General features: G+C 37.6%; 1 protein-coding gene across 3 annotated transcripts; it reads right to left on the reverse strand.

Moving 5' to 3' along the window:
• Window positions 1-29,298: 29,298 nt before the first annotated feature.
• LGSN (lengsin, lens protein with glutamine synthetase domain) lies at window positions 29,299-58,501 on the reverse strand. 3 transcript variants are annotated; one of them, XM_040473854.1, is made up of 6 exons: window positions 58,418-58,492; window positions 54,709-54,775; window positions 43,740-43,869; window positions 42,810-43,007; window positions 35,710-35,876; window positions 29,299-32,163 (listed from the first exon to the last, which is right to left on the reverse strand). In XM_040473854.1, exons 1-6 carry the CDS (start codon window positions 58,441-58,443, stop codon window positions 30,964-30,966), a joined length of 1,788 nt encoding a protein of 595 aa, XP_040329788.1. In that variant the 5' UTR covers window positions 58,444-58,492; the 3' UTR covers window positions 29,299-30,963. The 3 variants fall into 3 exon arrangements, with proteins under 3 accessions (XP_040329788.1, XP_040329789.1, XP_040329790.1); XM_040473855.1 differs by lacking the exon at window positions 54,709-54,775 and having other exon boundaries at window positions 58,418-58,501; XM_040473856.1 differs by lacking the exon at window positions 42,810-43,007.
• Window positions 58,502-72,089: the final 13,588 nt, after the last annotated feature.

The following is a 72,089-nucleotide window of genomic DNA, read 5'->3' on the forward strand; positions in this document are numbered from 1 at the left end:
ATTTTAACATATTATCTTCAAAACTCCAAACAATGTAGACAAAAACAAAGAGCAAATATAGTTCAATTCCTCTTCTTTCCTTCTCCCATTCTTCCTTTGCCAGCTATAACTCCTAACCATCTGGTGTGTGCTCTACATATTTTCTGTGCCTCTATATGCATATACATTTATCATATTATCCAACCAATCCTTTTTTAGGTATTTACACAAAGGAAATTAAAGAAGCATATATCCATACAAAGAATTATACACAAATATTCATAGCCATTTTATAAGTAATAGTAAAAACTTTGAAACAAACTGAAATGTCCATCAGGTGAATGGATAAAAAATTTGTAGGATATCTATATTATGCAACACTACCCAACAATAACAAGAAATGAACCATTAATATATGAAATAAAATTTTGGATCTCAAAATGATTATCCTGAGTCAAAGAAGCCAAACAAAAAGAATACATACTCTGTGATTCCACTTATATAAAGTTCTAAAAAAAAGGGAAACTAAAAAAAAAAGATAGAAGCCAATTAATGTTGCCTGAGGAAGAGTATAGGAAGGAGAAAAGAGGAAAGAATACCTTGGTGAAAAAAGAAACCTCTTAGTTGATTAAATTATTCATTACCATGATTGTGGTAATAGTTTAACAGCTTTATGCATATACAGAAACTTAGTACATTTTTAAAATATGCAGTTTATTGTATGTCAATTTTACCTACACACCACACACACACACATACACACACACACACACTCACACACACTCACACAAATTACAGGAAAGGCAGATCAAGAGATCCCCTGTCAGCTGGAATTCCAAGTATTCTGTACTATCCAACCCACAAGGAGACGACAAAACAAGTAATTACATCTAGGAATTGGTACTAGTGTTGGGAAGACTTTTTTTTTCATATCAGAAACTTCTGCTTTAGTTGAGTTTTTTTGTCATCTGGAGGTATTTGTCTTATTTCAAAAATCATTTCTGAAGATATTTGTAAATGCTTAGAAAATTTACAGAAAAAAATTCAACAAAAATGTTGACAGTAAATGTCACTGGTGTGAAGAATCATGGGTAACTGTTTTCATTTTTCTGTATTTATACATTTTCTTACAAACTTTAATGATTTTTTAAATCATTTTTTAAATACTGATTCTCAAGATATTAAAAGTAGTGGTGGCACACTGTCCAAATAAAATCTTTCAAGATTCCCAATCTTTAAAACAGATAACAGTTACCTCTTTCAGGCCCTTGTCACTTTTGTGGCCTCAAGTCTCAGTTTCTTGCTTGTAATCTACCCTTGATCCTAATGCCAAAGGATATTTCTAAATGTATCCCCTTACATAAAATCTTATAGTACAGTAGTCCCGAGTTTTATCAAACTCAACATCCTGTTTTCATAAGTATTCTGAAACTCTTTTTACCTTCTGAAATGAAAATAATGTATATTACCTGTGTGCACATATGTATGTGTGTATGTATAGGGATATAAATGTATAAATATATGATATATATGTTTTATATATGTCTAAAATATATATATATTTCTAAATAAATTTCACAATGACCTTGTCTAATAGTTTGGTGGGGCCACTAAAATATTGGCACCAGAAGCAATGAGTAATTTAAAATGGAAGAAAATATTTTGTCTTTATTATGCTCAAAGCATGGGAATAGTTGGTCAAGCATGGATCAGATGCACAACTTCATAATGTCTCTTAGTTTCTCAAACTTTTTTTCTCTCATCCATTTACTGATCAAAGCACAGTCTTTGGATGAAGAAATTTAAAGTCTTGGACTCTAGTGTAATGAAGAGATTGTTATGTCCTAGAGGCAGCTTCCATGACCTTCATAGCATTTTAACAGGGCCTTGAGGAAGGAATAGTATTTGAATAGGATATTAACAGAGAAGGGATATGGTTAGGTCAACTTTTATGTCCCTTCTTGAATTACAAGTTAGTAAACCATTAGGATGAGAATAAAATGGGATTTTTTTTGGCTATTTGCAAATAAGTTAGTTAAACTGATGCTGAGAATCCTACACAATCTGTACCTATTTTTCCAACTTAATTTTTGAATGGTTGACAAAAGCCCTACTGTCCAGCTAAACTGATCAATGTCTACATATGTCTTTCATGTGTTTTGGAAAGAAGTTTGAAAACTGTAATATAACTTACATATTGCCTCAATCTAAACATGATTCTTATCTGCATTAAATAATCCAGAGTTTAAAGCAACATAAAACCTAGGAGCACCTGGGTGGCACAGTTGATCAAGCATGTCAGCACATGACTTCGGCTCAGATCATGATCTCATGGTTCATGAGCTCGAGCCTTGCTTTGGGCTCTACCCTCTGTTTTCCTCTCTCTCTGCCCCTCACTCACACTCTCTCTCTCAAAAAACAATGATAAAAACATTAAAAAACAAAACAAAACGTAAAACCTGATTGGTTTTTCAACTTAGACCTCCTATTGTAGGTAAGATTTCTGAAGGGGAGCAACAGAATCACATTGATACAACAGAAATACAGAACCATAGATGAGAAAGGAATAGGACAGGGGACTTTTGGTGTTCAGTTGCAATGTACCATTAGTCTAATCAATTGTTACAAAGGTTTCAGTTAATAAGAGTTTCATATCTTTATTCCATGTGTCATGAACATTTTGCTGCAGTAATATTATTTACTCACAATTATTTGTTCTCTTGCCAATTTAGCCATGTTGAGTTTAGTTTCCCTGCCTACATATTCAGGACTTGTCACATAATAGGCTTTGGCCATTGAGACATAAATGGAACATAATATTTGTTGTATCTGAGAAGTTCCAAACACAATTGCATTGTTTGGTTTGGCCTTTCTTGCTCCTGTGCCCACTGACAGGAAAAAGACCTGTCTCAGAAGCTGCTCCTTCCAGCTTCCGCTCTTTTCTTTTCTTTTCTTTCCTTTTCTTTTCTTTACTTCCTTTTCTTTTTTAAATTCAGTAATATTTATTTTAGATAAAATAATTTTAAAAGAATACATTTAAAAACCATCTAGATACTAATTTTACGGCATTACAAGAAACCCAAAGACACAATTGAAGTATTCAAATAAATTGTGAGGAATAGGGGTGAAAGTCTAAGATGAGGGCCATCTTAGATCCAAAATGCATAGGATTTGGGAGAATATCTAAACTTGACAAATAGCCTCACACCTAACCTAATGCAGTACAACCCTACAGCCAAACCCTAAACTTTCATGTAATGTGAACAAGAGAAAAAAAACATTGTTATTTTAAAGTATAGAAGTATTGGGATTCTATTATTACAGAAGAAGCTGACAGTTAAAATTACATTTTGTATTATTTTTTACTAAAAAAAAAACTGGGGATGATGAGTTTGTTTCTAAACACAATAGCAATATAGTTAGATACATGTCACCTTTGTTCATATTGAAAAATATTGAAGCATCACTTGTTTACATTGAACATTAAAATGATTGGCTGAGGGACACCTGGGTGGCTCAGTTAGTTAAGTGTCTGACTTCAGCTCAGGTCATGATCTCACGGTTCATGAGTTCCAGCCTTGCATAGGGCTCTGTGCTGACAGCTTGGAGCCTGGAGCCTGCTTCAGGTTCTGTGTCTCCCTCTCTCTGTCCCTCCCCCACTTGCACTCTGTCTCTGTCTCTCTCACAAATAAATAATTTTTTAAAAAATGATTAGCTGAAATTTTCAGCTTCTTTCAGTTATTTTTATACCATAGCACCAGAATTTCTGTCAGCTGTCAGTTACTATCTTTTGATATATATGTACATCAAAATAATATACATGTATGTATGCATACACGTGTGTAAATATACACATACATACTAGTTTGGAAAATTCTGATGTGCCAAATTAATTTGTAGGAGTCTAAATATTTATTAATTTTTTCTTCATCTATAAATATCTAGTCCATGATATCCTAAATGAATTTTTTTATGCTTTGGTTCATTATCCAAAGAACATTAAGTTAATTGCCCTGATTAAGTATGACCTATTGCTTAGCCAAGCAGTTTTAAGTGAGAATAATCTCAAAACTGTGGAACACAGATTTTTATTAATAAATTCCTTATAAATGCAATCAAATGGATCTCAAAATACTAACTCAATTTAAAAACCTGGATATAAGGGAATTGTTTTTTAATTATTTTAATAGAACATTCACAGTATCAAAAACAAAAGAACATTCACACTATCGTAGGCTTAAAAATAAAAACCTTGACTGAGGTATTTTAAAGTATATTTAGAAAATATAATAAAATGATATTGACCACTTAATGAGTAAGTATTTCATTAACCATTATTTAAAATTAAATAGTGTACTTATCAAGAATAGTAAAGTATCTGAAATTATTCCCTATTTACAAACCAACAAATTAGCTCACCACAGTTTCATGGATGTTATATATGTTAGAGATAAAGCTGTTATTACAGCTCAGCAAGCCTTCTAGCCTAAGCATACTTGCATTGGTGTTCCTTGCCCACAAGTGCCACAGAGGAAGCACAAATGGGCCCAGATTGATGCTTGCCATAGAGGAGAGGAACTCTGAGTTTAAGGAACCTTAATATTTTATAATGTTCAGTAAGTATGCCTGCCCTTTGCTCTGGAGGGAGACACTACGTCTGTCTTCTAAGGCTGTTTACTATACAAACATCCTTAAAAAAGACAGTGTGAAGCAAAAGGTAGTTAGTGCCTCTCATGCAACATGTGCAGAATCATAAAAGGTTCACAAAAGATTGTCTCTCAACACACTTTCAAATAAATTCTAAGTGGATTTAATATAAAATAAATCAATAAAACAAATAATTTAAATCTAAATTTTCAAGCTATAAGAAAATATTAAAGGGGACGCCTGGGTGACTCAGTTGGTTGAGCATCCAACTTTGGCTAAGGTCATGATCTCACAGTTCATGAGTTTGAGCCTCACATCAGGCTCTGTGCTGACAGCTCAGAGCCTGGAGCCTGCTTCAGATTCTGTGTCTTCCTCTCTCTCTGCCCTTCCCCCACTCAAGCTCTCTCTCTTTCTCTCTCTCAAAAAGTGAATATGAAAAAAAGAAAATATAAATGAGTATTTATCTAATATTTTGAGGGAGGAAATTTCTAAGGTTAAAAATAATAAAAGAAATTATAGCAGAAAAGGTTGATGGATTAAACTACATACAATTTGAATTGCAACACAGGAAAACCACACAGAAATAAAAGGCAAATGAAAGATTGGGAAAATATTTGCAATAAATATGATAGGTCAGTGCTTAGTATCCTTACTATATAAAGAGATCAAAAATAAAAAAGTATTAATCTCCCCTATTGCTAATAATGAACAAATAAATAAAAAAAAAGTTCAAACAAGCTACCAAAATAATTAATTCTCAGCAATAATCAAAGACACAATTTTATTAATCAACAATGAGCCATCATTCTTTTTCTATCAAATTAACAAAGTGTTTTTAAGTACTGCTTTGATTTTTTTAGTGGTATAATGAAATAAAAACATTTATACCCTGCTGATGAGAGATTCAAATGTTACAACTTTTCTATAAAGAAAATAAGCATTATGTATCATTTTTAAAATTTTAATAACCTATGATTTAGAAATCCCTCCTAAAGAAAAAACTACAAATGTAAATGAAATTTCATTCATCAAGAAGTCACTGAAGCATTATTTATAGGAGTGAAAAATAAGGAATAAGAATCAAACTAAATGTCTACACTAAATTATGACAAATCTATTAAGAATGGATATATACTATTTGTATACATCCAAAGTCTTTAATTCAGTCTTTATCAAAATTAAAGTGTGTTCTTTTTACAGAAAATATGAGAGAATGAGAGATTGCTGACATGAGGACTTTTGAGACTATAAAGCAAAATACCACACATCAGTATTCACTCGGGAAAATAAGAAAGGGAAAATATATATCTCTGGGGCACCTGGGTGTTTCAGTCAGTTAAGCCTGTGACTCTTGATTTCAGCTCAGGTTGTGATCTCAGGGTTCATGGGATCTAGACCCTCCTCAGGCTCTGTACTGACAGTGCAGAGTCTGCTTAGGATTCTCTCTCTCTCTCTCTCACCCTTCCCCTGCTCTCTCTCTCTCTCTCTCTCAAAATAATTAAACTTAAATTTAAAAAAAGAAAATAGATACCTCACATATACAACAAAATCTAAAATAAACTCTCCTTACTGTCTATCTCTTCTTAATCTGTTTATTTATTTAGAAGGTCAAAACATGGGGTTCCTGGGTGGCTCAGTTAGCTGGGCGGCCGACTTCAGCTCAGGTCATTATCTCATGGCTTGTGGGTTCAAGCCCTGCGTGGGGCTCTGTGTTGACAGCTCAGAGCCTGGAGTCTGCTTCAGATTCTGTGTCCCTCTCTCACTTTATCCCTTAACCACTCATGCTCTGTCTCTCTCTCTCTCTCTCTCTCTCTCTCTCATAAGAATAAATAAAACATTAAAAAATAATAATAAAAGGTCAAAACATTCTGGGAAGCCTGGGTGGCTCAGTCAGTTAAGCGTCTGACTTTGGCTCATGTCATGATCTTGTGGTTCACAAGTTCAAGTCCCGCCTCAGGCTCTGTGCTGATGGCTCAGAGCCTGGAGCCTGCTTTGGATTCCCTCTCTCTCTGCCCCTCCCCCATTCATTCTCTCTCTCTCTCTCTCTCTCTCTCTCTCTCTCTCTCAAAAATAAACATTAAAAAAATTTTTAAGGTCAAAACATTCTAATATTCTAATATTCTAATATGTTTTAATGTATTCATGGACTCTTGGCATTTTTCAACACTACAAATGCTAACAAACATTCTACCTGTTAAAACTTTTGTCTGAGAAAATGGTGTTTATTGACTTAAAGTTGTAAACTTTATAATTTATTTTATTTACTGATGTAGTGATCATTAATATGATCACACTAATCTACTTACGCTTAACCTAACCAATATGAAAGGATTTGCAGATCTTACAAATAAGAATATATCTAAAGATTTTCCTCTTTATAAAACTAATTAAATGTGAGTCTGAGTTAAGAAAACAATGAAGAATTTTACTTTTTCTTCTTAGCAAAATACTTGGGAGTTCTCAATGACATGCAAAAAATATTCATGATACAATGCTAAGTGAAAAAAGAACTAAAAATATAAAGAGTAGCAACAGATGTATTAAAATCTATATCTAAAATAATATCAGAATCCACCACTGTTACTAGCAATTGTTAATATTATTTCTTATTATAGGAATATTCATTTTATATACTTATCTATATTTTAAATTTTTGGCTATATTGAACAAAAACTTATTATTGAAAGTTTTAAAAACTCAAAATATGTCAGTATCTGATTTCTATTCTATGCAAAGTATGGTAACACACCATCACATCTTGCAGTGTGAGAACTTCTCTCCATTCCCCGGTCCTACTCAATTTCTCTTCAAGAAAGATGTCATGGTGCTTAAAATTCTCCCATGAGGGTTTTCTTCCCTTGGGTTTCTTCAAAATATATAAATATCTCTGAGGAGTTTAGGACACAGAACAGATGAACACAAGAGAAGGGAAGCAAAAATAATATAAAAACAGGGAGGGGGACAAAACATAAGAGACTCTTAAATATGGAGAAAAACAGAGGATTACTGGAGGGGTTGTGGGAGGGGGGATGGGCTAAATGGGTAAGGGGCATTAAGGAATCTACTCTTGAAATTATTGTTGCACTATATGCTAACTAACTTGTATGTAAATTGTGTGTGTGTGTGTGTGTGTGTGTGTGTGTGTATACATACATACAAAAGGATAACTATCTCTGATTATATTCAACAAATTAAACTGGACAATAATAATGCAGTATAAACTTAGCAGATGTTTTACTTTTGATGAGTGGAACAGAACGCAGAAGGCAGAATCAGATGGAGAAAGCTACGCAAATGATAAAAGACTCTGGAAGGGTATAATAACAGACACCAATGATGAGTTTTCCTTCTTCCTAGTTGTAACTACAACTGTCTCTGACATCTCGTGCAAGCAAATTAACCTCCAGGATAAGTTAATAGGCTGCTTAACTCTTGGCTATCCCTACAGTGTGTAGTCAAAAAGGTTTTTGGAATAGTCCTCTACTTCTGCATCTATGTTAATTACGTGAAAACAATAGTGGATGGTATTTCTTGCTCTGGTTTTGTGAGTGTGTGTGTGTGTGTGTGTGTGCTATCAAATATTGAACACATAAATTGGTGTGTTATCAACTTTTAAAAATGTGCATTTGATTTAATTATATGTTTCCTATTGCTATGCAACAAATTACTACTAATTTGGTAGCTTAAAACAACACAAATTTATTATCTTACAGGTCTGGGGATCAGAAGTCTAAAATCAGTCTCACTGGGCTAACTTCAAGGAGCCTCCAAGGATGGTTCCTCCTAGATGCTCCTTGCCTCTTACAGCTTTCTGGAGGCTGCTGACTTTCTTTGGCTTGTGGCCACATCACTTCAACCTCTGCTCTTATCACCTTTTGTAACTTTGATCCTCTTGCTTCCCTTTTATAAGGATCTTTGTGATTACATTTTGTCCACACACATAATCCAGGATAATCTTATCATCTCCAGATCCACAACTTAATCATATATGCTAAGCCCCTTTTGCAATGTAAGGTAACCTATACACAGGTTCCAAACAGTAGGATGTGGGATCTCTGGAGGACCATTAGTCTGTCTACCACAGTGTAGCATAAATATTACCAAATAATGTACTAGTGTATTATTTCTTTGAAACTAAATTCAAAGATATATATAAGATTATAACTCTATTTACAACTGAGTAAAACCTAATATTCTTTTCACCAAACCAAATACATCGTCAATATTTTTAAATGGCATAAAATAAGTTTCAGAGAATGTTCTCATCTGATGCACCTAAGATGTGTTAATAAAGTGCATTAGATGATTTTAAAGATAAAAGTATTCAAACCTCTCTTCTGTGAGCATATGCTAAATTTGTAAAGGGCTTTTTCCTTTTGAGTTTTTATTTTTTTTTTAATTTTTTTTTCAACGTTTATTTATTTTGGGGACAGAGAGAGACAGAGCATGAACGGGGGAGGGGCAGAGAGAGAGGGAGACACAGAATCGGAAACAGGCTCCAGGCTCTGAGCCATCAGCCCAGAGCCCGACGCGGGGCTCGAACTCCCGGACCGCGAGATCGTGACCTGGCTGAAGTCGGACGCTTAACCGACTGCGCCACCCAGGCGCCCTCCTTTTGAGTTTTTAAAGACAATTTGAAAACTATATGTCTGCGGATGTCAGTAATTTATTCGCAAAGAATAGCATTTAATTAGGTTGTAACTAGTATAGTTTTTGCAACTGTACCCTCAGGACCCTTTGAAAATAAGAAAGGAATGATTCAAAGTGTTTCTTCTGATTAGGAGTAAGCAAGTTGCTGCGAGACAGGAGTGGCACTAGTAGAGAAGAAAATTAAAACCTCTGTGAAAGTTCTAATGCCGAATCTGATTTTTTCAATTCTGACAATGCCAAGTAGTATGAGGAACAGAGAGCCCTGGATTCATGGTTTGAGCTAAAGGAGAAAGCAGTGCAGTGGAACCCCAAACAATACAATAAGCACCATGAGCTCACTTCTGTGAGTAGAGAATGAAAGTCTGTCCTGTCATTTCCACCAGATATAGGTCAGGAAAATGCCTCCTCATAGAAAAAGAGTATTATTTTTAAGAAATATAAAGTGCTTTAAATTCTCCAAAAATTTCCCATAAGTTTCCAAGGTACTTAATATGAGGCGAAATTTTATACTGACTTTTATAAAAGCCAGAATTTGTTGACTTTCTAAGAAAGAACTCTTTGGAAAACACAGATCGAACATTTCATTAATAATATTTAGTCAACCTAGAAGACTGGCAATAAGCTGACAGAAATATCCTTGTATTTTTGTTTTATTTTGTTAATCACTTCCGCATGCTACAGATGCAACCAAAATTTTATTCTGATTAAAGAAAATCATAAATAATCATTTAAAAATATAAATCTCAATTCATAAGCATCATCAGATGCGCATTCATTGTCCACTGTGCTCAGGGCACTAACTGAAAACAATGGATGCCAGACCATGTCATCTTTGCTCAGACTCCACAATGGCACCCAGTCTGACCCAGAGAAAAGGTGAAGTATCTTCAGGAGCCTACAAAGCCCCGAACATTCTGCTGCCAACAGCCCCCCTTCTCTGACTTTATCTGCTGATCCTCTCCTCTCTTGCTCTCATGACTACAACCTCACCAGAGAACCTCCATGCCGGCTCCTGCTTGAGGATACTGGCCAACCCCAGAGTCCTCTTCCTCAGGTATCTATTTTGCTAACTCCCTCACCTCATTTCAATCTTTGCTTACATCTCACCCTCACAGCGAGGCCCTCGCTCGCTACCCTTATCGAACGCTTATGTAGCTCCTGCACCAACACCACCAGGCTTCAACCCCCTCCCCTCTGTTCTTTTCTTCTTTCCATGGCACTCTCCAACATCCTATGCAACTGACTTATATGCTTTGTTATTGTTTCTCTCTCTGCACTAGAATACAAGTTCTATAATGGGAGCTTTTGTCTGTTCTATTGATTGATGTATCCCAAGATCATAGAACTGAAACAGAGCAAGCATCATTAACTGTATGTTGAATAAATGAACACAAACTGAGGACAGGAATTTTTTTAATTACACTTTAATCCTTGCAATAAACTGTAAATTTGATAGCATTATAACTTATTTTTACAGATGCCAAAACTAAGAGCCTGCAAAGTTAAATAATTTACCTATATCATGCAGCTAGTAAATAACCAAGCTGAAACTCAACTCAAAATTTTAAACCTTTTCCAACATACCTCACAACAATACCAGTTTTCATTCTTTAATTCAGTAATTATTTCCTGAGTGCCTAGGCCATACAAAGCATCATGGTACAGAAATTATAAACAAGAATAAAATATGGTACTTGTTCTCAAAGAGGTGACTCTCTGATAGATTTTCAAATGAGAACACACAGATTGGGATGGAATCCATCTGGTCAGCCAGCTAAACATGCAGGGTTCTTAAGCTTCTCCCTGACCAACCTATCTCAGCAAACTTTGTCTCTCCTGGTTGGAAGGTTTCAGCATAAACAACAGCTTCTCTAACATCCTACGTTTAATCATCTGAGAAAATGGAAGGCCTTCTGAATTCTATTTAGTCTTGAAATGTTTTACAGCCTATAATTAGAGTATAGTTACTCAAAAGTACTTCCATTACCCTTATCCTGTTTGTTCTGCAGAGTTTCCAAAAAATGGGTTCTCATTTTCTAATGATTTATGGATTGTGGACATGGAGAGGATAAATAATCACCTAAGTAGAGTACTCCAGGCCAAGGTTTCAGATATTCTCCAAAACACCTAGAACTTTTACTGGAAACGTAGCAGGAGCAATATATCAAGATAGTGTTACGGACTGAATCATTATATCACTTCAAAATTCATATGTTGAAGCAATAATCTTCAGAGTCTTTGGGAAGTGAGAATAGAACCTTCATGATGAGATTAGAGCCTTCAAAAGGAAAGGAAGACAGCACACTCTCTCTCCACTGGCACATGCCAAGGAGAGGTCGTGTGTGCACACAATGAGATGACAACAATCTGCAAGGCAGGGAGACAGCTCTCACCAAGAGCCAAATCTTCTGGTGCCTTGATTCCAGATTTTACAACCTCCAGAACTGTGCAAAATAAATGAAAGTCTGTTATTTGAGCCACCCAGTCTGTGGTATTTTGTTATAGCAGCCTGAACTGACTAAGACATTAAGATATGACAAAATAAGAGTGCTGGGTGAAATAACTAAAGAGAACTATCAAAAGCTTTCTCCATCTGCAGCCCCTTTCAACTGTCTTAATAATGGACCTCGTCAAAACAAGGATTCAAGTTTTCCTGCTATGGGAAAGGAAGTGAACCAAATAAGCCTTTTAGAAAAGGCACTGTACCATTAACATGGGAATTGTTCACATTAGATGTGAGAAAATGTTTACTGCTTTGAGTCTAGGTGTTACATTGATTACTCACAAGATTCTGATTGGTTTTGTGAGGTCTATAAATCTCCAACTAATGTGCAAGCTAGTCTAGGAGATTTTTAAAAAATGTATTTTTAATTTAGTGTGTGGCTTAAAGAAAATAAAAGATGGAGTGGAAAAGAATATTCTAGCTAGCTTTTGAAGGATACAAGACCTGGGCAAACAGAGATGAGGATAAATGGAAGTTAAGATGAAAGGAGCACCTGGAGCGAAAGTAGGCACAATGTTGCAAACTTCCCGAGTGAAAATCAAATTTACCACTAGTTCAGTTTCACTGGGCTATGGGATCTTTGATGGCCAGTGCAGACGGTAAAGACTAAGGAATATAAATATTGTTCTATAGACAGCTGTGAGACACTAATGTTTTTTGCTCAGGGGGTGACAATATCTGAACTGTATTTCAAAACAATTCATCCACGTGTAAGACAGATTAAATATCCATATTATTAGAGGAAAAATAAACAATAAGGAAAAGATATTCTGCGTAAAGATGTCAACACATAAACACACAAAACTTTTTGTAAGATGACATACACTTATTTTGTCATCCAAGAACCAAAATAGGAGATATAGGACTGGACTTGTGCATAGGTTACCTAAATTACTCCCTCTTACCATGAATGACCAAGTGTGTGCCACCCCAAGAACTCAAAAGTTAATAGGTTTTTGGATTATTCATTATTCTGTCTGAAAATTTCTCTGGAGAACCCACCCACTGAGAAGACCTGAATCCTCCAGCCTGGAAGAATCTGTCTTTTTGTTAATTATAAGAATCCAATCCTCAGAGATACTACTGTTTTGCATGAATAATGAAAAGCACATTAAGCTCCCATGAACAACTGCTATTTGGATATTGAGAAGAACACCTGGCACTCTTAGCGTACCCTAATGCATAACTACTCTGATCCAGCCCACTCTGGTGTTCTCAGAAATGGAGCCACTGGACAATAAACCACACATTTAAGCTAATTATGCTGTGGTTCCCATCAAATACAAATTACTTTTAATAAGCATCCCCCATCAACATTATGATGTGATGCAATATTATGAATTTCCTTTGTTCTGTAACGAAGTCTATTTGAAGTCTTCCTTTCTTTCCTTGTCTTTGAAACTATTTCTTAAGTTTGCTTTTTGCAGTGTCTCTTGAAACTTGAAGCTCTCACCCCATAACCTTAAGCTGTTGTGTGAATTTCACATTATCCATCCTTTCTTCCACTGGTTAACTCACCTCAAGAACCTACATCTATGGTTCTCACATCCCTATACCATTGGGCCTTGGAAGTCTTCTTTTTCTGTTCATTTGTTCATGCATTTCTGGGCCTGTGGTTGTTACCAATGATACTTTTAAAGTAGATCACCAGTTCTATATTTCTTATAAAGGGATAATGATATTATGATGATTCACTTGTAGGTCTTCCCCATTGTGTGTGGGGTTCATACTAAGAAGAAACAGAACTTCTGCAATAATAACATACCTTCCTTGTTCTCTGTCTCTCTCTCTCTCTTCCTGAAACTAAGCTATGAGGACAGTACATGCGATGATTTTCTATTGCCAGATCAGGAGATATTTTAGGTCTTCTTGTCATTTATAATCATAGGCTTTGCCAATGAAGCCAAAGAAATGTAGCCAGCCTGCTGTTCATATTTGCATAGTCTATATTTTCTATAAATATGGACTATTGAGAAGCTTGAATATATTAAAATTGATATACCCTATCAAATAGACATCCTATTTAATAAATATCAGACTCGAATTCACTTGTTACGTTTTCCTATAATTTAAGAAACTTATTGGGTTTTGGAAAAGGAAAAAAATCTCACTATAATGAAGCCAAAATGGATCTTTAGGTTATTTTTGTATATCTAGAGTAGAAAAATAATAATTCTGTGCATGATGATTATAATGCTGGTGATAACTGCAAATTGGATAGATATGTTTTTGATTAGACACAAGTCACTAATGAGCTTAAAATGAAATGTTTCAAAATACAGTTGCATTTTTGAGACCGCCTACATTTTTAAAAACAACATAATAATTAAGACTAAAATAAAAAAAAAAACCTTGACATTTTTGTTTTTCTTAATAGATGGCAATTAAGTCTTATGATTGTTCCAGGCTTGATATGCTCCTGCTTGATTATCCTTCTCTCCTCGTCGTCCTCTCTACATGTATTATTGCTCAGAAAAAAATTATGGATATGCGATAAAAATAATGGCTGCCTCGTACCACCTTCCACACAAAGATTGTCCCAGATACAATACAGATGTTGCTTCCCAATAACCCCACAAAAGTATGAGGTCTTCTTCTATCCATTTCATGGCTGAACACAGATATCTCGAGTTTACACAAAGGACAGCTGCAGGGCACAAGTCCAGGTCTTTTGCAACATCAAAGAATCACTGGATTGATATATACTTACCTCAAGATAAGTTTATCAACAAATCATGTTAAAATTGCACAAAAATTTTCTCCTCCTTTTCCATATTCCTTCCTATTCTTCTTCCCACTTGGGAAGCGTTTCCAGCATAACTTTCACTTCTCTGTAAACTCTGTACACCCTCCCCTTCCTCAGCTATGAATAGTGCCGTCAGCCGAGGTTCCTATGAACTTTAGGGACATAAGCCAAGATAAATTATCCAGTAATTATCAGAACACGGGGAGTCTGGGTGGCTCAGTTGATTAAGCCTCCGACTTCGGCTCAGGTCATGATCTCACGATCTGTTAGTTTGAGCCCCTTGTTGAGTTCTGTGTTGACAGCTCAGAGGCTGGAGCCTGTTCCAGATTCTGTGTCTCCCTCTCTCTCTGCCCCTCCTCTGCTCATGCTCTCTCTCTCTCTCTCTCTCTCTCTCTCAAAAATAAATAAACATTTAAAAATTTTGTAAAAAGAAGAACAGATAAACAGTTCTCTTTCTCAAGTAGCTGACTGCATAAAATATCACTGAGGAGGTATTCTCTTCTTTTTTAATGTTTATTTTTGAGAGAGAGAGAGAGAGAGAGAGAGAGAGAAGGAGAGAGCGAGAATGCAGGTAGGGGAGGGGCAGAGAGAGGGAGACCGAGGATCAGAAGTGGGCTCTGTGCTGACAGCAGTGAGCCTGATGTGGGGCTCGAACTCATGAACCTTGAGATCATGACCTGAGATGAAGTTGGATGCTCAACCAACTGAGCCACCCAGGTGCCCCGAGGGGGTATTTTCTTAAAAGCATATTTTTGGGGACCCACCCTGAAGTCATTCTGTTTGAGCAAGATGAGGCCGAAGAATCTGTGTCTTCAACAGCCTCCCAAGGCAATTCTCATTCACAAGCAGGTTTGAGAATTATTGGTTAAATCAAAAGCAGAATTGATAGTCAATAATTCCTTAAGGCCAAGATTAAGAACAACTCAGCTGCACATTAGAATCACCTTGGGGGGGGGGGGTTATTTAAATCCTGAAGCTTAAGCCCCAGCCCCCAGACCAATCTCATCAGGATGTTTGGGGGTGGGACCCAAGCGTCAGTGTTTTTCAAAGCTCCCAGGTAACTGCAATGTGCAGCCAAGGAGAGAACCATTGCTTTAGGGGTGGAAATAATCAGGCAGAGTGGTTTGGTTTTGTTTCCCCCCAGCTCCCTTCTCTCTGTGCCTTCTTCCTCTCTCTGGGCTACAGTTACAGAGCTGTCACCCTGAATGTGACGACACATCAACATCTGTTCGCAGCTTGGGGGTAGCTCCAACAGGGAGCCAAGAACTGGGTCTGCAGCTTCTAGTTAGCCTGCCTTCCACTGGAGCAGAATACTTAAGTATCCAAAACTGAAATCTGAAAGAGAAATGTATCCTAATTTCACTCATTTACCCAACAGCTATTTAAGCTAAGTGTAAGCATTACCTTGCACTCATGTAAAAGAAAATGTGGATGATTTTCTATTTCTGACTTGCTTACCTGCATCCATTCACAAACTCTGAACACACACTCACACGCTTATGCATGTAATCTCCATTGCAAACTCTTGCTTAAAACTTTGTCCCCTTGTGTATTTCAGGACTTAGATGGGAAGAAAGGAAGGTAGGAATGTTAGGAACTCTGGGCCAAACTGGACACAGAAAAGATAGAATTAAAATCTCAAAGATCTCAGTCAGTTAAGCGTCCGACTTCAGCTCAGGTCACGATCTCACGGTCCGTGAGTTCGAGCCCCGCGTCAGGCTCTGGGCTGATGGCTCAGAGCCTGGAGCCTGCTTCCAATTCTGTGTCTCCCTCTCTCTCTGCCCCTCCCCATTTCATGCTCTGTCTCTCTCTGTCCCAAAAATAAATAAACGTTAAAAAATTTTTTAAAAAATAAAATAAAATCTCAAAGATTATTGAAGGTTAGAGGTAAAGGTGCCCCAAGCAGAACATATATGTTTACATAGTATTTCTCTGTTACTCCAATTCCCAAAGGATATTGTCAGTAAAAGCTTTCTTTAAGTTGGGTGGGGGGAATAATTCATATTCCTGAGAGAAAATAGGAAGCCAGAAGCCTGACACTGACATAGCCATGAGCATCCTGGGTCAGGCAGTCAAAAGTTAATGAGGTGATAAAGGACTGGAAGACTAGGAGTCATTGACACCTGCTGGTATTTTTTCTGGAACAGGTTTGAATACACTTGGTATCTAAAATCTACCGCTACTCTTTCTTTTTTTTTCCTTAATGTGTTTGAATCTGGTCCAGGGTTCTCTAAATCACCTCAAGGGTTGGGATACTTTCCTCAATTTCTGTCATAAGAACGTAAAACAGAATAGCAAAAGTCTGACTGGTGATTGGGAAGTAGAGAAAAATTGGAAATTATCTCCAGTTTATGTCTAAGTCAATTTAAATCAGGGGCTGGGCCCAAACTCAAGCAGGACAAGCTCACAGTTTTATGAGCCAATTCAAAATGAGTTTTAAAACAAATTTAGAACCCAAAAGGCAATTTAATTCAAAATTCCTCTAGGCAGAAAACCAATGGGGCTTTAAAACATGACAAAACGCAAATAAAAGGGCAGATTCAAGGGTAAAAATATTTTACAAGTTCCAGTGACAGCACAAAAATTCTATTTAAATATGGGATAATAGGAAGATGACATTGTACAATATTAAAAAAAAAAAAAAGCACCAGGCTGGAAATTAGAAGATCCTGATACTATTTTGTCTTTGCCAGTGACTAACAGCCCTTGGGCAAATTATATAAAATTTTCTGGGCCTTAGCTTCCTCATCCTTAAAAGAAAGGTGAGGGATAATTGGTATCTTTCACATTCCTAAAATGTTTAGTTCTGTATGTACTTGAAAACCTCACACTTTGGGTTGTCTGAAAGATTTACATCATTTGATTGTCTCATAAGTGAAAATCACTTTAAAATCATATTTGATACTTACAATTATTTCCCCCTACAACAGACTAAAACCCAATCTGAACTCACCCTACTTAAATTTAGTCTTTAGAAAATTAATAGCATTGTACTAAAAAGGCAAGAAGCTTTCAGAATTGAGAAAATATTTCCAGGTTGGTAAAATATTTTCTCTAGAAATTGTTTGTCCTCAGTCCCTAAAACGTTACCATTAAAAGAGACCACGGAATCAAGTAACTATATCTCACTGGCAAAAAAAGAATAAAATTTTTAGTAATTGCTGGATGGGATATTTCAGTCAATGCTTGACAAGCATCTTGTTCTCTTCCCTCTTACAACCTCCTCATTCTCTCTGAATCCTTTTTGCTATCATCCTACTTCTCACCAACAGAAAAATTTCTTAGCCCTCGGTTTCTTCATGAGTTTGTGGTTCTGAAAATTGTCTTGCCCCTTCCAGTAAGTTTTTCTTTTTTTGTCCAAGTGGCTCCAATATTTGACATCATAGAAGCTATCACCTTTATTCATGAGAAATTCATTAAGTATCTGGAGGCAAGTTTTGGAAATAAGACTTCTTTCTTAGAAACGTTATGCCTGTAGGTTTATTGCCTAATGTAATGGCAACTATCCAGTTTTAAAATAAATAAAGACACTTGATTTACCATGCAATTCATAGAAGCTAAAAGGTGAATCCTATTGTGAATCTCCATTGATTTAGAGTAAAGCACAGGGAAGCTTACCATATAATTCTGTTGTAAAATGCTATTGATTTACTGTACGGTATATAGAAGCTCATGGTGTGGCTTTATTGAGAGACTCTTATTCACTGTGCAGTAGCATGAAACCAACTGAGTCACTTGGTAGTGAAACCCTCTGGTTTGATATGGATCTCAGAGGATTTTATTGTGTCACTCTCTGGTAACAGAACTTGAAATTTCATTAATTCATTGTGAATTTCTCAGTAGAAGCCCTTCGTAGGCTGCAATGTGGCTCTAACCAACCATGAACAGTAGCAAGCACAGTGTTCTGTGTGGAAGTCATGAAAAAACAACCTCAGGAGAACAGTCTCTGGCATAAGATGAGTGTCGCTAATCTTCCTTTTAGTAAGAAGGATGAAAGATTTTATCCTCACCAAAAAATTGTTAATACCAAAGTTCATAGTATAAATTTGAAAGGAGAAAGAACAATGTGATAATTCATCATAAAATTAGTTATATTTTATAAATACTATATGAGATAGCCTGTGATTATCTTCATTTGCTCATATTTTATTTCCTATTTAGAAAAGTGTATTAATCACTATTTGAACTATGTAGAACTAGATGAGGTAGCACAAAATAAAGTAGATTATTATCTGGGGATAATTTTTTAAAGTCTTCAGGAAAAAAATCTTACAAGATTTTCAAGTTTGAAAATAATGTAAAAAAATTAAAGTGTGCAAAATTGTGTGTTTCTTGGTCTAAATACTGTTACCAATTTGTAATATTTAATTTCTAAGTTTAATGTCCTCATTGAGGACAATTCTTTGTTTAAAAGGTTATAAATCTGTTACTCTTTAGAATAAGTTTACTTTCCTTGAAATTTAATAAAGCGAGCTCTTTTCAGAAGAAATCCCAGTGTCAAACATTATTTTTTGTAGATGTGAGGTTTTTGTCCTTACATAAATTATTCAAATTTGTCTTTCTCTTAACCCTGCATATTTCTTTTTTGACTTAGCATGAAAATTGTACTTGGTAGTAAACAAATGAATGAACAGGCTTGCATTTCAGTCCTTTGTATTGTTCAAGAAACACACTGTGATTTAGTATGTTAGAAAGATTCCTTTCAACTTCACAGGCAGTTGAAAATCTATGCTACATGGGATTTCTTCTAGAAAGTTCCATCTGCAAAAGTCATCTTCTTCTTACATGTGTATAAAATATAACTGTGAAGAATAATGTTCGAAGGACTGCTTGAATTTGATATACTATTATATTTTCTGTCAGTCAAAGACTACCTCTGAAGTGTATTACAAGTAAAAGAGTAATTTTTTTAAATTATACATATGGAAAGAAAGAGAAAGAGAGAAAGAAAGAAGGAAGGGAGGAAGGGAGGGAAGGAAGGGAAAGAAAGAAAGAAAAAGAAAGAGAAAGAAGAAAGAAAGAGAGGGAGAAAGGAAGAGAAAAGCGGGGCAATTGGGTTGCTCAGTTGGTTAAGCATATGACTAGATTTCAGCTCAGGTCATGATCTCAGTTTGTGAGTTTGAGCCCCATGTCAAGCTCTGCACTGACATGATAAAGTAGTGCTTATCTTGTCCAGGAATTACTTGGATTGGGAAGGAGGAAAACAAACATTGAGCCCTGAAGACATCAAGGTTAAGTCTAAAACTGGTCCCTGGGGCGCCTGGGTGGCTCAGTCGGTTAAGCGTCCGACTTCAGCCAGGTCACGATCTCGCGGTCCGTGAGTTCAAGCCCCGCGTCGGGCTCTGGCCTGATGGCCCAGAGCCTGGAGCCTGTTTCCGATTCTGTGTCTCCCTCTCTCTCTGCCCCTCCCCCGTTCATGCTCTGTCTCTCTCTGTCCCAAAAATAAATAAAAAACGTTGAAAAAAAAATTAAAAAAAAAAAATAAATAAAACTGGTCCCTATCCTTGCTTCCTTTATACAACTCCACCATAAATATCTCCAAGAGAACTCCTTTTTTAAACTACAACCCCCAGCTGGGAAGGTCTCAAACCATATGGACAGGGTAAAAGGAAATTCATGTTTTCTCTTGTCACAAAAAATAAACAATACTATAATTTGTTTGCAAATATTTACTGCGTGTTTAACAGATGTCATGCACTAATTCAGGGGCTCTCCATGCATTAACTAATTTAATACTCACATTGAATTTTGAAGTTTTATTTTGAGCCTCCTTTTCCAGATCAGAAACTGAGCATGGAAAGTTCACAAAACCTTCACAAGGATACAGAGATAGTGAGAGATAGAGCTGGGACTCAAACCCAGAGTCTAATTCCAGAACCTTCACCATTGAAAACTCTACACTAGACCTCCCCAATAGGCATAATGGCTGTCCAAATCACACATTTGTGTGTGTCTTTATGTAGGGGTTTAAATCTATTGTGGATAAATACACTTCTTTCTCTTTCATTCCTGTGTATGCATGTGTGTTTGTGTATGTATGTGTATGTGTGTGCGTGTGTGAATCTGATGTGCATAATGCATTTTAGAAATATCAGAATCTTTTACAGGAATGTGGACAAATGCAGTGTGTACAATGTGTTTCCTATTGTGAGTGTATATCCTAAAAACTGCTTCTGCCTTATGAAAAAAAAATGGGCTTATTATTAGAATTAAGAGGCATTAAGAGAATTAAGAGGTATTGCATAACCCCAACTAGTACCAAATAAATACCATGTGACTTCTTGATCATGCAGGAATTTTGCCTCCACAGAGTACAGATAGCTCAATAAGGTTAAATGTCCTGCCAAAATCGCATTCTTAAAAATATCCCAAACCCAATAAGTTGGAAGTCATTCAATGAAAGACTATTCTTTATAGAGCCTCTCTCCTTCCTTAAAGGAGTAAGTGATGAACTGAAGTGAGATCATTCACATGTCAAGAAGCTTTTAACTGCCTTAGCTGCAAACTTGATTAATAGTCATCACATTGGCCCTAATAGCACAGCAGATAACATACTTTTTTTGAAGCACGCAAAAGCCTTTCTTAAGTACTAGGCAGATATCCTAGGTGTGAGAACAGCTGTTTGGCTCTGTGGCAGTTTAGAATAGCAAATGTTAGCCCCAGGGGCACGAGAAACTAGAAGCATGGAAGTAGCTTCTCGAAGGCAGTGGAGGCTTTGTGTGTTTTCCCCTTAGATTCGGGGCTTATGGAAATCTCTGTGAACTACTGGACAGGTCTTGATCTTGAAGGTCAGTGCTTCTCAACCCTAAGCATGCAGAGGAATCGCCTAGAGCACTTGTGAAAACACATATTCCTGGGCTTGAGAGTTTGCATTTCTAAAAATCTCGGAGGTGATGCTTCTGCTGTTGCAAGGTTCCCTTTGAGCAGCGCTGAGCAGCACTGCTTTAGGGCATCCTTGTAACCACTGTGATTCTCAAAGCTGCCTCAGTTTCTCACTATTTTTTTTTTTTCTCTTCCTTCATATCAGTGAGACGGAGAAACAGCTCTGGGAAACCAGGACATGCAAAAACAATTACTGTGCCCTGACCAAAATACCAAAACAACCTGCAAGGCCGTCATACAGCATGAGGCTTCTTTGACTGGGTACATGAGTATGAAAAATGAGTGTCCCTGAAGAGAATCATTCTATTGTACCATGAGCTCCAAGGGCGACAAGTGACCTTAGGGTACTGTTTCATACTATAAAGAGAAGCCAAGAAGATTTGAAGGTGAGTGCATGTGGGGTCCAATTCAGATGCTTTCTGCAGATCTCAGTCAAGACATTTCTTTATTTTCCACTCAGTTTTAGGTTTCTGTTCATCTAACTCATAACAAAGTTTTCAGTAACTGTTGGATGGTTAAGTCAAATGATCACTCATTTATTGTCACATTTTTAAAGGAATATCCAAAGAAGCTTAGCACAGTACATTTTGAGCTAAAAAGGGAGAGTTATTGCAACAGGCCTGCTGCTGTGGATAAGCAGGATATCTTTATTTATCAATGATACAAACGTTGCTTAAAGAAATTAGCTTACTTGCCCAAAATCACATGCCAAAAGCGCAGAGGGAAATAGTTGACCTGAGGCAAACTGGTGTGCAGGATGAGGTAAAGCCATAGCTGAAGCTGCCCGGTGGACTGTGTAGATCCTTCAGTGGGTAGAGGATATGACTGAGACTCAGTGAGCCCTTCAAACAGGAAAAAGCTGAAGACAGACTAACGTGGGTAGGTGAGAGGGATCGGGGGGAAGACCCGACCATGTGAAGAGAAGAGAACACATGTCTCACCAGACCTCCAGTGCTTAAACAATGAATGGCAGCAGATTATCAGTAACCTGGTGAAGGGACTTCTCCTAGTAGGACACCAGTCAAGACTGAAAGAATAGCAGAGGACAGATATGGAGATTTTTAGGCCAAAGGTCATGAGTTAAACACTGGACACTTAATTTGAGATGCCTGGGGGATATGCAAGTGGAAGTGTATTTTGAGCCATTAATTTGGAAGTCACCTACTTGTAGATGGAAACTGAAGGGATGGAATTTGCCATGAACACTCACTGGGTTTTCATGTCATCCCACACAGGTTCCCCCTTCTCTGTCCTACCCACATTGTGATAGAGGAAACAGCCACGGTTGTACACTATGTCTTGCCCTTGCAGGCCACAGTTAACTGTATGAAGAGTGGGTACATTGCCCAAACTGAACCAGGCAATTTAGAATTGGAAGTAGAAAGTCCAGCTTCAGGCAGGTGCTTGTTGAACATAAAAGATATAAATCTGGTCCGTTGTATCAGCAGCCATTTTCCATTGTATACGGAAAGATATAGAGAAATCCAGGCGATGGCAAGAGAGAAAGCATAATGCTAGCATAAAGAGAGACCCAGAGATAAGAACAGAGATGTTCTGGTTCATCTACAGTGCCTTGGTCCCTGATTAGATCCATTTCTGGGACCTACCCACATGCAGGTTCTTATGGCCCATGAGGCACACCTTCTACCTCTACCAGAGAAAAACTCTAAGACTTCCCTTTTGTTTAATCAAATTCAATTTGATTTCCATTACTTCAAACCAAGAGGGTTTTTTTTTTTTCCAACGTTTATTCATTTTTGGGACAGAGAGAGACAGAGCATGAATGGGGGAAGGGCAGAGAGAGAGGGAGACACAGAATCGGAAACAGGCTCCAGGCTCTGAGCCATCAGCCCAGAGCCCGACGCGGGGCTCGAACTCACGGACCGCGAGATCGTGACCTGGATGAAGTCGGACGCTTAGCCGACTGCGCCACCCAGGCGCCCCCAAACCAAGAGTTTTAATCAATAAAAAGTAATACTAATAATAGATAAGAGGTTATGGGAACACTTTTTAGAATGAGGAGAGGACTTTTTAGAGAGATGACAAGGATCGTAAATAATAACCAACAAAAAGTATCAGACAGAAGAGAGAAGTTCACAGGAGATTGAGAAGTGGCCATTAAGAAGAAAACCTAGAACCTGTGTTGTCTTACAAGTCAAGAGGAAGCCATTTCAACAAAAAGGCAGAGTCCAGCTGTGTCAAATTCTACCTGTCTAGCAGTCCTGAAACATAAAGAAAGAGACATGGCCAGTGGATTTAACAAGAAGGGAGGACATGGCTGTCAACCTTGATGAGAGAAGTATGGAATAGATTGCTATGGAGCCGTCAGGAGTAAATAGTAACAGGAGGTAGAAAGAGCAAGGATATGTAACATAATCAATAAATTTGATTTAAAAGAGAGTATGAATGGGGCGCCTGGGTGGCGCAGTCGGTTAAGCGTCCGACTTCAGCCAGGTCACGATCTCGCGGTCCGTGAGTTCGAGCCCCGCCTCGGGCTCTGGGCTGATGGCTCAGAGCCTGGAGCCTGTTTCCGATTCTGTGTCTCCCTCTCTCTCTGCGCCTCCCCCGTTCATGCTCTGTCTCTCTCTGTCCCAAAAATAAATAAACATTGAAAAATTTTTTTAAAAAAATAAATAAATAAAAGAGAGTATGAAGGGTATTTGAGATGGATACAGTTTTTTTCCCCTTCCTGGGATGTGTGTACATGTATTATACACATTGGAAACATGTCAACATGTTTAAATTCTGACAGAAAGAAACATCAGGAATGGTCCACACAGGAGATAAGTAGAAGTATCATAATGGTAGCATTAGGGCTGAGAAAGCCAGAAGACTGGGGTCCTGAGAACACCTGAGAGATGCCTCTTGCATTAGATGAGAAGCTCAAGTAAGATGCCCGTTCACTGTCAGGGAATGAAGGCAGGGGTACAGCCTGACCCAGCCTCTGTTTCTTCTCTCCTTCCTAGCCACACCTCTTTTCCTTCTTCAAGTCCTGGAGACAGGGATCCTGATAACCCCTGCCCCTGCGGGGAATGAGTTCAGAGTCAAGGACATATAGACAAGATACAGACTGTAGTATTACTAGATCAATGACATTCTCCACTCTACTGTTTTGTTGTCTTCTCCAACATGTATCTGTCCTCAATCCGTAGACATTAATAAATATGTCTTACTCTCTCAATTAAGTTAAAAATTCTTTGTGAGAAACAAACATGTATTGTCCAGTTTTGCAGCTTCCTCTTCAGAATTTACATGCAAAATTCTCTCAAAAACAATTATTTAATAAGTTGATTAGAAATGTTGCTTAGTATCTAAGTCAATAACCACTTAAAATCTCACCATATTTTTTTCACTCCTGACGCTAAAGTATCCTAATTTCTGATTACCTTGTGAAAGGTGATTTAGCCTATGTGTTTTCTAGTGATGTGAGAAAGAAAACTATCATTTGGAGGAATTTTTTTAATTTGTAGAGGTTTGAGAGGCTTTTATAATCTGATTTATTTAAATGGACCTCCGAATAAGTAACAAATTATAGCCGGGTTTTTTATCATTCTTTTTATAGCTTATTAAATATTAAACATTTCTTCTTTAGTCCTTTTCAGAACTATTTATTCCAAATCCATTGCAGAGTCATCCAGAATTTTAAACACCTGGATTAATTTCAGGCATCACATAATGAAGCTAATGTTTCCATGGTTTCATATTTCTAATGGCTCCTGAATGTACCCTTCAGTGTCAGTAATATTATAACCTTCCTCTCTCCTTTCCCCCTACCCTGATATTGAGCCTCTGCTTAATATCTGTTAACCTAAAGATACTCAAATGTGAGTCATGTGATTGGAGATGCATTTATGCTGTTAGTATTTCTAATACGGTTTTTTTTTTTCCAATTTCTATTCATTTAAGATCTGGTTACTTTCATGTTTAATATCAGGTTTTGTGATGAATTCCAAGCCACAAGTTCTGTGTTTGATGGTCCGCTGCTGCCCTCTAGCTTACATTTGCAAACTTCCCCACAATGTAACAATTTATTCAGCAAATCCCTTGTATGAGTCCAGTAAACAGATACCCATTCGTTTTCAATGAATCATACATTGGAGGCCCTTTATTTGTACAGCTATTAATTAAAGTTATACATTTCTTTCCTTTCCAGATAAGATTTACGCGGATTTATAAGTTGATTAACTGATCATATTACAATAGAAGAAAAATCTTAAAAAGGAAAAAATTTAAAGCTCCCTCATTGTGTGCCAGATTCCCAGCCGATTCTCTTTTCACCTTAATTTACACCTTCTCCTTTCAGGTAAGCTGACTGTTTTAAAAATCAATGTGCTTTCTTATCTTTTATTCCTTAAGCAGCCAGAGAGAAGTATCAAATCTTTTATGCTCTCAGTGAATGCTGAACACTTGTCAAAGGATATTTCTGAAGACAGAACAAAATAATTTCAGTTCACATTCCGAGGACTGTCAGTAACTTCAAAAACAGCTGTTTTTGTATTCAAAAAAATTATAAAACTCTTTAAGGCTTGGGTTGCTATTCTTCTCTGAGAAAAGTTCTGAAATAGATGCTGTTCTCACATGAAACTCCTTTGTGATGAGATTTTCTGGCCCTGGACAGAGTTATCAGCTATTTGTTACCTGAACAATTCCGTATCTGCTTGGCTGAGGTTTATTTGTAGTCAAACATATTGGCTAAAACCCAGTGAAACGACATTAAATTGAACATGTCGACACATTAACAGAAAAGGAAGATATGTTTACTTAAGTATCTACTTGCATTTTGGTACCCAAAAGCCTTAAAAGTGAAATATAATGTGCAGCTTAAGTTTCAGTGTTGTTCTCAGCTGGAACTGTGTAGGGAATGACGTTTGCATATAGCACAGAGACCATGATGCCCCAAGGGTGGATACCTGGATTTGATTCTCAGTTCTGTCAGCACTTAAGTACTGAGTCTTACCTCTCTTACATTTAAAATAATGAGTATACCACGCTCATGCAATTGTAGAAACCATCAAACGAGGCAATGAATGAGAAAGCACGAGCATGATGGAGGCTCCAAACAAGGAGTTTAATAAGCCTTTGTTTACTCTAATATAAACATTAAATTGTTCCTATTCTTCTGATAAAGGGCACTCTCTATCTTGTATCTTCTTTTCCCCTTATCAAAGTTTCGTGCTTTTTTGTGTATCCTTACGTACTGTTTTTCAATCTTTGCAAATTCGAGCTTGTTCAAGCAGAAGTGAATTTATTAAGAGATATTAAGTAATTCACAGAATCAGGGATGGTCAGAAAGCCAGGTTTGGAAGCTACACTGACTGTTCCACATAGACCATAAGCCACTCCCACTGAGCAACTAGTACTACCAATGCCAACCCAGGATGCTACCCTTGGGACTCTTGTCACTGCTTCCTCCTCAGGTTTACCCAGAGTGAAGTCCACAAGGGTTGAATTATTGCATCTGATTGGCAGAGCCTGCACCAAGGCTGCAAGAAAAACTGGAAAGGTGAGATTCTAACTTCTACTTTGGACAACAGGAGACAAAAAGTGAGGAATTCTACAAACATAAGAAAGTTACTTAAGGGTTCAATGTGGCCAAAAAGCATGATCACTCCACCTTGCTCTCTGTTTTTTGTTTTTTGTTTGTTTGTTGTTTTTTTCTAAGATCCCCATCAAGCTGATCAAATTGTTTACCCAAGAGTTCCTAGAAACAGAGAAGCTGAAGAAGTACATCTAACGGCAGAACGTTTAGGGCTAATAACAAAGCACAAATCATGGATTCTCTCAGCTGTCCCCATTTCTACTTTTCACTCTCTCTGGGCATATGAATATGTGTAAGAGTATGATACTGGACAAGCATAGAACTCCATTATGCTTACAGTATATACATTGATTGATTGATTGATTGATTAAGCATTTATTGAATTCCTTGCAGAACATCTACAAGGAATAGGAAATATAAACATAAATATGAATAAGATCTGTGTCCTTCATTCTTGAAACTCACATCCATAGGAAATCCGCCATATGAACTGCTAACTAAAGGTAACATGTGGAGCATGTTAACAGAGAAGATGTAGGGCACTCTGCATATATGTAGTGTTTAGAGACACTAGTTCTAACTCTTGTAGTGGGAAACCCAAGATGAAAGGTATTGCCCCCTTAAGACTTATATCACAAACATATTGGTAAGTCTATTTTGTTAAACAGAGACCGGAGATATGTCAATAGACTGTTGCACATTGCTGATAAGTTCAGGTCTTACTGTGTGTGCACTTTCAATTTTTATTCATATTAAAGTTTTTGGGTCTTTTATTGCCTTCAAATCATCATTTCAAGCTTCGTTATGATTCAGACACTGTAAAATGAAATTTTAGATCATAAAATGTCCTTGAAAATAGAAACTTCTTACTATGATACTAATGTTTTAGTTTCTGGTCTTAAAACATTATAGTTTTTAATTTACATTTCTTATGTATACTCATTTAATAACCAACTTTAAATTCAGGAATCACATTTTCCCCTAAGCTTTGATTAGAACAATTATAGTTAATGAAAATAAGAAAGTAATTTCTGTAAAGAGATTCATAAAGCATCCTTTTCAAGCCATAAAGCAGCCTTCCAAATAGTTTCTTCAGCATTAGGTCTATCAAAAAAAATTATTCTGTTCTGCTCAAGATACACAGATCCAAAACACTTTCACTGTCTTCTCATCTTTTTTTCTGGGTCTACTCTGGTACTGTGGCTCCCAGCAGAAGAGTTAGCATACGAAATGTGCCCAATAAATGCTACTGAGTGAGTATCTGGCCCTTTTGCCTAGACCTAAAAGCTTGAAGCATTAGCAGAAAGTCCCCTCAAAAATAGAAAGCATGTAAACAGGTAAAGAAATAGAAAAGAAACAGATCATTCCATTTTTACATCTATCACAATTTTTGTTTAACCCTCAACTTTACTCTTGGCCAATGTTACTTTGGTTTTACCTTTAAAAACAAGAATATACATCAGCCCACACCTAAAGGAAATCTCTGTGAAGATTACCACACCAAATTATGTTGTAAGATCAGCCGAAAATTTTTTGTCAACTCACTATGGTACAATTAACATCAAAGGTATTATTCCTGGTTACATAATTTCTTCACATTGCCATCCTGAATTTTGTAGTTTTTTTTTAGGTTATGCTGATATAACATATACACACACACACACACACACACACACACACACACACTGATATAACAATTTGATTAGCAGAATTTTTATAGTACCTTCTATCTGTTGTGGAAAAAACAAGCCAAAACACTAGCCATGTTTCATGAAGGCCCATGGATGACAGAAGTGTCTATACAGCTCTGTTAGGGTGGGAGATAGTACAGTTTTTTTTACACGCGTGGATCCTTCTGATTCAGATTCTCAAGAAGTGGAAAGATTGAGGAAGTAGTCTTTCACTGTTTCTTATATCTTTATTCTTTCATTCTCAAATTCCCCAAATGTCCCCCACACACGTATATATACACATACAACTCAGGCACATGCACTCATGCGCACACACACACACACACAAGTAGGAAGATAAGTTTTGTCACAGAAACAAAGACCCAAAATCACGGCACCTTAGAGGAGAGTTTCCTTCTCTCCCAGGTAAAAATCTCAATGTAGGCCATTGAGCAGAGTTTCCACCTTGTAACTCCATCTCGTGTGGGTTCCATTCCCGAGGGCATTACTCTAGCTGCAAGACCTGCAGGTTAACCAACAGGAATGGCAAAGGCAGAAGGATAGAGAAAGGGCGGGAGACAGAGAGTGTGCCCTTTAAAGAAGTTTCCCAGAGTTTCCATGCAGCACTTGTACTTACATCTCTTTGGCCTGAATCTAATCACATGACCACACTCAGCCACAGTGGAACTCAGAAATGTCATTTTTATTTTCCATAATGCGTTCCAACTGACACATTTAGGTGTTACTATGGGGAACAGAGAGAGAATGAATATTGGCAAATAACTAGCGAGCTGCCATGGGGTTCCTCCCTGCCATCCTTCCCATGATGTAATGTGTGGGATTCCATTCTCAGAAGTTTCTGGGCTGATTCCTTTCCTTCTCCACTCACCCAGCACCACCTTGCCCTCTACCTCTTAATCCACCAAGAACGTTATTCTCCTGCTCAACAGAGAAAAGAGGGCAGCAATTAGTGATGGACAGGCAACTTTGACTGTTTAAGCTACTGGGTGCTACGAATTTGAATAGGAGGATCTGAGCCAAGTCTAATCCTCTGCTCTTGTGTTTGCTATCTAAACTGAGGCCACTGTCAGTTTTAATTGAACATAAAATCTCTTGTTTGATCCTAAGCAGTAGAATAGGGTTTTCACTTGCTAGTCAGTGGATTTTGGATTTCCTCCCAATGAAGCTAAACTTTAGGGATAGTTAGCAAAAGTATCTCTTTCAAATGAAGATCTGGAACATTTAATATTCTCTGGGACATACCAACCTCTGTGGGCAGTAGAATCAGTCATTTAAAGACAAACTTCAGCTGCAAGCATAGCCCTCTTATATAGGCAGTTGCTCTGACACTTCACAAAGCACTACAGACATCTTCAAAGAACAGAGCGAAGCATGAAGAGCCCAGCCATCCCCCACCCCCGCCCCGCCCCACCACACATACCCATTCCACCTGTGTTTTATGCATAGGATTCTATATGAGATATTGCTTAAAGAAAAATTTTCATGACTTTCAAATACTTGACCTCATTGTTCCCAGCCAAATTTTATTTCTTATGGATTTGTTTCTCATGGACATTATAGTCCTGAACTTCCCAGGCCTTTCAGAAACTAGCAAAAAAACAGTGAAAAGAAGGGATATAGGTGAAAACGTCTGCTAACTTGTCATCATGACATATTTTTGAAGACTCATTTAACTTATTTAGAAAGATCACAATGATGCTTGCAAAATTTGCTTTGCAACACAGCTTCCACGTTGTTACTCCATCTTGTGCGGGCTCCATTCCCAGGAGTGTCACCCTCGCCACATCACCTGCAGGTTGGCCAACAGGAAGGGTAATGGCAGAAGGGTGGGGAAAGGGCAGGAAACAGAGCACCTGTCCTCCAGAGGTCTTGATTAGTGAGATTGTATTAGTAAGTATTTTTGTCTTTCTGGCAGTCACAACCTATGTGTATAATTGAAATTCATTGAAATCCTTTGGGTTTTTTAGTCATTTAAATTCTGTTTTGTAATTCTTAAGACTTCTTTTATTGTGTGAATGTATCTGTTGCCCAAAATAACTGCATATTTCTATGTAGGTCAACATACACAGAGGAAATGATGACTGACTGACAAGACCTGGTAAATTTGCATAATACCAGCCGCACCACAACTTTATTGTTTGTTTCTACTGTCAGAATCTCTCAGCAGTCCCACTTCATATCTGTCAAATACTCCATGGGGACAAAAAAGAGCGAAAGCATTTGTAGTCTTTTTGTTGTTAATTATAAAAATCCAATCTTTTCTTTCTGGGAGATCAACTACTTAAGTAAAAATCACATCTCTGAAAGAAGAGTTAAGGGTGCTATTCTAAATAAAATATTCTAAGAATTTATTTCTCTCTGCATCTGTTTCTTCATTTTCCAACTCATATTTTTTCATGGCAACAAAATAGCGAATAAAAGTTTCCCCGAGAGCCTGTCTCAGGCATTGATCTTCCTCCAGTGCCACAAGAGCATCTTCCAGTTTCAAAGGAATCTCGGAAGGTTTTGACTGATAGAGGTCCGTGCTGTCATCTGGACCAACCAGGACACCATCGCTGCTTTGAAGTCCATCCAAGCCTGCAGCAACAGTAGCAGCCAACACCAGGTAAGGATTCGCAGTGGCTGAGCCCAGTTTGTTCTCTATCCGGGTGCCTTTCTCACCATGACACTTGATATTAAAAGCACAGCTGTTATCATTGTATCCCCACGTTGTAGGCACACTGTCCTTGAGGTCTTTACTCTCCTTAGAATAACGCTTTCGGCAGCTAACAGCGGGAGCCATCAGGCAGCTGAGAGCAGCGGAATGCTTCAAGAGTCCTGCCAACCATTTTTTCCCAGTGATCGTGAGCTCCTCAATCCCAGAACTGCTGCAGAACATGTTTTCCTTCCCATCGACATCCCAGAGACTGTGAGACAAAATTCCTGAATTGCAGAATCCAGTCTCAATGAAAAAGCTGGCGATGTAGTTATATTTCCTTGCCACTTCTTTGACACCTGTTCTGAGGGTAAATGCATTATCAGCTGCACTGATGCCAAATTCGGGCAAAAAACAGATTTCCATCTGACCAGGCCTGGTAGAGGAGGAAAAGCTCTCAACATTGGCTCCTGTGTGATACAAACCATCAACGAGTTCCTGGATGAAAGGCTGGTCATGATTATTTAGCAACGTTGAAGCAGGAAAAGATATGGTCTTTGAATTGATAATTTCAGGCACGGCAAAAATGCAAAAATCATAGATGAAGGCAGAGAGCAAGGAAAAGCCAGAATCTTGTAGCTGGCTCAGTTGCCTCTTGGCAATGTACCTTGGGGAAGTCAGAAGAGGTTCACCGGTCACAGTGAATGTGTCACATATCACTCTTGCCGTTCTCTCAGCCCATGGCAACACTCGAAAGGTTGAGAGCTCTGGCATCAGGACTATGTCACTATTAAAACATGTTGCTCTTATGTGATCCACTTCGTCGTCCTTAGGATTCGGTATCAATTCAAGATAACCTCGAGGCATGCAAACGCCATGGATCACTTTTTCCTAAAGAAAGTAGACACAGCAATCAGGTTTTGAAACTTGAAAACAAACAAAAGGGTGGAGGTGGGGGGGAGACACTGCTGATGAGGAAAAAAAAAATGTGTCTAATGTCTGCTGGGTAACATTAGCTTAGTATCAAGTAAATTTCAAATATTTTAAAAATAAACCCCCAAAGTTACTTTTATAAGCAACTGTTAACCTTTTTAGCCTTCAAGGCTTTATATGTTCTTGGATCTGAAAGTAGCAGTCCTAAATAAAAGGTACAATGATAAAATGTCTTTATCACAAACAACAAAGGTAAAGCCTTATGAAATTATTTGAAATGATTATAACCTAGCCCTTTTCAAAGCACTTTTTATTTTATGGCATAGTTGCTAATACTTCAGATAAGATTTTATTTTGGCTTATTCTATTGTAATCCACACAGTTAACTGAGAATCCTCAGTTCTTCCCAGACAGACTAGTATGGGTCAATCCTAGGACACACATGACAATTATCCTATTCTAGGACACACATGACAGACATCCTAACACCAGAGGAACTGGGTCTACTGAAAGCTGCACTTCTGTCTTCAGTCATTTTTATAGCCCACTAAGAATGATTGCCTCGCAGCCTCACAGTCCCAGAAACTGCCTGTGAGCTAGAGTTCCAAAATGTTATAGCCTTCAAGTCAGCCATGAACTGCATGTTACCAAATCTGACTTCTAGCCCTAGGTCTTTCACCAATTACCTATGCGAAGTTAGGCAAATCACTGGACTGTGTGCCATCAGCTTCCATGTCTGTGAAACAAAAGTGTTAGACTAGATGATTGCTAAGACACTTTCTAGCTATATACCTCTGGGGTCAATAGATTTGGTCATTTATTTAACTTTTGCTATGTGCCAGACAACAGGGACATGATGAGGTTATAAAGTTGAGCAGACACATAAAACAATTTCTAGAAATAGTGTCATAGCAGTATAACAAGGCTTCGTGTGTTGAAGGTTACACTGATGGTAGAGAAAGCTAAATATAAAGTCTGGTTCCCATAATGTCAGTGTGCATCATGAGGTTAATAAAACATACTAACATTCTGTGAGCCAAATTGTTTCTTATATTACCTCCAATCCCAAAGAGCATGGGTACCAAAAAGCGGCCAAAGCTAGTAGAGGCAATCTACTGGTCCCTCTTCTGCCTTTGACCTTAAGCCACTGTCTCCTTCACTTTCCACCATCTATACACATGTTTTCAAATGCCATTTGGCTTAGCTGATCCAAATCTGCTTTTGCCAGTAATAAAGTAGAGAAAGTCAAGCACTATTCAGTTATTCAGTGCCTGCTTAATTTTTCAACTCCCTCAAGGACCTGTACACACACATACATATTGTGGAATTTTAGAGTACTTTAATATAAAATCCTTTCATTTGAATTTTTACTGTAAGAAATAATATTATTTCCCTACTTTTCAATTTCTTCATTTGAAAATCTGTCGTTTTGTATGTATCTAACATGAGGGGTAATATTATTTTACTCATGAGGCTTCCGAGAGTTCCTGCAATTTAAATCTGTTTGTACTCACTTGATTGTGAACAATAAAGAACGGCTTGTTACCATTTCATTCCACTAGGCCTTCACAAATTTAAAGAATAGTAAAAAGTCACACTGTATTCTTCAAACGATTTAATCTGTATTTTTCCGAGCAATCTTTGTTAACACTATCATTTTCTTTTTTCGTTTTTGGACATTCTGATTCAAACTACTCTATTAGTAGGGGGAAATATATAAATATATACAAACATGTCATGTTCATGACCACAAATTAAGTTACCTTGTATATATATAAAGCACTAGAACAACTTCACACCCCAATATAGATCACCAGGAATTCAATACTAATTCTTGCAAAATAGCTTAAATCTCTATAATAACTGAAATTTGGATCACAACAAAGTCCACCAAAGTCCACCATCTGTCACCATACAACGTTATCACAATATTATTGACTATATTCCCTTTGCTGCACTTTTCATCCGCATGGCGTATTTATAACTGGAAGTTTTGTACTTTGTCATTGCCTTCACCTATTTCACCCATCCCCTACCCCATACTCCCTGGCAACTATCAGTTTGTTCTCAATGAATCCGTTTCAGCTTGTTTGTTTGCTTGCTCCTTTGTTTTCTTTTTTTGAGATTCCACATGTAGATGGAATCATATGGTATTTCTTTCTTTATCTGACTTATTTCACTTAGCATAATACCCTCTAGATCCATCTATGTTGTCACAAGTGGCAAGATCTCATCCTTTTTGTGGCTGAGAAATATTCCACTGTACATGTGTTCCACATCTTTATTCATTTATCAATGGACACTTAGATTGTTTCTGTATCTTAGCTATTGTAAATAATGCTACAATAAACGTAGGGGTAATATGTCTTTCCAAATTTGTATTTTCATTTTTGGAGGGTAAATAGCCAGTAGTGGAATTACTGAATGCTATGGCATTTCTACTTTTAATATTTTAAGGAATCTCTATACTGTGGTTTTCCACAGTGGTTGCACCAATTTACATTCCCGTCAACTGTGCACAAGGGCTCCCTTTTCTCCACATCCTTGCCAACACTTGTTATTTCTTTTTTTTTTTTTAACACTTGTTATTTCTTGTCTTTTGGGTACCAGCCATTCTGACAGGTGTGGTTTTGACTTGCATTTCCCTGATGATGAGTGATGTTGAAAATTTTTAAGAAACAAATTTGAACCTGTTGGAATTCTTGTAAAAAAAAAAGTGTTTTGGGGATGCTCAGTTTTTCCCAAAATAAAACAAATGATAAAATTACAATTTAATATTAAAGTGATGAAAGTAAGATATCTCTTAAAAATAAACTTCAAGGATGCTTAACTTTTACACTTTCATATGTAATACTGACTAACATCCCTTCCTTCTAAGAAATGTTTCAGTGATGCAATAAATCAGTCATTAAAAAAATACATGACATAAACTGGAAAAAAAATCTCAAAAAGTCTCAAAACATATCCAAAACTACAATATTTCTTAATATCACTATTTTCAAGAATTTAATCATATTCATTAAGTCATCCAACAACAATAAGGTATTTTCTTATCAGAATTAGAAGCTGAAAGGGATGTCCTTTTTATCTAGCAAGTTCTTACTATTTAATCTTTTTTTTTTCATTTGATATTTGCTCTTGGGTCTTCTGTTGCAATTTTCTCATGTCAAACAAAATATAATCTTCATAATTGCAGCAAGAGAGAAAAGATAATTCTATAGAGGGAAACTATTCAAGGCAGAAAAACTAAAGTTACCAGTCTTAATTAGTTTTCTATTTCTATCGGGTAAAGGAATTGCTGCTTGGGCCTTGAAAGTATACGTTCAGCTCCTTAGGGAGCAATAATGTGTTTGGGGAGGGACAAGCAAGAAAGAAAATAAATTATTGGTTTTCAGCTTTAATTACTGTATAGATTACAAGAAAATAAGAAAGATTAGTTAGGACCATTTGCTTGCTCATGGTCGTGAAATTACATTTAATCTTAACTCCACCTGTAAAACTCACTTGGAAAAAGTGTGCAGGGATACTCTTAGATCTGGACACACCATGGAGGTCTGTTGCTTCAAATCGCACAAACTGTAGGTGATTTTTGACCATTTCTTGCTTAATGTGCTTCATTCTAGAGGAGATATGGGGTGTGGTCGGAAGCTGAGTGCCATCTCTGGTGTTATCTGTAAAATAGAGAATGGCCCTAAGTAGTTAGGTCACGATGAACTGAAAAGCAAAAGGAAGCTACACAGTAGTGGCTTCGTCACCATGATTGTCAACAAAAGCATCATATACTCATATACTCATATACTGTTATTGGCTTAGGATTGGGGATCTTACCTTTCTTTCCCTGCCTTTACCATATTCCCAAGAACATGGTCTCTAAACAGCCTTAGAGACTGTTTAGCACTTGGGGGTAGGTGAAAGATAACCTTATGTGAATAAGGCACCACACAAGTCTGCATACAGATGACTATCATTGAAAAGATTGAGCTTCTTGAACTAACTAGTAATGCCTTCATTAGAAGTTCCTGTATGATTAAAGGCAAAAGTGTTTGGTTTTTGTGTATTTTCTGCGGGTTTCCATTTTGTGTTTCTTGTTTTGTTTGCCAAAAGGATTTTATAATGGCATCTAAATCTAAGACATCTACATGTCACTGTCAGATTTAAATTTTAAAATCAGTGTGAGTGAGCAAACAAAAGGTTCTTCAAGGATGAGAGTGTGAGAGAGGAAAAATCTAGAGTGAGTATTCAGTTTTAAAACCGGAAACCTAACCCCAAATGTGCGTATGTGTGCGTCTATGTGTGTGTGCGTGTGTAGGTAGGTATGTATATATTTTCAAGGCATTTAAGGTAGACTGCAAATTCTAAAACTTCAGAGCTAGAAGAGAGTTTGGAGATAAATCACCTAATTCAACTAACTGTCTAGCTTGAGTCCCAGAGAGGTACAGTAAGGTAGTCCAAATCATGCTCTCAGTCCAGTGCTGAAATTGAAACTAGAAACCAGACCTCTTAACTCCCAGTTGGTGACTTGTTACCATAAAGTGAATGAATATATATATATAAAGCACATAGATCTAAAGGATCTGGCACATAATACACATCATACATGTTAGCTACTGTCCAAACTTTGAGGAGAGGTAGCGGACCGTGATGATTCAACACACACACTGAAGCCTATCTGCCTCCCTCGGAATCCTGCCTGTGCCCTAGACACTTTTTTTATCCTCTCTGTGCCTGGGCTCTCTCACGGAGGCAATATTACCCTCTTCATAGGCTTGCTGTGACGATTAAACAAGTTATTTAACAATCCCTGGCAGACATTAAGCATCATATAAGTGCTTCTGAAACGCATAAAGTGAACACAATTACTCTAACCCTAGTAATGGTACCATGATCATGTCTGAATCTGAATACTCATCAATCTGTCACATCACTGATGTTGAGCAGCTATAATTTTAACGTGATACCTGAATATCCTTTTTTGATATATAATTGGCTTTAAAAATAGGCATAAAGATTGACAGTTTAAAAACACAGATTAAGCAGATTTTAAGTATGTGAAGCATGAGGAAAACAAATTACTGGTTCCACCTCTACAAATATATTAGAGATAATGTCCTGTCACTGATACATTTGGCTACTCTGAGACTCCTGAGGCTTTATAACTACCTTCCATTTAACACAAACAATTAAGCTGTAGCAATTACAATGTTTCATGCTAAATTAGCAGTTGCTGTCTTCCCAACCTATCCTGAAGTATTGGGTGTTCTGCCCAGGTTGAACAATTCTCTTTACAGAAAATAAAACTGATAAGCATTTTAAAATATGGAAAACTTCTGGGGCCAGTTAAGGGCTGACCTCAGCTTAGGTCATGATCTCATGGTTTGTGGGTTGGAGGCCTGCATTGGGCTCTGTGCTGACACCTGGAGCCTTCTTCTGATTCTGTCTCCCTCTCCCTCTGCCCCTCCCCTGCTCTCTCTCTCTCTCTCTCTCTGAAAAATGAATAAACATTAAAAAATTATAAAATATGGAAAATTTCAGACAAGCAGTATTCTAAAAATAATAAGCAATTAATATATAAGCTATAAATATTTTAACAACATAAAAAAAATCAGTATTCATCTCCTATCAAAGGAGGAAGGTCATTTTATTGGTTCATCCGTAATATAATCACAGGCAATCTTATTAGTTCTTTGTCTTACCTGTAGCTTCTAACATTTCTACAATAAATATGCATTCTTTTAAAATAAGAAAAGTAGGTATCCACTCAAAATATGTTGTTTAGTTACCATGTATTATTTATTTATTATTATTATCTATTGGACATATACCTAGGAAGAAGCCAGGAAAAGCCCTGCCCTCATACAGCTTTATATTATTGAATGGGGGAATGATAGACAATACATATGCCATTGAGTGCAAAGGTGGTATACTTTACCATGGTTAAAAGTGCTGAAAATAAACAAAATATAATCACCTGGAGTAATAATTCTATGAGATCTGATCACAGTACGGACAGGTCTAACCCCTGATTCATTCAAAGATTGCCAAGTTGACCTGTGGCTGGACAATAAGTAGATGTATTCATTTGCTAGGGGTGCCAAGACAAATTCCACAGACCAGGTGACTTATGTACAAATTTATTTTCTTACACTTCCAGAGGGTAGAAGTCTAAGTTAGAAGTGTCACCAGAGTGGGTCTCTTCTGAGAGCTCTCCCTCGTTGGCTCGTAAATGGCTGTCTTCATATGATCTTCCCTCTTTGGGTGTCCTAATCTTCTCTTCTCATAAGAAGAGTAACATTCATTACTCCTTTTAAAACCCTATCTCCAAATACAGTTACAATGTGAGGTATGAGGGGATAGGATTCCAACCACCCACGAATTTGGGGCAGACACAATTCAACCCCTAACAATATATCATCTCATTTCCATTTTCTTGAGTCCCTATCACTACCCACCATATTGTATAATCACATGTTTACTTTCTGTCTTTCCCCACTTGCATGTCAGTTCCAGGAGAACACTTTACTTGCTGCTGTATCCCCGGTACCTGCAGCAGTACGAGCATATCAGAGATGCTCAATGACCACTCCTTTAATCCTTTCATAAAGGGTTGTGTGAATAAATTAATTAATTAATAAACCCTGCATGATTTGACCTCATCTAATGAAGAAGTAGAAATTGGCATCACATGTTTTGGTAATTTGATATCTTTTTTTTTTAATTTAAAAGTTTAATTCTTCCATCAAATATGAGAATTCTATGCAATCTAATTTCATTGTCAAGGAATCAACTAATCTTACTGTATCGTTGTCTGAATTTCTCTCCTTCAAATAAATCATACTTGTTAGTTACAATTAAACCTTTTGGTCAGGGCTTCCCAGATGTACATGATGAATAGCAGGCAGATAATTGCTAGTTCGGGGACTCATTTGTTTTCCTTGCAGTATGGTTCCTGGGAGATGTTCTCCTTTCCTATCCCCTCAGAGGACTAATAAATTAAATCAATCTGCTTTTACAGAGGAAGTTTTCCTGCTGTGAGTGTTTGGCGGGGGGCGGGGCGGAGATAAGACAACACTACAAAAAAAATTAAAATTAAAATAAAACCTCAAAGCTCTATAGCAACTAAAATGCCTTGGAGAAATGTTGTCTGTGTTCAGTGACGATGAGGACATATTTCAGCTATAGAGAACAAGCTGCGGTCACTTATAAAAGGCAGATTGAATAGGTGTTTGAGCTTTCAGAAATGTCAATTTAAAAAGGGAAAAGTGCACCAAAGAGTACTGTGCAACACATTTAGCTTATGGAATATGCCTTGGATGATGTGCCACACTCCGTTCCCAGGGCCTGCCCTCCTTCCTCCACATGGCTTCTCTGACAGACACCCTCTTAGAGCAAATGTGACCCCACTCTCCAGAAGTATCATGTCGGCCCAGGTGGCAGAATAACCAAGTACAAAGCAGCAAGAAAACCAAAAACAATAAAAAAAAAAAAAGTCCGGAGGGGGGGGCTTTCTTTGAAAAAAATATATTTTTTTAAGTCAGAGTGGTGGGGCACATGGGTGACTCAGTCGGTTAAGCAGTTAAGTGTTGGCCTCTTGATCTCAGCTCAGGTTATGATCTCATAGGCTCATGAGTTCAAGCCCCAGGCATCAGGCTATATGCACTGTCAGTACAGTCTGCTTGGGATTTCTCTCTCTCCCTCTCTCTCTCTCTCTCTCTCTCTGCCCCTCCCACTGCTTGTGCGTGCCCTCTCTCTCTCTCTCAGAATAAATAAATAAACTTAAAAAAAAAAACTTTTTTTAGAGTCAGGGTGGTATCACAGAGAAGAAAACACCATGTTAAAATTTCTAGCATTTATTGGGGGATGGATTTTTCATACATATCTTTAAATTCTGTAATGGTGGTTTGTTGCAAGCTATAAACTTTTTGGTGCTCTGGGCCTATAAAAAAATTAATGTAGCCTGGGGCCAAAGAGGGAACTTCTGAATGAACCAAACTGAGTTAATCATGATACCCATAATCCTAGTCATAGTCGGTTGGTGCAAAGAGAGCTCATGACACAAATTCCTTCCACAGATTTTTTTGATGTAAGACTAAGAAATGGTAAATTTCATCTCAATTTTATGGCTGAGACTATATGAAACAAGGGTCACAAACTGTTCATGGAAGAGCCAATGTGGCTAGCAGATGTTTTCTCACTGGTTGTCTCACAGTGTTTGGAAACATTTAAAGGAGTTGACACTTGAAAATCTGAAAATTGCATAGAAAAATCTTCAGTTCAAGCTTCTCTTGAAGAAATTAAATTTGGTACCACTGGGTAATTATTTCTCCATAGCAACCACTGGCTGGAGCTCTGAGGTGGCCTGAAATGGGGCACACATCCTCTAATCCATGGGTTGGCAAATGCTTTCTGTAAAGGGCCAAAGAGTAAATATTTGCAGCTTGGCAGACCGTATGGTATCTGCTCTCGCAACCATTCAACTATGCCGCCGTAGCACAAAAGCAGCCATAGACAATACATAAACCTTACTTACAAAACATGGCCAGCAGGCTGAATTTGTCCTGTGGGCCACAGTGTGTCAACCTCTGCTCTAGTTCCTCACAGCCAGCATCACTGTTTCTTTATACAAGCCCACCTTACTCATTTGTATTATTTACCTGGCCCCTATAGCATTAACATCAATAGTTCCTGAGGCTAGACTGTCAGCGCTCACCCGCATTTCATGGAGAAACTCACAAAGCCAACACACAAAGAAATGCAGAGATGAGGAATGCCACGGTGGGCAGAGCTGCCTCACAAATATGTTCACATCCTAAGTCCTGAAACCTAAAGAATATGTTAAACTGCAGGCAATTAAGGCTATAAACCCTAAAATTGGGATATTGTCTTGGATTATCCAAGTGAGTTCTTAAAAGCAGAGAACTTTCTCCAGCTGTAAGGATAAAAGAGATGTAGAAGAAGGAGAATTTGGAGAGGTTCCAAACGTGAGAAGGATTTGACTGATTGTCTTGGTCCCGAGACACAGGACCACACAGAGGCTTCCAGAAGGCAAGGGCCACTCCAGGTGACAGCCAGCAAGGAAACATAAACCTCAATCCTACAACCCCAAGGAAATGGATTCTCCCAACCATCTGAATGAACTCCCTAGAATCGCTGGATAAGAATCCAGATGGACAACACCTTGACTTCAACCTTGCAAAATCTGAATCAGAGAAACCAGCTGAGACAACCCTGACTTCTGGTATACAGAACTGTAAGGTAATGAATTGTATTCTTTTAAGTTACTAAATGTGTGGTAATCTGTTATGGTGGCAATGGAAAACTAATACATATGGAGTCCTGAAAGCATTCACTTCTCAGGCTCTAGTCCCTCCTTAGGACCTGTGTGTAGTAAAGAATTTAACCTTACCAAAGGAGACCTCCTTACCCTTGGCTCCTGGAAGATAATCTCTAAGACTTTGGAACACCCTGCCTAACGAGAGTGTCTTTGTTTGTGATCTCTGGGCCACACTAGAAAATCTAATAATGTCATTTTTCATGGGAGCTTTGAGTCATGTTGTATCAGCTTGACCCCCCAGAGAAGCTGGAGACGGAGGTCTGCCACATGGAACCCCGCTATGGAGCTCCAGTAAAGACTCTGGAGACCAAGACTCAGGTAAGCTTCCCTGGTTGGCAATACTCCATGCATATTGTCACACATCACTGTCAGAAGAGTGGTTCTGTCCATGACTCCACTGGGAGAAGACAAGTGGAGGCACCATGCTTCGAACTTTCCTGGAGTCCCCCTGCTGGGTCTCTTCCCTTGGCTGATTTTAATCTGTATTCTTTCACTGTATCCTTGAGTATAATAGTTTTCAATGAGTTCTGTGAGTCCTTATAGCAAATTATCAAAACTAGGATTAGTCTTGGGGAATTCTCAAACTTGCAATTGGTGTCAGTAACGACGGTGGAAACCTAACTTCACACCCTGTCATATTTCTATCTTTTCAAACCTTGTTTGTTCAACCCTCTTATCAGGGATTCCCTTATGGAATACATATTTCATTTTTTTTAATTTTTTTAAGGATTATTCATTTTTCAGAGACAGAGAGAGACAGAGCATGAGGTAGGGGGAGGGACAGAGAGAGAAGGAGACACAGAATCTGAAGCAGGCTCCAGGCTCTGAGCGGTCAGCACAGAGTCCAACACGGGCTCGAACTCACAGACTGTGAGATCATGACCTGAGCCAAAGTCGGACACTCAACCGACTGAGCACCCAGGTGCCCCAATATTTCATTTTAACTAGTTTCTGTCACTTGGATCCCACAGATTTTTAACCCATACACAGATAGACCAAAATACTTATATAGCTATTAATAAGCCGGAAACTTAAAAGAATTTCACTTTAAAAAAAAGACTAGAAAGATCATCCATTGCAACCCCGCCATTTTCTTGATGAGCAGCCTAGTGGTTAAAGAAAACTATAAGGTCTTTTATAAATGATAGGTATATAAATTCTTCGATGACTCCGAGACTAGCGTTCCTCAATCAAGGTCACATTGTCTCTATTTCAAATACAAAGTTAGGGGCAGTGGCTAGAATGACACATGAGTTTGTTTCCCAGTCCTTACCAGAATGGCTGGAGTTTGTGTTAAATTCGCTACAAGGAGCACTGGCTGATGTTTTGAGGCGGGAGGGTTTTATCACTGTTGTCTGATTCTCAGAGTCCTTGTCATCTTGTGGCAGATGAGAGTCTGCAGAGCCAGGTCCCACAACTGGTTTGCTCATATCCCCCAACTTGTGGCACACCATTTGGTATCTGATCCTTTCTTTAATAATAAAGAAAAATGTTAAAACACGCACTGCCTTGTTTTTCAACCGTCTTTTAACATGATATGGAGAGGAATCTTTGAGAAAATAATTTATTCCTGGGCAGTGACATACCGAATGAGGGGCAAAGGGAAAGGTCTGCACCGGTTGCAGGCCATAAGGGGGCACATGGTCTGCAGAAAATTTTAAAGCAATAATAAAATCGATGAGCACCCTGCTTGCTTTTTATTGTTACCATGTACCAGCCATCCCTGTGCCCCTGCCTTGGAACACCACTGTTCCTGGATTGCATCTCTTGTTCAGATTAACTCCTAGTTTCAGCACTGTTTCAGATCTATTGAGTTTGGTTGAAATTCCAGCATGTGGTATGAAAACTTGTTCTACATCTTTATTGTGGCCTCCCAAATCCTTGGCAATGATCTTTGCAATCAATCTCAGAGCAGAAATGTGCTTCCCTGCTTATGCATATGTTCTCTCTGTTGTCTTCTTTTTGCCCCACTATCAACCTAGTTCTGCTCCCTTTACATTCTAAATATTTTGATTGGTTATTTTTATATATTTACGTTATACCCTTATATTTGCTATCTTTTGTGTTGCCTATGTAGAACTAAATTTCATTTCTTTGTTTTTGTTTTTCCCTTCGATGAAAAGAAAAGGTTTTGTAAAAAGGAGAACTAAATAGAGACTGCAATTGACATCATATTCCTGAGGGATAAGAGTAACTAAGTTACCTTTTGAGTTGGATATATCCATTTCTCCTACTTCAGTTGAAAATAGATGTTGTTTAGTAACTTTCTTTCTTGTTCTTCTTAATTTACTCATCCTGTTGGCTTCAGTCTCATTACCTTCATCTCTCGTGTCCTGTAATAATTAATAAACAAAAACCAGATAACAGATCGTGCACACAAGTAAATCTGGATGTCAGGAAAGCATAGTGACTGGATAGTTAAGTTTTAAAGTGAATGTAAGAGACTTTTATAATGAGGTAAATTTTGTCACTTCTGTCACTTGAATAATTCAAAATTAACAAGCCCAATATTCTGTTTACAGGCTGGATATTCTGTACTCCTTTTATACCTGGTACAGAAATATAATTAAATAAGTTGGGATCTTGTCCAACTAGTCAAGATTTTAATCTTTATTTTTTACTCTGGGATATTTTATATTATCCATGCCTAAACCCATTTAAGCGTAAAATCCTCTTTTTATGATTTCTATCTTTTTTTGGATCTTTAACCTTTTGACCAAAAGCACAAGTATCCGAGGAATTAGATTCTATTCTTTCTTTTCTCTTACCCTCAGCCTTACTGCATCAATATTTACCTTACTTCAAAAGTAAATTAAAATATAAAAAATAAAATAAAAAATGCAGTTGCATTTGTACATATTAGTTTCTATGGGTAGAACAAATGTTATACTCAAAACAGTTTTATAGCTTGGGAAAATGTAAAGAAAAATATTTTAAAACAAAATAACTTCACTTTTACAATCAAGTTCTAATCCTTGACAGAATTCTTCAATAGACCTGTCAAGGGCTATTCCCAGCAAGGAGCTGGGCAGTGAAGCAGGGGCTGAAGGGGGAAGAGCTTGGGCATCTCTGCGCCAACAGTGGGCAGAATCACCCCTGCAGTCCCAGGACATGAAAGCTAACATTAAAAAAAAATAAGAAGAAAAAAAAGCAGACATTAGTATTTTTTATGTTGTTTTTTTTTTACGAACTCCTCATTGTAGTGTGAAGGGAGAAATAAGTGGCAGGGTCAGGGTCAAAAACTATAGTCTAAAATGTTTTGAGCTATTGTCTTCTTGAAGAGCAGATTCTGAAAGATTCTGTATCTGGGAGCAAGTTATCTGGGGAACAGCTGTACACATTTGTCAATAAGACCAGTTCAGCCTCCAAAAGCTAAAAGAAGAAAACAGAATTCAACCTGTAGGTGTTTATATGTAATCAGGACACATTGTTATTATTGTTACTACGTTTTAAAAGGTATATTTCATAGGATACAATCTTTTTTGTCATTTTAAAATTTCACATCTTAGGGGCGCCTGGGTGGATCAGTTGGTTGAGCATCATCCGACTTGAGCTCATGTCCTGATCTCTAGGTTCATGAGTTCCCCCACATGGGGCTCCCTGCTGTCAGCGGGGAGCCTGCTTCGGATCCTCTGTCCCTCCTCCACTTGCGCTCTCTCAAAAATAAACATTTTTTAAAAAATAAATAAAATAAAATAAAATAAAATAAAATAAAATAAAAGTAAAATTTCACATCTTGGAAAATTGTGGTCCCCTCTACTCCAGACAATTTTGTATTTGAATGATGTGATACTTATTGTGAGATATACGAGTTTAATTTTTCCTAGCAGTTTATCATTTTATTTACATATTTTCCAATACACTTGTGAAAGAATTCTGACAGTGATATCCTGACTTTATTGTACGTATTCAACATTTCTAAAATTGCATTGCCAGAAATATACATCATACAATTGTACTTTTGGTAAATGTTTTTATAAATACATGACTAGCTTTATTAAGAAGTCTTGTTTAGACAAGGAAATACTTGGTCAGGTATGTAAATATGAAAGAAAATTGAGCAGACTAACATTTGTGTTAGTTGACCCATTAGGTATCCCTCATTTACAGATAGAAGGAATCAAATGAGATAGACTTTAAGATTTCCTTCAGCTTTAAACTGTAACCTGCAATTGAATAGCAATGTGCTAAAATCGAGCCCTTTGTCAGGCACATTTCTCAGCATAACCCTCACAGTAATAGAATCTCCATTTTACAAATGAGAAAAGTGAGACCCAGAATAATTTGCCAAGGCCTCAAGAGGGAGTCAGAGATGTAGTTTACAAACACATCTTCCGATTGCCAAAATGCCATTCTGCTTCCCAAATGCCAGAGACGCCCGTTTAGAGAAAGTTCATTTTAATAAGAGTCACCTGTGAAATTTTATGCTTTTTAAATGTTGGCAATTAATTCAAAGTATAAGGTAGGAAGTAAAGAAGAAAAGAAAATTTCTCAACTACTATACAGCCAGGTCTCAAAAAGACTGGAATGCTGCTCAGAATATGCAGTTCTGGAGGCCCCCAGCACAATGAGAGCAGCGGTGACGGCGTATCTCTTCCCTAACGTTGGTATTTAATGTGGTCCTGAGACATGATGGTCAAAACATCTAACTGTTATTACAGCTAATAAAAAATAAAAAATACTTTTATTGTACCTACTATATGTCACATCTCTTCTAAATGCTTTGCATGTATTAATTCATTTAGTCTCAAAATAACCCCTTGCAATAAATATATTATCAACTGAGTCAAAGGAATACTAATTAACTAGTTCAAAATCACATTTCTCATAATTGGTAAAGCTAAGGTTTGAACCCAGACATTGACTCCAGATTACAAATACTTAATGCATCCTTAATGAACACCTCCAGAATACCCCTGCATCATTGCTGGGATGCTGGGAAGCGTCATTGCTGGTTCTAGAAGGCCCCTGCAGGGTGAGATGTTAACTCTTTAGCTGATGGATCATGAAAGTTCCAAAAGCCCAAGAGGAATAGTAGGCTAGCTACAGAAGTTAGGAGGGTTGGGGGAGCCTTAAGGGACTCTTACCAGCACCTGTTTACCAACTAGTTTAGAAACTTTTCTTGATCTGTCAGACATTCAGCACTATAGTTCCAATTTACAGATCTCCTGGTTGCACCATTATGTTGGACAAGCAGTGCCTGATGTATGTAGTAAGCACTGAAACAGACATTAATCCTTATTATTATTCCCTAGGCACTCTGCATTACTGGGGTTGTCTGTGGGAAAGATACCTCCTGGGTATCCTGGGCCCCTGGCTCTTGGGAGATGGCTCTCACTGAGTCAGGCCCTAATCCTTTATCTGAACAGCTCTAGATTCTGAACAATAAACTAGGGGAACTTCTCAGAGAGGTGAGGGTATGCCAAGCAGTCGGAGAATTCTCGGGGAGGGTTCCGAGAATATACTCATGCCTGGACTCTATAGTACTACTACTATTAAATAGGCAGAATAATTTATAAACAGTCTCCACACAGCCAGGGAAACTAGGCCAAGCTTTGAAAGAAGAAGGGATACATACGCTGAAGATAGAGAGAGGTGAGGTAAGGCAGGTTGGAAGACCCGGGAGCACAAGCACAGATACACAATTTAATTTTGATCACATGACATAAATATGCAAATCCAATTCATGCTTAGCTTAGACAGTCTCAAAATTCCACTACAGTAGGTTGATCCTGACTTGATTTGACATTCCCAACAGAGAGGCTTTTCCCACTTCAGAAATGTTTCTGCTGTCATTCCATTAGAGGATTCCTTTGTCTCATACATGGGACTGGCCTCAAAGAAGTTTTCATATTACAAGAATTTTCATAATTCATGTTTCTCTCATCACATTGTTGCTTTTGAAAGTTGTTTTATGGCTTAATAAAAGTTTGTCATTTTGCATTTCAACCCAGTGGCTTGATCAAATTAACTAAAAGAGGCTTAACCTAAAGGGATTGTGCCAAGCATTAAATTTAGACCCTAATTTGACCTAATAAGTTTCCCTTCAATGTATTAACCAGTGTTATTTAGATTCTAAATATCACTGATTTTATTCATTTACTTTCAATTTTCTCTAACAGCTACTTTTTTAATATCAATACTTTAAAAATCATTGTTTTGTCTCCTGTATACTGGCTAGAGTCTGAGGTATAATCACGAATGCGTTTACCAAACACTCTGACTTCATTAATGATGGGGTGCAAGAAAAAGAAAGCAGGCCAAAAACAAATCTCATCAAGTTTTAACCTCTGTGAGAAATAATGGGAGAGGCACCTGAGTGGCTCAGTCAGTTAAGCGTCTGATTCTTGGTTTCCGCTCAGGTTGTGATCTTACAGTTGGTGGGTTCAAGCCCCATGGCCAACTCTGCACTGACAATGCAGAGCCTGTTTGGGATTCTGTCTCCCTCTTTCTCTCTGCCCCTCCCCTCCTTGCTCTCTCTCTCTCTCAAAAATAAATAAATAAATATTTTTTTAAAGAAATAATGAGGGGTGCCGGGTGGCTCAGTCAGTTAAGCATCTGACTTCAGCTCAGGTCATGATCTCTCAGTTTGTGAGTTCGAGCCCCACATAGGTCTCTGCACTGACAGCTTTGAAGCCTGGAGCCTGCTTCAGATTCTGTGTGTGTGTCTCTCTCTGCCCCTCCCCCACTCACACTCTTTCTCCCTCTCTCTCTCTTTCAAAAATAATTAAACTTTAAAATAATTTAGAAGAAAAGAAAAAAGGAGAAAAAAGTATCAATGATTATCAAATTTAAAAGAATATGTCAGGGAGAAAAGAGTATGTCTTCAGTTTCCTTAAAGTGTGCTCTTCAAAGAAAAAAGGAGGAAAATGTATTCAAAATATTTACAGAAGAGATACTTCAAAGACACATCACAAACTTACATCAATGAATCTAAAACCATCCATACCCATTAACTACTAGTTCTACTTCTAACAATTTGTTCTAAGAAAATAATACAAAATATAAAGTCATGCATGTCCAGGGTCACTTTTTTTATAATAGCAAACACTTGAAAGCAGAGCACAGTGAAGTAGGAAGAGTGGAACAGATTGTGGTCATTCTGTTCAGTGAGTTCACCATTTAAAATGAGTGCTTCCATTTCCTATCTTTGTCACCTGGATTACCACAGCAGTTACCAAAATGTCCTCCCTGCATTCTCCATTTTTACCCACCCTCCACACTATGGCCCGTGGTCCTTCTTTAAATCACAATGTTGGTATTACTATTTCTCTGCTTAGGTTGCAGCCAGTTTCCCCCCACCTTTAAGAAAAATTCAGATTGGTATTCTCTGAGGCCCTGCAGAGGCCAGTCTCACCAATGCCTCCAGACTCCATAGCTGGCCATTTGTACACACAAACCTTATCTCCGCCCATTCAAAACTAATTTTATCATTCCTCTGTCCCACACTGATTTCTTTTTTACTATGCTCATTGGTTTTCTAGCCTGTCCTAAGGAAATGTAATCTACTCTTCTGGTCACAGCTCAAAATTAACCCCCTGGACAATTTGCTGTAGCCACTCCATTCAAAGATGGCTGATTTTTTTTTAAATCCTCAGTGAAAGCAGATCCCTTATCAAATTTTGTAATCAATTATTGTCTTCTTCATCACAATTGGTAAAATATTCAGCCTTCTCTTAAAAATCTCTGCTTTGTAAAATAATTCTCAGCATCATTAAAGTAGCTTCCTTCCATTTGTATACTTTTCTCTCCAAACCACAAGGCAAAAATTAGTTTTGGGGGTTCCTTAAGTGCCAAGGATATATTTAGGCATCCCTTCTAGAATTAAGAACCACTGCCACTATAAACCAAGGAAGTACTTATAGCCTCAATATCCACTTGGGCAAACTAGGGTAGAGATTATGTTGATCTGATTATGGCAATGGCTGTAGGGATGGGGAAAATGAACATACTACAGATATATTTGGGAAGTAGACTTAACAATTTGGTGATTGACTTGCTATAGGAGGTACAAGAGACAGAGGGTCAAAGGTGATAGGTTTCTGACTAGAGATCTCAGGATGAGGAGGAGACCTGAGACAGGAGTTGCTGGGTTGTTTTGTGAACATATGGACCCTATGATGACTGTGTCTTCTGAAGGCCTACAGCAAGCAGGGGTCAGAATCCAAGAGATAAAATGGAAGTAAAGAGCGTAGCCCTCAAAGTGGCTAAACCATTAAGAGAAAGAGCAGAGACTGAGAAAATAAGAGGACTAAGCTAGAGCTGAAAAAGGACAACACTTAATAAGTAAACAAAGAAATGGAATCCCAAAAAGTAATCAGAGAAAAAAAAAATGACAAGAAGGTGAAAGAAAAAGTTGGGACAGAGTGGTTTCATTGATAGCAAGAAATAAAAGCTGTATTAAAAGAAGGGAGTACAAGTAGGCCTACTACTGAAATGATAAATAAGGCTGATATTAAGACTAGTCCATTGTTGAGAAAGAATAAAATCATGCCATTTGAAACAATGTGGATGGAACTGGAAGGTATTATGCTGAGTGAAATAAGTCAGTCAGAGGACAGATATCATATATTTTTACTCATATGTGGATCTTGAGAAACTTAACAGAAGTCCATGGGGGAAGGGTAGGTGGGAAAAAAAGTTTCAAACAGAGAGGGAGGCAAACCACAAAAGACTCTTAAATACAGAGAGCAAACTGAGGGTGGATGGGGAGGTAGGGGAGAGGGGAAAAGTGTGATGGGCATTGAGGAGGGCACTTGTTGGGATGAGCGCTGGGTGTTGTATGTAAGACGATTTGACAATAAATTATATTAAAAAAACATACGTTGTATAAATGTACATCTTCCATATTATCAAAAACAAGAAAAAAGGAAAAAAGGCTAGTCCATTGTGTTTTACAACTCGAGTCACTAGAGGCATTGGTAAAGGCAGGTTCAGTGGAAGAAGGTGGACACCAAAGAGTTGAGGAGGGAATGAGAGATGCTTAGTCCAAGGTCCACACACTACAAACACAACAGAAATAGTCTCTACTATCAAGCGGAGACAGTCAGAAAATACACCTCAAAAATAACAAGAGAAAGAGACAGAGACTTTGACCACTGGAGAAGTGCTGAAGGGTCTAAGAAAAGCGTATGTTGCTTTTAGGAAGAACGGCTTACACATATTTAAATGCTTAATGAAAGGAGTTAATAAAGAAGATGTTGAAGGGAGAAGAAGAAGGATAAAGCAAGGTCCCTGAAAGGGCAGAAAAGATGGAAACTAGAGGTGAAATGAAAGGTTTAACTTTAATATATCTTCCTCTATAAGAAGAAGAAAGGAAGATAGAATGTTAGAAGGAAGAGAGAAGAAAAAAAATTAAGGAGGAAAGGGAAATTAAGAGGAGGAGGGGAAGAAGGGAATTGTCAACATCTAATGAGGGCTATTCAGGTGACATAATTGTGCTTCATGACAATTAAGTTCACCCAGGAAGTGGCAGAATCTGGATGCAAAACTAATTTTAAACATTTGTTCTTTCTTGTCTATTTTGGATAAGAAAGGTAGCCAGTTATGAAGCTTCCAATTTTCTTCTCTGGGTGGGAGATGCACAGTATTAGATGCACAGATGACAGTATTAGAATGCAAGACTAGAGGTTTAAGAAAAATGGAAATGGTTGACATTGCCATAGCAGAGAATTCAAAAAAGCCAACTCAGGAAACAAAAGTGCTGAGTGCCCCACAGAAATGGGAGATTTTTAAGTTATAGTGGCATCAATCTGTACAGGTAAATTATTTTTCCTCCAGCAAATTCTTCCAGGATTGAGGTTTTGTGAAGATACAAACTTAGGAAGACAATAACAAAAATAAGTTAAGGATACTGGCAAGAAAGATGAGATATGGAATCCAAGAGAGATGAAATGGGAAATGAAACCAGGAAAGACCGACAAGGGGAACCTAGTCCAAGGACTGGAGAGTCTTAGAAGGTGGCATTTTTTTTTTAAATTTTTTTTTTTAATGTTTTTATTTATTTTTGGGACAGAGAGAGACAGAGCATGAACGAGGGAGGTGCAGAGAGAGAGGGAGACACAGAATCGGAAACAGGCTCCAGGCTCCGAGCCATCAGCCCAGAGCCTGACGCGGGGCTCGAACTCACGGACCACGAGATCGTGACCTGGCTGAAGTCGGACGCTTAACCGACTGCGCCACCCAGGCGCCCCAGAAGGTGGCATTTTATATGTATCCTTGTGCCGAATATATTGACTAGAATAAAATAGGAATTGAGTAAATATTTTCTAATCAGTGAATGGCAACCAAGGCCTACTTTGCTGGAATATAAGGCCAGAAGGGAACTTCAACTCAGATCTCTCCTTCATAAGTGATTTAAAATGAAATCTTTGGATATGCAATAGAATGAATGGGTTGATGTAATCAAAACACTTTTCCTAGATAAAATGTTACTGGATTCCCTCAGTTTTCTCAAGGTGAGCTAAGAGAAAGGAATCCCTGCTGGGGAGCTGCTCTGCAGTGACTCTGTCCCTTCACCCCATTAATTCCACCTTTCCTTTAGGGTTTTCCTCACTGTATTTATCCTCAAAGCCACACCTTATCTTCAAGGTTATGATTATGTCCTTTAAGACATACACAAAATCTTATTTCCTATTTTTCCTCATAGCATAACTAAAACATGCTGATATTTCAAAAGAATTTTCTAAGCATTAAGGAAAAATAAAAAAGAAAGAAAATTATACAACACATGCTTTCTATTGTCTTGGTCATTAATTTTCTTCAGTTCTGATCTGTTCCCTGTCTTACTCAAGACCTGTCCAAAGTATTTGCCTTTTTAGTTCTCTGACTCACCAACCAGATAAATAACCATCCTTTGGAAACTTATTTGGAAACCTAGAACACTTCTTTATGGTCTACTAAGTGATTCACTCCTTCAACCAAGCTGTTTCTGCAAAGTCACTGTAGTCTTACCCTAAATTAGAGTCCCTGATATCATTAAGGACAAAGACCCAAATGACCACCATTTCCCAACTTAAAGAAAATAAGACACTCTTAAGGAGACATTACCCACAGATCTACTTATTTCCAACTCTAATTCTTCATCTATATATTTTTTAAATAATTTTAATCCTTAAGCTGTATTGCATTTTAGGAGGTTCCATCTGAATACATGGATCTCTGGAGACTTTTGTTACAATGTTCTTTATTACAAATGCAATAATCCTCATTGCAAAAACTCAAAGGTCAGAAGTTCATGAAATAAAATATAAAATTTTAAAAACAGAGTCCTCTGTTCTCCTCTAAACTTTAGATTTTTTGACAAGCAAATATTTTCTGAAAGTCATTTCTTACCACTCCAAATAACTCTTATAATGGCTCATCTTCTAATATAACTTCTTTAATAATTGTTTCTAGTAATGATTTAATGTGTCAGTACTGATTGGGACTATGCACATTTTGAAATATATCAAAAATAGAAACTGAAAATAGATATAGTACATTTATACACCTTGTTGACAGGAGACTTACTGGAACCACCCTCTTTGTATGAAATTCATTCATTTACTCAACAAGTACTTAGTGAATATCTAGAAGAGGCCAGTCGCTGGTTTGGATGCCATAGGAGAAATAAAGATGAGCTACTTGTTCCATGGAACATAAATATAATACGTGATAGAAAGTGGTGTAAGTATATTATATGAATGAGGAAGGTGCCCCTAGAACCATCTTGCTGATGCAACAGCTAAGTCTTTGAAAGTTATAGTAACTACCCCCCCTGACTTCACACCTAGAAAATAGCAGAATCCAAACGTGTGGTTTGAAATTCTTCTTTCATTTTTTCCTCTTATTTACAAACTTTACAGACAACAAAATAATGAGTTGTTGTTGTTGTTGTTGTTGTTGTTGTTGTTGTTGTTTTGAGAGAGTGAGATAGAGAGTAAGCAAGGGGGTGAGAAGTGGGGGTGGTGGGCAAAGATAGAGGGAGACAGAATCCCAAGCAGGCTCTGTGCTATCAACACAGAGCCAATTGTGGGGCTCAAACCCACGAACCAGGAGATCATGACGTGAGCTAAATCAAGAGTCAGGGGCTGGATGGGGCACCTGGGTGGCTCAGTTGGTTAAGCATCTGACTTCAGCTCAGGTCATGATCTTACCATTCCTGAGTCTGAGCCCTGCACTGGGCTCTGGGCTGACAGCTTGGAGCCTGGAGCATGCTTCAGATTCTGTATCTCCCGCTCTCTGCCGCTCCCCCCGTTCGTTCACTCTCTCTCTCTCTCTCTCTCTCAAAAATAAATAAACATTAAAAAAATTTTTTTTAAAGAGATGCTCAACCAAATGAGCAACCCAGGTGCCCTCAAGCAACAAAATATTGAAAACTAAAAATGTTGCTTTTAAGAATGCTAAATACTGAGCAGTTTTATATAAAAGGCAGCAGGAAATTCAAGTTGATTTTTTTTAACTTCACATTTTAACACAGAGTTCAGTAGCATCCCTGTCTTTTGAGGTAAACCTAAGGTAAAGGTAACTACAGATACATTCCTTGGAAGTTACAGAGAATCAGAATTTTACTTAACTATAATGGGCTAAAAATAGGAGGAGCTATTTGGAAACATGTCAGGTTTGTCATCCTCAAGCACATTTGTGGTGGGGTTGGATAGTCAATTGTCAGGGATGACCCAAATAGTTTCCAGTTCTCACCACTTTTGCAGTAAAATAACCTAGATCCAAGTTGGTAGGTTAGATGGAACCCTGTTCCACCTATATATCCATCTCCGCCCCAAAATTATAGAGAAACTATCACTGTAAGGAACCTCTATGTGAAAGAAGGGCCACAATGTTAATTATTGGCTGCCCCTACGCTGTAAATGATGTGAAGTTCTCGGCATCTCACTTCCATTCCCAACAAGATGGCAAAATATGCAACAGCAGAACCAAGCCTAGAGCCAATCTCTCCTCTGCAGGTAAAATCTTGAACACAACATTCTATATGAGAAAAGTGTGCAGAGTCAATAGTTTCAGAGAGGGGAAAAATGATTTTATAAACATCTAACACCATGTTATTTTCACAATATGAAGCTAAAAAACAAATGAAGCTAAAATAATAAAGGACAAAAAGTTTGGTCAATTTCCTGAGCTTGATGCTAGTACTGGCCTTCTTTTTTTACTGAAAAATAAATTTCCATATTTACCTGAGAAATGAAGATTTTGTCTCTAAAAATATCCGTGTAAATAGGATCAAAGTAATTTTTGCAGTCTCTGTGATGGGCATAAAAACAAATATGTTTCAAAGGTGAGAGAAGATTTGTAGAAAAATTTAAATATACATGTAGTATATAATATATATTTATGGTAATGAGTTCTATAATATAGAGTGAAATAAGATCCAAGAACATTATAGAACTGTCAGCAAAGATATCAGCTAATAGGCCGCTGCAGATAAAAATATTGGGCCTCATCAAAAAAGAATATTTTCAATGTGACAGGAGGAGCTCCATCTTTTAAAAACAATGTGATATGTTTATGGCTAGAATACTAAAAATAGTTCTAGTCACTGCCCCTGGAAAAACATTAATGGGCTAGAAGTGGATCAATATGTGTTTATTTATATAAATGTATGCCACATGTAATTGTTATCATTATCACATAGAAAGGCAAATAGGGGCACCTGGGTGGCTCACCCGGTTAAGTGTCCAACTCTTGATTTCAGTTCAGGTCATGGTCTCACGGTTCATGAGAAGGAGCCCCAGGTTGGGCTCTGTGCTGATAGTGTGGAGCCTGCTTGGGATTCTCTTTCTCCCTCTCTCTGCCCCTCCCCCACTCTCTCCCATAAACAAACAAACAAACGTTTACCAAAAAAGGTAAATAAAGTTCTACCATGTAAAAGAAAAAGTGCAAAACTCCTCAAGGCTATAAAAATGAAAACTTAGGGGAAACACTGCTGGTCATCTACAACATAGTAAAGTGCATATGATGAATAACTGCTGTTATTCAGTAGTTCTGAGCACTATTCTAAGCCCTGGACTTGTATTAACTCATTTAATCTCTCACAAAATCTCTTCCAGTCAGTACTATTAATGTCCAAATGAAGCACCGAAAAATCCAATACTTTGCCCCAGCTCACCCAGCTAGTAGGTAGTACAGCCAAGATGAAAACACAGGCATTCCGGTTTCGGGGAGTGTATTAGGTATGTGAAACACAAACCTAATTTTTAACATCAAGAGAGGTACTTAAAGGGAGGTAGATTCAAGGTAAATAAAAATAAACATAAAATGAACTAAAAACCTTGAAATCTAAAAACAAAACTGAATGTTTAAGAGACAAAACATATTTAAAATATAAAAATAGAATCAGAAAGTCTATACAGAGTTGCACAGACAAGCATAAAGCAGAGAAAAGAGGCTAAGTTGGAGTAGGGAAATCTCTAGCCTTGAGTCCTACTTCTAGAAAGTCAGTCATAGCTTCCCACAGAGCTGCACTTAATGCCCCAACACACACACACACACACACACACACACACAAGATACAGGCTGCAGAGTAGGATGAACCTCTGGTCTCACCCAGATGGGGTCCATTCGTCCTGCAATCTGGAAGCATCACCCCTTTGTGTCTACCTGTGCAGGTGTTTTCCTCTGTGTCTACCTCACAGATGCATAATTTACAGGGCAGAGAACAGATCTTACCCAACTCGCTTGGCATATCACCCAGCTCAGGACCACATGCAAGGTTTTGATAAATAGCTTTTAATTATTATGATGTCCTGCCATTTGCATCAATTTGCAACTTCACACACCCATAGGGTCTACTTTCAGGAATAAGAATGTGTTTTTGATCTATCGTCTGTTCATTGCTGCTGAGAATTTGGCTGAACACACGACTTTATGACATTGTTTTGAATAGAGAATCTCAGTAAAATATTCTTTAGGGAAATACCAAATCTAAGATTAATAACTGTTCATTTTCACTGAAGATTCTACCAAAGAATTTGTTCAGGCTGGGGAAGTAACCACCTGGGAGAGTTTCTTCACACGCACAATCTTCCCTTTTGATTCATCGAGTCTTTGTTCAGCTGCTGTGTTTTTTGCAGTTAACCTCATGCTGCTGCAGCTCACGTTACCAAAACATCTGGTATGGAACAAAATCATTGTCCTTTTCCAGACATTAGTTAAGTAGAAACAGAATGTCACATACCATCTCCCTCCCACCTTCCATATTCTTTCTCTTTCTGAGAATATGACCCTACACAGGGTAACCACAGGGATTATTCAGAGGAGAGTTGGGTCAAGTGGACACCAACACTCACTTTTATTACATCTAGTAAATATAATGTTCTATCCCAGTTATCAAAGAACTTTTTCCCAAGACACAGGGTTTGTCTCTTGCCATGAAAATTGTGTACTTCAAAATCATATTGCTAGTTTTTCTATTCTCCTAAGAGTGAATGAATACTCAACATTTGGTCTAGACTGGTCTTGGGAGACTATGACACTTAAAGATTTTCACAAAAGCTGGGCCACCTGGGAATACAGCTGGGGGTGGGAAATACAGTTTTGTCATAGGCTCAGGTGTAATAAAACCTAGACCAAGAAGAAGTTGAATAGTTAGACGCCAATATTTGAAAAGGTGAGTGAGTTACCTGTGTGGCTCAGTTGGTTAAGCATCTGACTCCTGATTTCTACTTAGGTCATGATCTCAAGGTTCTTGGGTTTGAGCCCTGAATTGGGCTCCCCACTGACAGTGCAGAACCTGTTTGGGATTCTCTCCCTCCTTGTCTCTCTCCCCCTTCCCCTGCTCATGCTCTCTTTCTCTCTCAAAATAAATAAAACTTAAAAGAAATTTTTTAAAAAGGTAATGATGTGCATTCTAATTACTTTCCCGAAGTCATCATTTATTTTCAGCTCCAAATTTACTTTCAGATAAAATCATTCTATTAAATGTGTCCATCATTTGACACCTCTGACAATGACAGGACACTGTGTGATGAGCCACAGCTACTCTTCAGTGAATCCCTTCTTCACATACTGTTACCCAGTTTCCTTGTGGAAAGTGCATTTGTTGTCTCCATCCCAAAGCACACAGCTCACACTCATTCTACGTAGCAGTGGCCCCACTCTTCCTTAGCCTTCAAGCTGTCTTCTCCACTAGATGGAGGAGGGGGGATCAGGTCTATTTTCTCTATGCCTCTATTTCAACCACAGTGCATTGTCCTACCACTATGCTTTGCACTTAGTAGATGTGCTTCTTGTATTTTATTTTCTTAAATCCATCTAAAGAAAACCCACATTCTCCAAGATTCGACCACAATGCACCTCCCAGTCTACCTTACAGTCTTCCAGAATGGTCTGTCAGAAATACAAGAGTAAAAGTTGGATACATACCCATTAAAAACTAGTGAGAAGTGCTACATGTTGACAACTGAGTATTTTAATATATTCTAGAGCAGATGAGAGGCTATCACTATTTAAATGCCATGCATTTCAATTATAATTTGAAAATGGGTTCTCACCTTTAGCCACTTAACCTCAAAGCATTTTTATTATGAGACAAAAGCTTTGAGAAAAACAAAGATTGTGCTCTTAAAAACAACCAAAATATGCATAAAAGAATTCTACACCATCTTTATGCTTCCTAAATGCAGTGCCTAGTAAAGTTATTTTCAATGATTATTCAAACTAAATGAGCTTTTCTAATGCAAATTCTGAATTTAGTTTTGATTATATTTATAAACTCAACGTGTAGTAGAGGAGAGAGTGTCTTCACCAACTTCTCTGAAGCAGACATAAAACAAGTATAATCATGCTGCCCTTATTCATACTGGCACTCAAATAGTTCACATAGAATAATAAAAAGCTTTGCTGTCAGTATTTTGGCAAATAACATTTTAACCATTAACTTCATACCTCCTGTAGAAGGTCCCCTTCATCATCCATCTCACACTTTTTTATTTAAGTCCACTTTGGAAACCACAATCCCCAACAAATGCGTTCAACACGTATTTATATGTATACCTGAAACAAACACAGCAGATGATGAATTCCATTGAGGCTCTTTTCCAGAGGGGTCTGGCAGGTAATAAAAGATAAACACCAGACTCTGATGTGTCATGCCCAAGGCACAGTATGCTGGAAATGCACTAGAAGAGTCGAATGACAAATGCTCATTTATGCCTGACTCCCTACAAACAAAGGACATTGCAGAGCTTAAAACTGTGTTGATTGACTTTTTCTCCAACATACTGAATTTTGTTATATAACAATTGTATTCTAGAATGAACTCTATTGTTAGACTCAGATGATGAAACATTTATTAGACAACTATGCGATCACAGTCCACAGACAAAACACAAATGGAAAAATACAGTTGTAAGTGACCCAGATTTATACCAATGGCAAAGATCCACTCATTTGTAATTCCCATTTTTTCTTCTCTTCTCTTCTCTTCTCTTCTCTTCTCTTCTCTTCTCTTCTCTTTTCGTCTCGTCTCTTCCCTTCCCTTCCCTTTCCTTTCCTTTCCTTTCCTCTCCTTTTGTTTTCTAGGGTCCTTTCTAGCTTCTAAATTAATTTTGGTCCTTTGCTATATAGCCACAACCATTTTTCTTTATTTACCCTTTCTAATTTTACAAATGTCACTCTCTGACAAACCCCCGCCCTTCCCAGCTGGCCACAAGGAACATAGAATGATCTACAGGTTGCCCCCACATAGTCCAGAAACAATCCTAACTCAGTCAGAGGAATAGGGAATGCTTTCTCAAAGACAGTTTGAAATTATGCTTCTGTTGCCTTCAATTGTGACTTCGTGTTGGTGGGGGAGAGGAGGGAAGTGTTGTGAATCAAATCAAATCCTCTCTAAGCATTTTCCATGTATGAGTGTACAGTCTCCATAGCTGATCACTTCTGTTCTGGACTCTGGCCTGAGGAAGCCCAAGCCAACACTCCAGCCCATCAGCCAGGCCTGACTCTTTTGTTCTATTTCCATAACTGCATATTGTTTTATGTTTGTTGTAATCAACTCTATTTTTTCCTTTGCTTCTTTGCTCATCTTTCCACCTGTCTCCCTTGTGTCCCTTGTCTACCGTATAAACTTCAAGGTCTTCTCAGTTTACCCTCTGTGTCTACTTCTAACTAAACCATAATATAAAATTCAAATACATTGTTTATAATAGTTTCTATATTGCTGACAAATTTTGTTCTCTGTTCTTAATTACAAAACTTAATATCTAAAAAGTTTTTCATTTCTCTCTTAAAACTTAAAAAAATCAAACTGGACCTATTTGCCTAATTATTTTTGGTTGATTTTTCATAATTTAATCCAAAGCCAAATGCTGATTTTCTTTGGAAACTTTAATAAATCATGGGGTGCCTGGGTGGCTCAGTTGGTTGAGCATCTAACTCTTGTTTAAGCTCAGGTCATGATCTCACAGTTCTCGAGATCAAGCCCCATGTCAGTCTCCACATTCACAGCACAGAGCCTGCTTGCGATTCTCCCTCTCCTTCTTTCTCTGCCCGATCCCTGCTTGTTCTTTCTCAAAATTAATCAATAAGCTTTAAAAATTTTTAAAAATAAAGGCAGAGTAAAAAAATTATAGCTGAAGTTTTCATCCTCTTTCTTTAACCCTCCAAATTAACAATTAATTCTAATTCTAATAAGCAAAATAAAATGAAAATATTGTTGTATTATGAAACAGGGAGTTGATACATTTCTGAAGAGTAAATCAGATAAATAATTAAATCTTACCAGGCTGTTAAAACATCTTCATTATTCATATATAAGAGTTTTCCTGTCACATGCAGAGGAGTATTATCTGCAATAGTGACACAAGCCATACATTGTAAGTCAGAGAGATCTTAATTCAGAGATTCCAATTTCCAGTAACAACCTATCCACTGAGCATCTTTCCAATTCTGTTGTGCTCACTAGCCTGTACCCCATCATCTCTCACCTCCCAATCAAATTATCTTTGACCCTCCTCACTCTAACCCTCGAGATCAGCTACTTTAACAAGTCCCGTCCACCACTTCTTCCACCATTCTAGTTGTATACTTACTAAAAATTAATTGTAGTTTTTTCCAAAATTGCTTATCCTAACTGCACTGGTTCTTGCAAATATGCAGTTTAATTAAATATTGTGTAAACTAATAAAAAGAAAGATATTTAACATTGCTTCAAAGCTAAGGTGAATGTTTTAGAAAGATTTAAAAATGATACAAGTCTTAGTCTGCTATGCTTAACAAAATACCATTGACTAGATAGTATACAAATATTAAAAATGTATTTCTTACAATTCTGGAGGTTAGGAAGTCCAAGACCAAGACACCAGCAGATTCAATGCCTTGTGAGGACCCCCTTCCTGGTTCATAAATGGCAGTCTCCTCACTGTGTCCTCACATAGACCTTTCTGGAGTCCCTTTTATAAGGGTACTAATCTCATTCACAAGGGACTCAGTAAATAGCAGTATATGTCTAATAATACTTGTTGCTAAATACTGTTCAGGTAATATGCCTGTAGAAAATAAAGATAATTTATTAGAGTATAGAATTTTCTTTTGGATTGCCTTGTGATCATCTTTAAGATCTTACAACACTAACTAAAATAAACAATTTTATATTATTCTTACATGAAGCACTATGATAATGGTTTATGCAAGAGAGCCAATATAAGATTCAAATCAATGGATGTATACTCAAAACAAGGCATTGATCCAAAATCAATATATTGGCTAATAAGTGTGGAATTAGATGACTTAAGTTAATATATATATATATATATATATATATATATATACATATATATACATATATATATATATATACATATATATATATTTAAATAAGTATGCCTTATGGTACTTTATTTTAGCTGATTTCCTTGATTAACCAAATATTTTTTTACTTGATCGTTTAAGATGAAAGACCTCCTTTATTTTTATAAACTTTTCTTTAAAAAAAGTGGATGAGGCTTTTTGGAGAGAGATGTCAGATATAATATACACATTTACTTTTGCTGGTTTCAAAAAAGATGAACTCAAAGGCATAAGTGAAAAAGGAAAAAGAAAATGGAAATGAGGACAACAGAAAAAAGATTTGGATGGTAGAAAGCATGTTGAAAAATTGTAGCAAACGTTTAACAAACCACAGTAAGCTAATCCTAAGTAATCAGTGAGAAAAGTCAAGAAACAATGCAGCGTGCACTGTAGAACTTTCCAGAAATAAGAGAAAAAAGCAAATAGTAAAAAAAAATAAGGTCAAAGAGACTAAAAAAGAAAAAGATGACCAATCTGGGAGGTTTGATATATGAATAATAAGAGCCTCAGAAAAATATAATAGAGAAAAATAAAGGGGAAGGTATCTTCAAAAATAGTCATTTCCCAGAATTGAAGGCCATGAGTTTTCAGAATGAAAGGTTACACTGAATAACTAGCTAAATGGAATAAAATTTATACATATCTAGTCTCACTATTATAAAATTTCAGAACACTAACATATACAATGTATGAAGAATCCAAAAGAACCCAGACTTCTTAATAGAAAACAATGGAGAAAAGGTTTCAAAGTTCTGTGGAAAAATACCTAACCCATTATTCTATACTGAGTCAAAACTAACAATCAAATGAACAAACTAATGACGTGTTTCACATACCACTCATGTACCCTTTCTCAGAAAACTAATGAAGGATATTGTTTTCCAATGTAGGAAACCAAAATAGAAGAAAACCACAGGCCCAAGTAACAGGAGATCCACATGGGGGAGAGTAAAGAGAATCACCAGGAAACTGATAAGGTGAAATCTCAGAATGACGGCTGAATATCAAAAGTAAAGTATTGCCAGATATTTTCAGAGCAAAGTCTCAAGAAATAACTTTCAAAAAGAAATTAATAAAACATCTCTTGTGTCTAAATTTTGGGGGAATAACTGAGACTAAATTTCTAATTTTACATAGGATACTTATATATAAGCAACTGGGAAAAAAAAGACAATTGCTAACATCATGGAAAAGAAAAAAATGATGTGGGTCAGGAAAAAGAATCATGTAATAATACTACACAGCTCAACTGTGAATAGCTTTACATAATAATGTAAATACTAAGTTTTGATCCTAATAACATTACAATGCTTTATTAGAACAACTGTGGGAATTGAAAGTGTACATGTATACTCAGCAAGGAAGGACAGCTAAATCCTCTTTTATCCAATGTGAGAAGTCAATAGTTAATGCCAAAAACTTAAAGATGAATAAATAGTAATGTAAGTACAATTTTTAGAGATAACTGAGTCAAAACAAAAAGATCCAGCTGAAGAAATTGAGACTAGATGTCTTGGGAGAGGAAACAGAAGTGGACTGAGGAACTGTTTGCCTCTTTAGACCATGGGCATATATATCTTTAATAAACACAAAAGTTAGTGAGGGTGGGGATGGTTGAAATGTTGATTTCTCTCTTCAAAAAGCAGTTCATTCAATTGTGTTTACTTGATCTCTGTTTCTTTCTTTCTTTTTTTTGGTAAGTGGTCTTATGTAATTTCTTTATGTACAGTTAGCCACTTAATCCTTTTACATAACTTAATATAGTGTTTACCATATCATAGAGCATTTTATCTGTTTCTGTATCTCCCACCAAAGCTGTGAATTCCTAGAGAGTTTGGACTCTATTTTGTAACTCAAGTACCTGGAATACTGCCTATCTCATAAGAGATCAATATACTTTTGTTAAATGAATGAATGATGTATGAGAAAAACTGAATTTATTATCTAGGAAAAATATGGCACACTTCTACTATGAGAATTAAGTATATATTGCCAAAAAACAAATAGTCTCTTATGCCATTCTAAATCAAATTTTTATGATGACTTAGTTTCAAGTGATATAGCCTCTATGCTGCAGTCACTCACCATAGCCACTGAAGTTATCATGAGTGCTTTCTTTCTATTAGACAAAGGACTGAAAACATCTACTGTCAGACATCTTCACCCAGAAGTGACAATTTGTATTCATTATTACTTTTTAGGTAAAGTCAGAGCCCTTCATATAATTTATATACCAAACATTTGACTGTTCTCTGACCAGGTTGCTGCTTTAGAAAATACTGTATATTATTTACTCCTATTTCAGGTTTCTTGAAAATCATTCTAACATTGTTCAATTAAGAATGATTCTTGGGACACTTGGTTCACTCAGTCAGTTAAGCCTCCAACTCTGGCTCAGGTAATGATCTCGCAGTTTGTGAGTTCGAGCCCTGCATTGGACTCTGTGCTGACAGCTCAGAGGCTGGAGCCTGCTTTGGATTCTGTATCTCCCTCTCTCTCTCTGCCCCTCCCCCGCTTGCACTCTGTCTGTCTCTCTCAAAAATAAATAAACATTTTAAAAAAATAAAAATAAAATTTTTTTAAAAAGAATGATTCAGGGGCTCTTGGGTGGCTCAGTCAGTTAGGCATCCAACTTTGGCTCAGGTCATGATGTCACAGTTGGTGAGTTCGAGCTCCCCATTTGGCTCTGTGCTGACAGCTCAGACCCTGGAGCCTGCTTCAGATTCTGTGTCTCCCTCTCTCTCTGCCCCTCTCCAGCTCATGCTCGCTCATGCACTCTCTTTCTCTCTCTCTCGCTCTCTCTCAAAAATAAATAAATATTTTCAAAAATGTTTTAAAAAGAATGATTCACAAACCGAACATAATATTCTTACCACCTAGAAAGATAAGCTGTATCTTCTGCTTGAATTTAAATGATTAATGAACAATGTTTTCTAAAAAATAGAATTGTCATCTGTACACAAAATATTTTAAAAACATAAAGATATTAGACTCTAAAACAATAGGGCCCACGCTCATTTGAAACATTTGATTTCCGTTGTATGCTGGCCTCTATAAAAGATGGTAGGTAATAAACTAATGGTATATGTTTCATGTCTGTTTGGTATACTTTACATTAGACTACAAATAAGTACGTTTCTGATGGCATCATAAGTTTTAAAGTAATGGGTCTTTAATTAAGCAAACATGCTTTAGAAGAGGAAGCAAATGAGAAAAAAAAAAGTCCAAGAAGATCTCTTTCTTTGGCTCACTGATTGAGCTTCTTCACTGAACGCCCTTGTGCCTATATCGTGTGCTGCAATCTCTTTACTTTGGAACTGTGACCGAGATGAAGCTGGAGTGTTGACACTGCTTCTTCCACTCCATTGAGAAGTTTGTAATTATGACAAAAGCTTTAGCAACTTTGCAAATATTTAACACTGCTACATTATTGTAATAGATAAAATAAGATACACGTACCTAGTTCTTAGTGTGTACAGATGAATGTCTAAGTGCTTTACGGATACGAACTCATTTAACCTCCCCCAAAATTAATGAGGTACTGCTATTATTACCACCATTTTACAGATGGAGTAACTGAGGCACAGAAACTTTATGTATCTTTTGGAAGCCCCACAGCTTAAGTGGCACAACCAGGATCTGAACTCTAATAGCCTCGCCCAGACTCCACAATCTCAGCCATGAAGGCAACACAGGAGAGGACTCAGGCTTAAAAGAACACAGCACCTAAGAAAGCATAAACATATGCATAAATCTAAAGTTAGGAAACTCAATAACCCTTGCCCCTTTGCATTTATAAGAGCCTATCAGGACCCATACAGGTTAAAGGAAACTCTGCTGGTGTCATTTTTTTAATTTTTTTCTAATGTTTTATTTTATATTTGAGAGAGAGAGTGAGAGAGACAGAGCATGAGCAGAGAGATGGAGACAGAATCTGAAGCAGGCTCCAGTCTCTGAACTGTCAGCACAGAGCCCAATGTGGGGCTCAAAACCATGAGCAGTGAGATCATGACCTGAGCTGAAGTCGGACGCTCAACTGACCGTGCCACACAGGCACCTCTGGCGTCATTTTTTGATCTCTAAAACTGACTGATGTGAGTAGGAACTCATTGGACTACTTGCAGCAAAAATTAAATTGTCAATCTATTTTAGGAGGGCACAGGTACTTTTTACTTTGTGGGAGTGAGGTTTAATATCATATATTTAACATTCCTAAATACTGAAGACTTCAGATGGAAATCTGCATAGGTAGAAGTAGGCCATTCCGTCTGTAGAAAGTATGATAGTTGAAGGCTGAGGAAAGAGGCAAAATTTTAGAGTAGCATTTGCACAGAATTTGAGACCAACATTTGGTCTTTCACATTATTTTTGTCTCTCCTTTCTGCTAATTTGATTTTTTTTTTCCCTCAATTTTTCAGAGAAAGGAAAATCCTTGTAGGGAAAGGAATGTTTAAAAGAAACTGTTGAAAGATAATTAACATGCACAGATTACTTTAAAGGATAAATCAGGGCGGGGGCACCTGGGTGGCTCAATGAGTTAAATGTTGGACTCTTGCTTTCTGCTCAGGTCATGATCTCACAGTTCGTGAGTTCGAGCCCCGCATCCATGTGGAGCCTACCTGGGATTCTTTGTCTCTCCCTCTCTCTCTGCCCCTCCCACATCTCTCTCTCTCAAACTAAATAAATAAACTTTAAGGAATAAATCTGGGTATTTAACCATGAATGGGGATCAACAAACTTTTTTTCCACAATCCAAATAATAAATATTTTAAGCTTTGTAGGTCATTGTTGTGCCTCTGTAGGATGACAACAGCCATAGACAATATATGGCCAGTTTGCCAACCCCTGACAGAGAATTTGATCGACAAATGTACACATTTATACTTTGTGATCTCTCAAGAGACTTTCTGTTTTCATTCTTTTTAAGTAAAAATATGTAATAATATATTCTATATATCACATACCATTTTGAAAGTAAACTTAAAATGAGAGGCCTGAGAAAATTGAAACTTAAAAGCTTAAGTTATGGGAAACTGAAACCTAACCAAGCTTAACCAGCTTGTTCCGCTTCTGTACAATTGCTTGGCGCGCCCATGTATTCCTGATCAATCATTATTGCCTGGCACATCTGTATATTCTTGATCAACCATTGTTACTTGGCACGTCCGTGTACTCCTGATCAATCATTGTTGCTTGGCACATCCGTGTATTCCTGATCAATCATTGTGATACCCGTACCCCCGGTTGTGGTCTGACCTAAAGGCAGGAACCAATCGAATACTGTTAAGTGTCCAACTTTAAACACCAACCAATTGCAGCTCTGTAACTGTGGAAAATTCCTGATTTCCCCATGACTTGTTTGTACCTGTCTATAAAAGGGGTGTAAAAACCTCTCTCAGGGCCTCTTGGCGTCACCGGCAACGGGGGCGCAGAGGTCCAGGTTCAAACCTGCAATAAATGACCCTTGCTGCTTAGCTTTGACTCTGGACTCTGGTGGTTCGTTTTTGGTGGTCTCTTAGACTCTGGGCATTTCAAAAACATTTAATAAGACACAGGAACAAACATATTTTTGCTTTTAAAAACTCCTTTCATCAATGTCCGATTTTCTGGAAGAATTCTTATTGAGCACATTGCCTCATATTCTGTTTAGGGTCAGCAAAAGTAAATATAAGCACTATTTGCTTACTATAATTTCCTTTCTTCTTATATGCTTTGCATCTTTTTATGAGGTGTACACATTTTTTTCCTCAGTGTGATTTTTCTTTTTTTTTTAGTGCTTATTTTTTATTTTTGAGAGAGAGAGAGTGAACAGGGAAAGGGCAGAGAAAGAGGGAGACAGAAGATCCAAAGTGGGCTCTACACTGACAGCAGGGAGCCCAATGCAGGGCTCAAACTTATGAACCACAAGATCATGACCTGAGCCAAAGTTGGATGCTCAGCTGACTAAGCCACCTAGGCACCCCTCCTTAGTATGATTTATGATTTGTTCCTTAAAATGTTGATTGAAAAATATGTTATTTAAAGTCCAAGACATCAAGTCAATTTTCGAGACCAATTGTAATTTTACCCAGGGAATTTTATTATATGAAGAATTTATAGGGGTGCCTGGGTGGCTCAGTCAGTTAAGTGACCAACTTTTAATTCAGCTCAGGTCACGATCACAGGGTTTATGAGACTGAGCCCTGCATTGGGCTCAATCAGCACAGTGCCTGCTTGGGATTCTCTCCCCTGCTCTCTCTGCCCCTCCCCTCTTGTGCATTCACACTCTTTCTCAAAATAAATAAACATTAAAAAAAAAAAACAAAAAGAATTTACAGGGGCATCTGGGTGGTGTAGTTGGTTAAGCATCTGACTCTTGATTTTGACTCAGGTCACAATCCCAGAGTCCTGAGAAGAAGCCCCACCTCAGACTCCTTGCTGAGCGTGGAGCCTGCTTAAGATTCTCTCTCCCTCTGCTCCTCTCCCCTGCTTATGCTCACTCTCTCTCTCTCTAAAATAAAAATAAAATAAAATAAAATAAAATCTATGAAGAAAAGAATTTATAAAATGTTAAACTTCACTCTTGAACTAAAAACTATTAAAGGAAAAACAAATTGGATGAATGATAAAGTCCATTATTTCACTTATACATATTTATGTGTATATATTTAACGTCCTTTTGGAAAATTCTTGGTTATTTGCTATTCCACTTATTCATCTTTTCATTGATACTGCTGCAGTCCAGCAATGGATGGCAAATAGGCTAACCATGCATGCAGCTACCATAATCATTTGTGTGCGTGGATACATGGAAATAACCAAATCTGTGATAGTAGCACAAGATACATTAAAAGTCTTACTGTTATAAAATCAGTTTTCAGGAAACCGAATGTTAGTAAAATGTTTAAGAGATAGATGGGAAAAAACAGTGAATTGTCATAAGTCCATAGTCAATATTGCTCATTCACAAGCATTTGTTCAATACCTACTATATTCAGGGACTATATCAGCCAAATGATTAGAGTCATTGAGCCATGAACATAAGATTCAAGTCTTTCCCCTACCACTCTTCTGAGACAACATATGGGAAGACTGTTCAACTCGAGTACTTCTCTTGCCAAAAAGATGTACTCTAATTGAGTGGATCCAGAGAGGAGTGACTAAAATGATTAACGGAATGATGGGATTCATTCTCTGAGAACAGATTGCAGGAGCTAAAGTTTACTAAGTACCAACCAGGGGAAACAGTGTGCTGTTTACCACTAAGTTACTGCCTTCTGTTGAATTATTTAACAGGACTAGAGGAGCAAAGGATGCAAATTAAGTACAAGATTAAACCTATTCTTTCATTGTACAAGAAACAGTGGAAGAAAATGAAACCACAATAATTCTGGTTTTACTTCACACTTACGTATGCATGTTACAAAACAATGTATAAGACACAAAGTTCTTGCCTTCCCAACACTAACTGCTGAAGAAATAGGATAGAACATGCCCAATGGAGCCAGGGGCCTAACTGATTTGTGAGAATAATAGATAAGTGCAAAGGAGAGAATAGTCTTTCTTACCACTTCCATCAATCACAAAACCATAGTTTAGGGTCAGTGCAAGGCCATGACAACAGTGACAGGATACTTGCACTTTATCTTTCTCCAGATTTGTGTTCTAGAAGCTGCATGGGTTTGCTCCTCTTTCATATGTGTCTAGCTGTGACAGACAACCAGAAAACTGCCATCGACACCCTTAACTGAAGAGAATATGGCCAAGCATTGTCAAGAGTAATGTTTGGGCTCTCTCAGGAGTTCTGGAACTCCTGATTACAACAGCTTCCAGTAGTCCCCTCCACCTACTCAGCCCCCGCCTCTCCCCAGTTCTGCCTAGAAACATTTCATTTCCTAAGGAAACGGTAGATCTGTTTACAGGATTGAGATTTTAAACCCATCACTAATAAAAGTAGTTTGGGTGGGGCTGTGTAGAGGCTTCGTGATTTCATGCATGAGAAGAAACACACATTGGCAGGGAATGTGAGGCTTTCGCTGTTGTGGTTGCCCTCTTCACTTGCTCTGGAAAGGGAATTTCTCCTGTCATCTTCCCCTTCTGTAAATTCAATGAGGCAAGAAGTACAAAATAATGCAACTCCCTGAGAAAAGTAGGTGACAGTTATGCAGATTTGATAAAATGAAAAACTAGTTCAAAACCATTTTAATACAATATTTTCAATCATTATTCATATGTTTAGCCAAACTCCATAAAGTTAAATAAAGCCAATCATGAATGTTGGAGCATGAAATCTTAGTTCCAAGGAGCTTGCTATCACGTATAATGAGTAAAAAAATTACTCCCAAACAGCCGGAGCCCTATTTAGAGAAAGAAGGGGAGTGTCACAGAAAACATTTTTATAGCACCATTAATTTAACAAATTTGATCGTGAATGTTGTCCAGTCCATGTTTTCTTCTCTTACTAAGGACATCCGTCCAAACACTGGGACAGTGCTTAAAAATTATTGAGAATTCCAAAACCTTTCATTTATGTAGATTATGTCAATCAATATTGACCGTATTTCAAAACAAAATAGTAATGAACAGAGTACATGTTAACACAAATAATATATTCCAAAGAAAAATAACCATATTCTCCAAAACGCAAAAAAGTAATAGAGGCTTGACACCATTTCATATTTTTGCAACTCTTGTTAGTGTCTAGAAACTGAAAATCACTAGAACCTCACATCTGCTTCTGCATTCTACTGCATCACCACATGCCAGGCAGCTCCTGGACAATTCCACTGTATACTCGTGAGAGATTAAGAGTGAAAAAGGCAAATAGCATCTTATTATGGAAATAATTTTGATGTCATAATCTCCTCACAAGGTGTGGGGATCCCTGGGTCCCTGGACCACACCGAGAACTGCTACAGCAGTGGGGAAGAGCCAGCAGATTAAAGACCCGAGTTCCAGATGAAGCCTTGAAGGCACATCACTTAATTTTCTAGATCTTGGTTCCTTTGTAAAATGAGGATTGGGGTAAGATGATCTCTCAGGTTCTTCCCAACTCTAATATTCTGTAATTCTGTAAAATATTAAAGAACAGGAGACACACTCATGGTCCCCTACACTTATTTATGCTCCTTGTGGCGTATTCCAAGTTTAATGTAACCTCTTCACGTCCATGCTGTAATTGTCATAATAGGAAACTGATCTTAGAAATTAACTCCAACTGGGAGTTGAAGCCTGCGTGGCTCAGTCAGTTAAGCATCCCAGTTTGGCTCAGGTCATGATCTCGCGGATCATAGGTTTGAGCCCAGTGTCAGCCTCTGTACTGACGGCTCAGGGCCTGAAGCCTGCTTCAGATTCTGTGTCCCCCTCTCTCTGTCCCTTCCCCACTCACACTCTGTCTCTCTCAAAATTAAATAAATGTTAAAAAAATTAAAATAAAACAAGGAAATTAATTCCAACTAAGCACCTAGCATGACTAGGCCAGGGAAGAACTGTAAAATTTCTATGTGTAGAGTTATCTGACATAATAAATTAAATAAAATAAAAATAAAGCTATGGTGTTTCTAAGGGCAAAATGGGATTTGAAATAAATAAAGGACATTTTTGGAAAAACTGGTGAAATACAAATACATTCTCTAATTAGTAGTACTGTGCCAAGATTAATTTCTTAGTTTTCTTAGTTCTGGTAAATGTTCTGTGGTTATGTAAGATGCAAACATAAGAGGAAGCTTGAAAAAGAGCATACTAGAACTCTGTACTATTTTTGGAACTCTTCTGTAAGTTTAAATCATCTCAAAACATAAGGTGGCATTGAGGGCACTGTTATATCACTGTGACAGAGCTGATGGGGAGAGGGGCAGAGCCTCCCTTCAGATCCCTCCATAGCAACTCTGCTCCTCAGGCCCTCGCTGTCTCCTAATCATTTTTTAAGAACCCAAAAGATTTTGAAGGGAAGTAGCCCAGATATCTCAGAACATGATTCAAGATCCCATATAGGAATTTAATTTTTAGAAAACTGATTAAAACTGGGAAATTTATTTTTATAATGTTTATTTATTTTGAGAGGGGGGAGGGGTAGAGGGAGAAGGAGAAAGAGAATCCACACTCAGTGTGGAGCCTGCCGAGGGGCTGATTTCAGGACCCTGAGGTCATGACCTGAGCTGAAATCAAGAGTCAGATACTTAACACACTGAGCCACAGAGGCACCTGAAAACTGGGACATTTAAATGTTATTATCAGTGAATGTTGAAAGTACAGCTATTCAATTTGCTACTTGCTTTATCAATTCAATTAGATGAATAGTGAACATTGTTTACTCATAGCCCTTATGGATACTGGTGCTATTTTGTGTTGTTTACTGCCTAAAATCTAAAACCCTTCCTGCGTTTGGGGGAAAAAAGTACCTATGTTGAGAGTCTTGGTGGAAGCAATAGTCAGCTCTCACTACAGAGGGTGAAAATATCAGATTCTCACATTTCTACCCCTACAATTAACATGTATGCACCTCATCTAAGAAAAGATATTTGTCCTCTGCCCAGCCAGTCAGGCAGAGCTACCAGGATTCTCAATCCAAAGCTCAGAGTCCAAGGCTCTAAGGGAAACTCTTCCAGATGGAAGCACATCTGAAGAGTCATAAGACTACCTGGTGGGTCTGAATGTATTAAGAAGAGGTTTAGACCATTGATTGAGAGTTTAGGGTCAAACTGATAGTTCATAGAGACATAAGCAAATGAAGAAAATAAACTGTAATTAATCCCTAGGAAAACAAAGAGTTGAAGTAAAGGAAAAATGATCA

Source organism: Herpailurus yagouaroundi, unplaced genomic scaffold (genome assembly GCF_014898765.1).
Source record: "Herpailurus yagouaroundi ecotype Mexico unplaced genomic scaffold, PumYag 139, whole genome shotgun sequence".
Classification (NCBI taxonomy): domain Eukaryota; kingdom Metazoa; phylum Chordata; class Mammalia; order Carnivora; family Felidae; genus Herpailurus; species Herpailurus yagouaroundi.

Excerpts from the sequence above, each read along its gene's own strand:
- LGSN (XM_040473854.1), bottom strand. The coding sequence starts at position 58,443 with ATGATGAAGGGGACCTTCTACAGGAG. Across the intron at positions 35,877-42,809 it reads CACAAACTCCAGCCATTCTG|ATAACACCAGAGATGGCACT; the intron begins GTAAGGACTGGG and ends TCTATTTTACAG. Across the intron at positions 32,164-35,709 it reads TCCCTGCACACTTTTTCCAA|GAAAAAGTGATCCATGGCGT; the intron begins GTGAGTTTTACA and ends TACTTTCTTTAG.